Genomic DNA, 72,089 nt, shown 5'->3' on the forward strand with positions numbered 1-72,089 from the left:
GCTAACTCCAGAATGGCACAGCTCACTGCAACATGGTGGGGCCTTGCCCATGCCTACCAAGTGCTATTAAACACTTAAACAAGTGCTATTAAACACGACACCTGAAGTGCAGTGTCCAGCTCTGGGGCCTCCAACATAAGAAGAAGATAGTACTGCTTGAGTGGGGCCAGAGGAGGCCACAAATATGACTGGGGGGCTGGAGAACCTCCCCTGTGAGGACAGGCTGAGAGAGTTGGGGTTGTTCAGCCTGGAGAAGAGAAGGCTCTGGGGAGACCTTATAGCAGCCTTCCAGTACTCAAAGGGGGCTACAGGAAAGGTGGGGAGGGACTCTTTATCAGGGAGTGGAGGGATAGGACCAAGGTAATGGTTTTAGACTGAAAGACATCTGATTTAGATAAGGTATAGGGAAAAAAGTATTTGCTGTGAGGGTAGTGAGACACTGGAACAGTTTGCCCAGAGGGGCTGTGGTTGTCCCCTCCCTGGCAGTGTTCAAGGCCAGGTTGGATGGGGCTCTGAGCAACCTGGTCTAGTGGAAGGTGTCCCTGCCCATGGCAGGGGGGTTGGAACTAGATGCTCTTTAAGGTCCCTTCCAACCCAAAGTATTCTATGATTCTATAATAAAAGAAAAATGTAAAATTATATTATCATTACATAACATATCATGAATAGTGAATGTAGTTTATAATATGGAAACATATACCTCTGATATTAATCAGACCCTTGCTATTCATAAATTTATCTGAAACTAACTGGTTTGACATTTATCTCTTTACCATAGAATACTCAAGCATGAAGCCAGTTTAATTGGTTTTCTGCTCTAACTTCACACAAATTAAATTCATTCCTTCCTCCATTTTGCTGTTCACAATTTTCTTTCACGGTGTTTCTTAAAGATGGGTAAACCAAGTCAAATTCTCTCATATATTAGTCCTTCTTTTATCTGGAAATTTTGGATACTAAACAGCAGTTTGCAACTATCACTGTTCAGTGACTACATTCTAGTCACCAGATTCTTGTTTCCATTTAGAGGCTAATAAGGTTAAGAAATCATATTTCTCCTCTTTGCTTCTACTTATTCAGTGATTTTGCTGATTGCTGGACTGACTTTCAATAGTTTATATTTTATGAAGAAAAAAAATGTAGAAATTTTCACTTAGCTTATAGTAACACCCTACAAATTACACGGTATTTAAGAGAGAAAAAAACCCAGAACAAACCAACAGGTACTTCAAATTCCAGTTATATCATCTCTGTAGTCTTTTATATTCAACAGCATCTGAGACACTACCATAAATGAGACAGAGGCTTAAACATTGGGTCACTACTGTACGTGAGTACATGGAGAAGAGGGAGGAATACTGGATCACGCTGGTGGACTGAGAAGGGACAATAGCAATGAGTTTCAGACTCTGCATCTCTGATTAAAACAAATATAGCATGTCAAATGTTGCTTGTAGTCTCCTGCACTTTCATGTCTCTTATGTCGTTTTACACAACCATTGGGCCTGCCAGTGTAGTACAAATTGGAAGCACTGTGATGTTCTTTGTATCCCAACATAAAGTAAGTACAGCTTCATTTCTTTCTGTTCATTTGTATGTTTGGTTTATACTAAGTTAAATCCAGAATGTCAAAGTTTCTAAAAAATTTTCCTGTTGAAGCTTCTAAAAATCAAACTGCACTTTGGAAAGTAGCTGTCTGTGTTAACTGGACAGGTACCAAGGGCAACTATATATAGACAACTTGTGATTAAGTGAAATGAAGCCAACACAGTGCTTCGTCCTCTCCCTTTAATCTGGTAAATTTTATTCCTGTTGATTCACTGAAACAAAATGTCATGGAAGGACAAATATCTCTCAGTTGAGAACCTATAACATGAATGAAATTAGGAACATTCATGGGGAGGGAAGACCTTTAAACTTCTCCACAGAGTTAGTTTTACTTACTGGACACTGAAGGATCAACCAAAGACCTTTGCTGTAGGAAAATCCCCATTCACAAATGGAATCAATTCCAAGTTACATATCTACTGAGTGAAAGATAAATAGTCTTTCTTGGTTCCAATGTTAGATCTTTTTTTGCTGTCTTTGCCAATGAAGGGATGGGCTTGTTGTGTTTTGAGTTCTTTCTGATTCCTTAGTCTCCTCCTGAAAGAAAAGAAAATTCATGTTAAGTAGCATTAATTATATATTACAAAGTTTTATAGCTGCATTTATGAAGCCATGTGAGGGAAATTATACTGGAAGCAATTTTTTATAATAATTATCAGAGAAAATAAAAGAGAACCTAATAGAGCATAATTGTTTAAATGCTGCATTCAGTGTTTCAGAGATTGAAATTCATGGACCAATATCTGGGGAACAAAAGAAGGAAGTGTTGGCTTATCTATTAAAGTTTGATGTATCAAAGTAAAGTGACATTTCCATAGCTGACTAGTATGCAACATAAGAGAACAGACATGCTGGGTGTCTAATACATGGAACAGCTAGGTGTTTCCCATGGAAAAAGTCCAGAAATTCAAGTGATTAGAAATGGAACATCTGAAAGTTTAACATTAATCATTATAATTAGAAAATTATTTATATATTATTTTCTACTACAACTTTAATACTGCTTGTTGCTTTGCATTTTTTCATAGCAGCTCATGCTACATCTATATGTTTTGTCCACTCTCAAACTGCTCAAAATGCCTCAAAACAACTTGCATCAGAGTTCAATACCTTTCTGAAAATTTGGCCTTAAATCTGATTTTGGCCTTTACAGAAATATTGGACCAATACTCAAAACCAAATTCTGGAACTCTGTAAGATGCTGATGGACTACCTGAACCAATATTTGAACCTTAAGGTGACATGTCTCATATTTGAGACACATAAAGAGGAAAGAAAGCAAATAGTAACTTCACTGGAGCTGCTCTAAGGCAATAAACAAAAGCATGCACTATTAACAAAAGCATGTACTATTAACTGATTTCCTGCTTAAGTCATATCTTGCATATACCAAATCTTTGTAATCTTCTTCTAAGCATTTCTAAGCTTTTTTAATAAAGTGTATGTGTTTTTTCCTGCTATTCAAAAATTTTTGTGAGGATAATCAGCTGAGATAGATGGGAAAATGAATCATTAACATCAGACTCTAGCCTGATGTTTGGATGAGCTTAGCTTGATAAAAGATACAGGTAAGGTTAGAATGAGAGGTTGTTTTGGTTTTGGTTTTGGTTTTGGTTTGGTTTGGTTTTTTGATCAGCCTGAATCTAGGCACAGATCCGTCACTTAAAGATTTGTCCACCTAAACAGCTGTTTTCTTCCTTTCAGAACTCCTGAAGTTTAAACATTTCTAGAAGGGCTTTCAAACCCATTGTCTGCATTTTTTGAAACTGCTTCAGTTCTTTCCACAGACTGTCGCAATGCTTGTACCTGAGACTAACAAAAGCTCCTAAAGGAAAAGTATAAGATGAAGTAACTTGGCTTCTTCTGTTCTTCCTGGAACAGTGGTGTGCTGATGCAGGTAAGGTCAAAGACTGAAGCTGAATGAACCACTGTCCCTGTCCGGATAAAATCAGAGTTTATGAAACAGCCTGTTGATATAAGGAATGAATCGAAGGAGTCGGACTCCAACTAAACTTGGAAGTAATACATAAGACAGAAATTTTAATGAGTTTAATTATATTCTGTGAGATTTGGTACCATTGCCTATCATTCACTTAAGAGAGTTTATTGGAAAAGTTACCCTCTTTTACAGGAACAGGAAAATAATCAGTTTTTCCCCACATGTATGGCTATTTATCACTATTACAAGGGAAAGCACATGAAAGACTGGTATGAGTAGAAGAATTTTTACTTACTAATCCTTAAGAAAGTTCATGTCTAAAAAAGAGCACCAGAAAAGGAAGACAAGGCTAGAACGAAAAAATTAGGGAAAAAAAAATTAAGAGAAAAGGAAAAGTAGTACCAACAAATGAGTGTTTGGGCAAGACACTGATCAGAGAAGTGGCTTACAATTGTCTCCATGTTTAAAGCAGCTTTCTGCACTGAGGCTTGTGTCACCTCTTTATGAATGAACAACTCCTTATTATAAGTATCAGGATAGCAGGTTTGTGTAAAATAAACACATAAAAATTCCACAGTTTTGACTCCTCTGATGATTAAAGCCATAAAACTTCAGAATGTCAGTATTGATTTGTTTATTGAAATAGGAGTTTAAAAGGTATATATGCAGGCTTAAAAATTAATGGTGTTTTGTTTAAAGATCTGAATGTATTTCAGCAAAAAATAAAACAAAAGACTAAAAAATAAAAGAACAGTAGCTTTTCTTTACCTAGTATCTAAATAAATAGTGTTAATAAATAAAAATTGGATTTTTTTTCATATAGGTCCTGAAAAAAGCTTACTATATCTTAATGACCACAGAAAAAAACCAACTGATTTACAACATTTAGCTCATTCATAAATTCTTAAAACAAAATATTTTGAGTGATTTGGAGTTCAAAATTCAAGAGCACGGGTACATAGGGCTTTATTAAAAATAGTCCTGGGTGTCAGTAGGAAATTCAGATCCATGATTTTCTTTCTGATCTCTGAAGTTTATACCTGTGGACAGCCTGAGACCTCTTAAATTAAATATATTGATCAAATTCCAGTTGTGTAGGATTCAATGGTAAGCTGCATCAATAATGCCCTGATTACAGCCAGAGACTTTATCTGAAGTGGGATAAAACAACGAATTATGTGAGTTAGTAGAGTTACATGGTTACTCTTCACTGAGTTCATCCAGATAATTTTCAGTCTTCAAAACATCTGTTTAGCTCTTAGAAGTTTCTTTGTATTTTGCAATAGAAAATGTCAGAGACCCTAAGAATGGAGTAACTCCAACAAAATATTATAACAATGTGCTAAAAATTCAACCTGAGAAAGGAGTAGAATTAAAATTTTAATAGCAAATATAACAAATGCAATACCAAAAGGATGTATTACAGGAGGATATCTTCCTCTCTCCAATTAAAGGTTAGAAAATGGTAAAAGAGTATGAGAATGTCTCCTTTTTCATAGAATCATAGAATGGGTTGAGTTGGAAGATCGTTTAGTACAAACCCTCTGCTGTCTGTAGAGACTTCTTTTGCTAGATCACATTACTCAAAGCCCAATCCAACCTGTCCTTGAATACTTCCAATGATACACAACCTGTTCCAATGTCTCACCACCTTCACTGTAATGTTTCTTCCTATGTCCAATCTAAATCTACCTTTTTCAGTTTAAAACTTGCCCCTTGTCCTGTCTACAGACCTTGGTAAAGACTCTCTTCCTTATACGCCCCCTTTACATATTGAAAGACTGCAGTAAGGTCTCCCTGGATTCCTTCCCTTCTCCAGGCTGAACAACCCCAACTCTCTCAGTCTTTCTTCATAGGAGATGTGCTCAAAACCTCTGACCATTATTTTCATAGCCTTCCTCTGAACCTGTTTTAGCCTGTCTGCAGAGGCAGTGGAGACTTCAAGTGGAGTCTCATGTGACTGGAGTAGAGAAGGGGAGAATCACCTCCCTCAACCTGCTGGCCATCTTTCTTTTTATGCAGCCCAGAATACAATTGGCTTTCTGGGCTGCAAGCCCATGTCCACTTTTTCATCCACCAATATCCCTAAATCCTTCTCCACAGGGCTGCTCTCAATCCATTCATCTCCCAGTCTGTATTGATATTGGGCATTGGCCCAATCCAGGTGCAGGACCTTGCACTTGGCCTTGTTGAAATTCATGAGATTCAACTCTTCAAGCCTGTCAAGGTCCCTCTAAATGACATCCATTTTTTTCTAGTGAGTCAACTGTATCGTGACAGCTTGATGTCATTAATGTTTTTCTCATAGAAAAAAAATCAAAACAAACATACCAAAAATACCGCATTTGTTGCTATTTTGTCTGAACAAATGATCGGTTTGGAACACTGCAGCTTAGTTCAGCTCTTATGCTACCCATTCTTTCCTCCTGAGGGCCTTGCAAAGCTGCTGCTTCTGCCTTCAACATACCAAGGCAATGTTTAGACCTGAAGTCCCTCCTGTACAACTTAAGTAGTGTCGAAGCTCCTGTATGGACTTTCTAGAGTCCAAATACATTTGGCTTTTCAGCCCTCTCAAAATTCACGTATGTGAGTATGTGATTATGAGCAAATCAGATATTCTGCCAATCAAGCATTTCTACTAAGTTTTTTTTCAATGCCCTTTTGGGTCTTCAGCCCCTATTTTGACTGCATATCTTCTGAATTTTTGCCAGACCACACCTTTTTTATTTCCTTTTTTTCCCTCTTCCAGATACAGTTTGTTTTTAGGACATTGAGATGGGACCACCTGTAAAACCTCTGTCCCCATTATAAAGTCATGAGTCTGTTATTAATGTTCAGTCAATGTGGTATCTTTCCACAACATACTGAGCTGAGCGGAAAATCTACCTGAGAACTTATGCATCTTTTCTCTAGAACTGGAGTCAAATCTTTGCTGTATGTTCTGTGCATAGTCCAAGTGATGGCAATATTTTTCAGGCTTCTTAATTCACTCTATATAACAAATATCAGTGAAGAAATACCTGGAATGAAGGAATATCTGGAAGTACTTCTATACTGTAATTATTATGAACAAACATCTGTTTCAAGAATAAAAGGTTAAATCATGCTTAATATGCTGATGTAATATATAACTCAGGAACTAACAAGGAAACTGTCGTGATAAAAATGGTATATAAGTGTGGAGGACCACTGAGGATCTACTGTCTCCCAGAAGTCTCATCTGATACCTGACCAGTCCATGCAGCCTAGGTGTCCAAGTTTTCCAGAGCTTGCTAGCATGTTACATATCATCCAAATATCTGTTTGAGCAACAGGTATTCAGGAAGGCAAAATGAACAAGATTTTGCCTCCAGCTTTTTATTGAATTGGCTAGAGCAGGCAGTCTGAAGACAAAGTGAAATTTTCTGAGGAAATTTTCTGTTACCCCTTCCTTGTTTAAGAATAAAATCACAATCAAACCCTTTCAAATTTCTACACCAGGGAAGTACAAAGTTTTTCTGAGTGATAGTTATTATTGCTTCTTATAATGCAGGTGTGTTACCCAGACAAGTAACTCCATCAAGTTGTTTTCATTTATTCTGTGTGCAATAAGGCTAGAAATGTCATGGTTTCCCTGGTGAACAAATGGCAACTCCTGTGTGAGTCCCAGGAAAAGTAGGTACAGAAAGGAAAGGCTGTAAACTGAGTCACAGAAACAAGGAGTAAGAGTCACCTCCCCTACAGTAAGGCTCCAGACAAAAAAAAAAAAAAAAAAAATGAGGCAGGTTTCTACCTAAATCAAGGTATTAATGCAACCAAAAGCAGCTGAATCAGACCTCAGATGAATGAATCAATGATTTCAGTTTCAGTTCTACAAGGTACATAACAAAAAGAGCCCTTTATCTTTAAAAAGTTTAAAAATAATTGGTTTTACTTTTCTAGTAGTCTCTCTAATGCCAGAGAACTCCAACTGCCTTTTCTTCACATTTATAGTCAGGCTTCCTCACCTCCTATGCTAAAGCAATCTGCTTGAGAGTTGGCCATCACATATCGCAATTTCCTCCAAACAGGTCCAAACTTTCCATAGAAACCTAACAAAGAGTAATTTGCTGACAAAATGCAGAAAATAAATAGCTGTAGAAATATATAAAAAAACCTATTGGAGGCAGAGTACAAAGTATTTTCAAGATATGAAAAGTCTACCCATAATGCTATATATTATACCCAAGCCTCTTCTTTAAAAAGCTTACATTTTAGTATCACTTTGTGTATTTTTACACTCAAATTCAAATGGATGTGTTATAGAATGAAAAAAACCCAAAACATTACAGGAGAAGAGGAAAAGACTGAGGAATAGTTCTTAAGCATTTCTTTCTCTCTGCAGATTAGCTTTGTGCTGAAGTTGACAGTTTCAGTGAAGGAAGTGAAGTCTCTAATATGCTTCTTCTCCCAGCAGGCTTTTGACATTAACTTAAAAGGAATTTAGATAAATGTAAAACCAAAAAGGAAAAATTAAAATAGAATATCTGATTTACTTTTATATTATTCCAGATGGACAGCAGTTTAATTTTATTAATGTCAATAGAGCTAGAATGGGACAAAATTGCACTAATGAAGCATTGAATCTGGTCTGTCAAAATATACTATATAAGAATTATACAACAATGACATAACATTTTCTCTTCTAAAACAATGACTTGGACTTTTCATTATATGTTCACGGGTGTTTTGAAGCTTAGTTGTTAGAAGATAGTCTCTCTTCACTGTCAAATGTATTTGACATTCAGTTTCGTATACTGGTGAAGGTACAGAACTGTCTTATACTTTGATATCAAAAGCCAGTTTGATGTAGTTCTTAGTCTTCTCTGAAATTAGAGGTCTTTATATATAGGTAGCTGCTGTTGCAGAATTAGTTATTTTCATGAACACTTAAACTAATAACAATAATTCACAACAGATTTCCAGTATTTATTGAAGAAGTGTTTCCAGAAAACAAGACGATGTGTTTGTCAGTAGGAAAAACATCATTATTTTAAAAAGAGATTCTCCAAACAGCCTAACAGCCAATAAATCTGGCTTGTCTTATCAGTAGTTGTAGTGTCCAGGAAGAAAAGGAAGAACTGTAACAACAGGAATTCTGATTTTTAGATGTGGTGACCATTGTCCCACCCTTTGGACAACAATATTCTCAATAGTATGGAGGAATGAGCTCTCTTATATCTCAGCAGTCACGGTTTACACTTTTCTGTGCCAAATATTTTGTTAAGAAAAATTCAATGGCTTTTTCACATAGATAGGCAGGAGCTCTGGCATTATGGGCTTGGTACCACTGGCATTCTGGCAGAGGTCCCTACCCCACAGAACACGGTCAGGAGATAGGGATTACAGCTGAGCCCTAAACCAAACTGCTAGCTCATGTGGAAAAAAACATCAGCTGTAAAAAGGAGTTGAAGTCATCATAGATAACCAGCTGAGGAGAAGTCCTGCTGTAATGTTGCTACAGGAAAAAAAGTTTTACACAGTCTTTGACTGTTTAAAATGAGATATTGACAAGTGTAATCTTCCTACCCTTCCTTCATATATATGTGGGATCTCTGGCAGTTAGGGTCCTTCTCTGGTGTTTCCATGTCACTGAGAAATTCACTGAGAAATCTAACAAGCTCCAGGTCCACATAAGCTCCAGAAATTTCTGATAGCTTGAAAACTTGCAATTACAAGTTCCTTTTTCTGGAAATGAGCAAAATATTTAGTTTATAACTGATTTGGACATTAAGGGCTGCAGCTGTAGTTTGAGTAGTCTAGAAATAGTCAATAAAGAATTTCCAGCAGGCACAGGATATTTTCTGATAGTAGAAATGGTAGAAAATTTCTACCAGTAGAAATGTCTACAAGTCTCCTTTCTCAGTTTGGTGCAAAAGGAAGGTTGGGGAAACTTGTTAGTATCAAGTGGAATGATGACACAAATGAAAATTGCTCCTCAGTAGTAGGACTGGGAGTTCAGGATGAACTGAATGGGTGAGTACAGGTATGCCACCATCCCTAACTTTTGTTAATGAGTATCACCTAGTGGTAAGCATAGTTACAGAAACACTGTGACAAAAGCAGCTACAGTGGATCATCAATAATATTATTATGCAGGTAATAAACTAACCTTTATTTTTTAACCTTAATTTGGAAATAAATTATCAGGTTAAATGCTATACATCAAACTGAGATTTCTTTAATGTGAAGACAAAATTATAAAGCAATTTAAAAGATCAGTTAAATATCTGGAACGCACTTGCCATGAAGATTAAAACCAGAACTCACCACTAAAGTCAATGTATTTGCACCCAGCTGTAGTATCAATTTTTACCTACTGGAGAGAAACAGAACAATCCTATTTTTAGGCTGGACAGTCAAAATAATCAAGTAGTCAATATTATCTTTCTTTTCTTACCTTCACTTGGATCTTGTAAATACTTTCTTAAAAACATAACAAGTATTTAATCTTTCTGCCCATAGTGTATAACAGAAATTATCTTTCAAACACTCCATATTCTCTGCAGAATATTTTTCCTATGTTAAGCATTCACCCAGCTCTCAATGAAAAAATGCTGGTTTTCCCTCTCCCGAATCCTTTAAGATATAAAATACAGATTCACAGCATAGAACCAAGGAGATTTCCAGGTTGAGAAGCTTTGGCACATGCTGTTTGCTAACAAGTGTGTTGTACAACACTGTTAAACAACACTTTTATAGGCTGCTAAGCCCCAGGTCTAGAACGCTGTTGAGATACTGATTATATGGTTAAAAAGCAAAACTGTCATTTCATCCAGCAGCAGAGTAAAATATTATTTTTGTGTTATCAACAAGAACATATCACTGGTAAAACCAGATCAAATATGAAATTACATTTGCAAAACCTATTAAATTCTTTAAGCAGAGCTGTACAAATCTATTAGTGACGTGACTTGCTAAGCAATAAGGTGACAGATTCAGACTAAGAAAGAAGTAGCTTTGATAGATATTTCTTCCTGTTGATGCTGCTTTAATAACATTCCTGTAAATATCTATTGGATGCTTGTAAACGGTAGCAGTACCTCAAGTTATAATTATCAGACAGATGCACACTCTGTTAACAGACATTGTGGTGTAGACATGGCACCTTGCTACTAAAATAATAGAAATATATGTAACACTTCACATTAATGTCCTTATTCCTTCTATTGTAGCTCATTTGTAAAGCAAAGTACTTTTGGGGAAATCTTTTAATTAAACAGGGAATGGGGAACTGCCATTTCACAGAATTGTCTGTGGATTTTCAATAGCAGTGAATACTGTCAGTTGCCTTTTGTAACACAAAGAATTGTAGTGAACATAAATAAATTCCTACTCAACTACAGCAGTTACCCAACTCTTTTCATTCTTTTACTTCTTACTTCTAATAAATATAAATTATTCTTTACATCGTTGGTACCCACTCTCTTCCTTTCAGCAAAGCCTTGCTTCTGAATCAGGTTTTCAATAGAGCTGATTACAAATAATGAAATTAAGTAAGCAGTTACCTTTACTATGCAGCTTAGTATTTGACACCTACCCTCCTCTTCTGCCATTTTTCTCTCACTCCTCACCTCTCGCTCATGACATTCCACTTCTCGTCTCTGACTTCCCTCTTGCCCAAATCTGTTTACTAGATCATTTTCTTTATCATACTCAGAACGAAACTGGCATTTGCACATTTCGTTGTTTTGCTTTTCAAACATGATCTATGGTATTATGGAAATATGAGAACAAAACTAGCTGAACATATTTAGTGGATGTGCACAAGATAAGCACAAGGTGCACAATACTTGTCCTTTCTAGAAGTCTCTCTTCCCTTAATGTAATTGCTGTACTTCACTGCAGCACAGTTATCTTCAAGAAATCTTATAGCAAAATCAAGTCTTGTAGTTTCAACTACAATAGATTTAAATAAATGTCAATACAACATCTTTAGATCCATTCAATTCTAGTTGCACCATCTTATCCCATCCCACATACCTGAAGCCAAAATATATTCCCAGCCTCATTGTGGCAGCTCATAATCTGTAGCCCACAGGTATACTCCATCTTTATTAATTTACTACACTTGAAAATCAAATTAATTTTTCAGCATGTAGAGCATTTTACAATATATGACATTCTGCAAAGTCCCATGTGTTCCTCAGTGAGAGGCTTAGTCATGCCAAGGAACCTTTCTTAAAATTGAAAGATTTGGCCTTGAAAATATTCAAGGAAAAAAAAGGAAAAAAGGAAAAGAAAAAAGAAATAATTTTGGTCTAGTTATACAAAAACACTATTCTTACTCTCTCTAAATTAAGCAAACTTTTTTGTGTGTGTGTTTACTAGAAATAAACTGCACTTCCACACAAAACAAGTATAAATTCTCCAAATATTACTTTTCCCCAAAAAGTTAGACACAAAGTTCATTGAAAGTAAGCCACTATGCAGCCAAACAGATTTTTCTGATGTTCCTTCTTATCTAATTGTTTTCTATAACTATTCTATTTGTTATAATTTTATTTTAATTCTGCATCTTTCCCCAATAATTTAACAATTTTAAATATAACAAAAGTTTACTTTTCAGAGCCAGCTTTTGACATTCTTCTTCAAATTTTTCTCATCAGGAAAAATTCTCGTCACAGCAAGAGAGAGCTTGATGGTGACAGGGCTAAATATCCGAAAGGAAATATACTCATTTTAGTGATATTACTAAATCATATTTCGTAACTTATTATTCAAAGCACATTACAAGTATTATTTAGCCCTACCATCCCTCCTGTGATGTTATGATAATGCTTTTACACAGGAAAAATCAGACAATTAATTAACCCAAAGTCATATAAAACTCAGTGATGGAGCCGACATTGTAATTCCTGAGCACCCTCACTGTTTACCCTGTGCTTTCCTTCCATGATATCCTCTATTTTACAAATTACTGCATAATTGGAGGGGTACTAAATTTCCAGTCATTTACTTCTGAATGTGTCTAAGTCACATCTACTTTTTGCTTTATGAATACAGCAAGTTTCTAAATTCCCCCTGTAATTTTCCTAAAGAAGGAAGTGACAGAGAAAATTGCTGCTGTTAGGCAATTAATTAGGTACAACAAAGTTTGTTACGCTTTTAATTCTACTCCCTTAACTCTAGTTTCGTTCTCTCTCCACCTATATCCATCAGCACTTAAGGCAAAGACCTGTGTGATACTAATCAGGATACTCCACATAGTTGTGCACAGTTTAGGCATAAAAAGTCCAAAACAGAATATCCCCCTGACTCAGTAATTTACCTTAATTTTAGTTGAATTATTAACAGCACATAGTCAAAAAATTAATCCCAGGGGAACTAGCACTGCAGTGAAAGCCAGTAGGATCTACTGCAGTTTCCAAAAGAAGTAATTTTTCAGACCTCGGGAAAAAATATATTCAAATTCAGCAGCCTGAAATCACATGTATGTTGACAGGAAGTGATTTTATTAGCAAGTTAGTCACTAGAAATCCATGGTCAGAGCAATACTAATAATCTTCAAACCTGAAATTTTTTTGCTTTTAACACTACAGATACTCTAATAACATAGTTTATTTTCATATCAAGTTTTCACGCTAAATATGCTTAAAAGCCTCTCCCGAACAACATACACCAGCTAATAATCAATTTGGAAAAAGGTGATATTCAAATCCAGTTCCACTTTTTGCTATATACTCTTTTTAATGAACACGGAAATGTGTAGCACCTACCATGTGGAGTGAAATCACTCTCCTCTATCCTCCCCCAAAATCTATATTTTCTACATAGTTGTGAAGATTGACAAGTTCTTGGCATTTCTGGGTCAACCTCACTTCATATGGTCCTGATTTTTGCCTATTGCTGTCTTTATTGGTAGTCTCCTTGTCTTTCTGCATACTTTACTATGAAATGGTAATGTCACCTTCAATTTTGTCCTGCCTTGCTGTGGACCTGATCTGGTGACAACTTGTCTGTCATACAGGAGCCTGATAAGCAGCCCTGTGCTGCCTTTGCCTACCAAGCCTGCCTGATGCTACACTGATGCCTCCATGGTGAGTGCCTGGTGGGGAAACAGCTCTGGAGACCTGGTTTAGCCCCATCATGGGTTCATTGGGCTCTGCCAACAGCTGGAGCTGTGATGTACCTGAGCAGATTTGAAGTCAAATGATGTGCTTTCCCACATGTGTGATTTGAAGATTGAAATTCCATTGTTATGCTTATGCTGTGGCTATCATAATTACTTCTTAGGTGTGATAAGATCCCCCAAGAACGCCTGCAGAAAGCAGCTTCCTCTCCCAAGGTGTTTTGTTTTTTTTTCTAATTTTGACCTTTGTTTCAATACAAAGTCACACTCATTGGCTGAAGTTTATAAGGCACTTAAGCCCAGACAGATTTCCAATATATATTCTATGTATTTATTGCTTTATGTGTGTGTATATGTATATATATTCTATAAATGTTTTCAGAATTCTTTCTGCAATATTCCCTATGTATAACTTTCTTGTGAAGGGAAAGTTTATGGCAGTGTAGTTAAAACACTTTAGGTAAAACATTTAATTGCTCTACAGTCATCAGTGGCAACACAACTTTTAGGTAGAGTCACTCAAAAATATAAACAATTTTCTGTGGAGAATGTTAAACAATTCTTTTTGTTCAATTTTCACTGATATTTTTGTCAGTAGTATAAAAAAATGCTTTCACGTTGCACTGTTTTTTTCTTCTTCTTACCCACAAACCAAATAGATATTGAGAGATATACAGATATCTTTTTCTTAGAGAATCACATTGGAATAAATGAATATTCTCTGAAGAATTGTCTTCCTTTAATCATCTTCCTTTCAAAAACAATAACAACAAAACTATTTTGGTGATAACGTTTTTCCATCACTTGAGATTTTTCTCTTTTAAAAAGTGCTTGTTATACTTAAGGAGAAATTTTAGAACAAATGCAACTCTTTTAAAAATAAATTTTCTGATAATTAAAAAGATATGCTGATGATCATTAGCATCTTGAACTTAACATAACAAAGGGGGAAAAAAAAAAGCCTGGTCCCAAATTTCAGAGACTCTAGCAGTCAGAGTCAAGGGAAGGGGAAGGGGAAGGGGAAGGGGAAGGGGAAGGGGAAGGGGAAGGGGAAGGGGAAGGGGAAGGGGAAGGCAAGGCAAGGCAAGGCAAGGCAAGGCAAGGCAAGGCAAAGCATACATATAGTTACAAACACACAATAAACCACAATGAAACATATATACGTACATACACACAAGAACTTATAAAGGCATTTTCAGTCTTACAAATTCAATGTCCCAAAAAACATCAGACAACAAAAAATGCTACACCACTATGTTTCACATCAACTTTGCAAGAGATTGTTTAACAATAGAGTTTTCCAGTCATTACCAGGCTCTACACATCTAGATCAAAACTTCTCTCCCATCCAAAGCACAAACTTAAATCTTCTCACATTCAGGAAAATTGAATAATGCAAAATCTTTGATAGAATCTATTTTTACACAGGAAACTACTTTTAATAAACATTTTTCCCAAGAGACAGATGGTCTGCTTGACAGAATTTGTTTAGATCAGGTCTGATAGGATATAAAGTCCTTTTAAAAATGCAAAACAACATTTTACATGTCAATACATACAGGTCTAAGACTAAAACTGATAGTCATAATAGTAATAAAAACAAGACAAAAAAATTGCAAATATGGAGAGATAACTTGGCAGGCATCAGATTGTGAGGAGTAGTAGAAAGGTTAAAAAACAAACACCAGTAGAACAAAGAAAAACTTATAGTAGTTATATTATTCAGAACCATAGTAGGAATGCAGCAACTGAATATTTCTGATTTTATAGTTATTCACTACTAGGGCAAGACAAACAGATATATCATCATTAAAGACACATTCACTATATGATTATTCTCAGAAATCCCTGCTAAGTGTTAAGAAAAGCAGTGTCCATTCTAAAACAAAAGGTGACATTTTCACTTGACAAAATGTAAGCAGCTTACTACCATCATCATCAATGAAATACTTACATTGATTTAAATGGTCAAATAAGCATGCTCACTGATCATTAATACTGACAAAACTTAATAAACCAAAAGAAGTAAGAAAAAATTTATGTTTTTATATATTTTTACAAAGCATGTATCACATTTCAGTTTTCTTCAGCTTTTCTTATTTATTCCAGACGGATCAGGTTAAAGGACAGAACTAGTTTTAAAATAATTTTCCATAGTTTAGTAACTAGTGTTTAGGGATGTGAGGAGCATGGTGGCCTGTTCCAGTTGCTCTGGTGCAGTGCTGCCACTTGGCTGGGTTGTGGGACCTGACTGCCACTTTCCTGGGTGTAAGTTCAACCAGTCTCTAAGCTGCACACATGGCCCAGAGACACGGGCACAGGAGACACTGACATGGCTGGTCACACAAACTGACACAGACAAGTCTCTGTCTTCAGCAACACCCAGATTCAGGACTCACATAAACCACTGAGACAGCCATGTCCTGTCCTCCTCTTGTACTTTCTTGATGGGCCATCAACTAGTGTGAGTGGTGAAGTTTGTTTCTTGTCATTGTCTCCATGTTTGTTTTATCAGATCTGTGTCTCCACACATTTTGTTTCTGGTTTCTTACTTTTTCCCTTACTTTCCCAATTTCCAGGATTCCCTATCAGATAACACCATTGAAATAAACATCTTCAGACTCTCTCACACCATTACTGATGAGCATGACATACCAGGCTTGGTTCTTGTCACTGGCTCCTTCGTCTGTCAGCATTGTGTCTCTGTATGTTCCTGTTTCTGGCCTTCTCCTTTTCTTATTATCCCTTGTTGCATTGAAAAGGTCATTAACGATATACCCTTAAAGAAGCAGACAATCTTCTTCCACAAACCCTTACATATACTACTTACAAAGTGCAGGATGAGAAAACTGTTGCAGTAATACCCTGCCACTCCTAAACCAAACTGTGAAATTACTTCTGTAACTATCATCATTACCCTCTGCAAAAGATATCCTGACTCCATGCACTGACACCACCTCTACACATTCCGATTCATGTGAGCTTTCTGTCATAGGATTTACAGGCTCACAGTAGCTGAAAAGACAGCTAATATCATTTAGAAGCCTCCTCTGCATTAGCAGATATTGATGCACATGTAGGCCAGAATCAAGGTTATTATCTGAAAGTGCTGTAGAGGGTTCAGAATGGTCTCCAAACTACAAAACTCGTAGTTTTAAAAGGAGTAATTTTTTAATTTTTTTATTTTTTTTTTTTTTTCCTGTAGGGGGGCCAAGCACATAAAGGATTATCCTGCAACAAAATCCTTGCTTCTAAACACCCAGTAATCAAGTGATGGGAACACTCAAAACATCTCAGCATTTTGCTCAGGAACACGAGACAGAATGTTTCTACCAAGCTCCTCAGCAAGAATTTCAAAAGAAACAAAGATTTCTGTGAATCTCTCCATCTCAGTTCCCTTCTTGTCATATGTTTGGGGAACAGAGAGAAAGGAAAGGAATGCAATTTGGCATTTCACTTTTGTACAAGAAAGATGTTTGCACAGAATTTTGCATGAAAATTTCCCCACATCTTTTGAAAATTGCAAAAGTGAGGTACTTCTGCGTGCACTAGAAATTGCAGTCTGGTGTGCTTCTTTTCCTACACCAACACACAAAATATATTGTTGTTACTGTGTTGCTCTCCTATTGTTTGCAGCTATGGCTCTTACATTTTTATTTTTCACAAGTAACGAATCAGCTGCAGTTTTCAGCTGTCATACAGTTCTTCACATTACCTGTGTCTAGAGGCTGTATTCTGAAGTAGCTTCTCTGTTTTATTAAATACATCCTTCTGTATGTGTATAAAAACTTATGCAAATTCTTACAAAATACAGAATTAAAGGTTCATGAAACTGGAAAAGTTTGGAACTCAAAAGCTTATCAGGTAGAACAAGGTATTCAGTTTTTCAGAAGAAGCTAGAGGCTCTGTGCAAAAAAGGTGGTCAATAATAAAGTTCTAAATTAGCCTTTAATTGTCCACTTCCTTCTCTCCTTTTTGCCCCAATAGGCAAAGGAATATTGGCTAAAAGTTTATTCTCCATTTTCATCTCCCAAATTTTCTCTTTTCTTTCCATTAAGAATTGAAAGAATAAAAAAAAAAAAAACAAAAACAAAAAAAACCCCCAAAACACTAGAAACACCAAAAGTAATCACAGAACAAAAATGAAAATTGAACATTATGCAAAACATACAAAATTATAATTAACAGTAAAGAGAAACAAACTCCTGGATTTATTTTATGGTGTCATTTATGAATTCATCAGACATGTGAATACAATGGCTTTTAACTTTCTCTTTGAGGAATGAAACATATGAATTGGTAATGCTAGGTTAACAGTTGGATTCAATGATCTTAAGGGTCTTTTCCAACCTAAGTAATTGCATGATTCTATGATTCTATATACTAATGATCCCATAATGCACAATCCATCATATCTCATTGCTCAGTTAATTCAGATTATTACTTCTTTGAACCTTGGTAGATAGGATAAGGAGTTATCATCAACGGCACATCCAGTAAGAGCTGTCCATTGCAGTAGGATTTTGGAGGGCTAGTTCTCTTGGGCTGAAAATAAAATGCTCATAGACTTACTTTGTGTCTATTTACTCTTTTGCAATCCAAAAGCATTGAAATTCTTTGGTGATCTTGTTCAACCTTGTTGTTTTACATAGTTCTTTCACAGAATCACAGAATGTTTGAGGTTGGAAGGGCCCACTGGAGGTCATCTTGTCCAACCCTGCTGCTTAAACAGGTCTGCAAAAAGCTGGTTGCAGACATCTTTCGAATCCCTTCAAGGATAGACACTACAAAAACTCTCTGGGCAACCTGTGACAGTGATTGATTACCCTCACAGTAGGAAAGTGTTTTCTGATGTTAAGGAGGAACCTCCTGTGTTTCAGCTCTTGACAATTGCTTCTTGCCCTGTTGCTGGGCACCACTGGAAAGAGCCTGGATCTGTCTTCTTTTCACCCTCTCCAGATATTTCTATACATTGATAAGATTCCTCCAAGCCTGCTCTTCTCCAGGATGAACATTCTAAGCTCTCATAGACTTTCCTCATAGGAGAGATACTCTAGTCCCTTCATCATCTTCTTGGCCCTTTGTTAAACTCTCTCCAGTATGTCCACATCTCTCTTGTACTGCGGAACCTGGAGCTAGACACAGTATTCCAGGGGTGGCCTCACACTGCTGAGTAGAAGGGAAGAAACACTTTATTCCACCTGCTGGCAACAGCGCTCCTAATGCAGCCCTGGATACTGTTAGCTGTCTTTGAGACAAGGACACATTGCTGACTTATGTTCAACCTGATGTTCACCAGGATCCCCGGGTCCTTTTCTGCCAAGCTGCTTTCCATCTGGACAACCCTAGCACATACTGGTGCCAGTGGTTGTTCCTTCCCAGGTACAGGACTTTACAAGTGCCCTTGTTGAACTTCACAAGGTTCCCATCAGCCCATTTCTCCAGCCTGTCCAGGTCTCTCTGGCAGCACAATCCTCTGGTGTATGAGACACTTCCCAGTTTCATGTCATCTGCAAACTTGCTGCACCATCATCCAAATCATTAGTGAAGATATTAAACAACTTTGGACCCAGTACTGACCCCTAGAGTACTTACTTAATTGCTGGCCTCCAACTAGACGTTGTTCCTCTCATCACTAGCCTTTGAGCCTGGCTGTTCAATTAGTTTTCAGTCTACCACACTGTCTGCTCATCCAGCCCATACTTCAACAGCTTAAATCCTCTAAGATGACAGACTTCTTAACACCACAGAGTATCAGCAGCTCTTCTCCAAGTCTGTCTACTCTTGCCATACTCAAAGGAAAAAAGAAAATTACATAATCTGTAACCAAACTCTTAACATTAAAACTTCAACAGGTGGAAGTGGACTGAGTCAATATGGAAAATCACATAGGTGATTTTAGAGTACATTGCATATCAGATTTCTTTTCAGCCTGACTTGAAAGGAAATCCCATATACGAGATTCTACCTACACTAACTGGCAGCTAAATTTCCAGCCAGAACAATGACTGCAAGCAGTACGTTCCAGACACAACTTCATACACTGTCACTCCACTCCTTAGCTTGGCACAAGCAGGAATTTTGTTAAGCTGTCAAATATCTGCCTTATTCTGGAACTTCTTGACTATAAATAAAGCACAGGTGTACACAAAACAGAATGTGCCTCTGTTGTATTCTGGCACTAAATCCAAGGAGCATTATCCCACCTGTAGTAGATATAATAGATGGAATATCATTAGATTAGAATGACATAAATATGCACATCCTGGCCTGACTTCTGCATTGCAATGCAATGCATCCACAGATAGTCCCTGCTGGAGTATATCTTGCCAGACATTTATACACCTCCTTGGAGTTATGCAGTGGCACAATGAGATGCAACAGAGAAAAGGTACAGCAAGGGAGGTTCTGTTAATACATTAGGAATAAAAGCTTGACAAGGGCCTGGGCAGACAGATCTCAGCTGACATAGCTTTGAGTGAGGGATTGGACCATGGACATCCAGAAGTCTCTTCCAAGCTAAATTATTGTTTAATTCTGCCTGATGCCATCTCTATTCAGAGTTTATGGCACATTCAGTTTTTTGACATCATCTTGTTCATGCTCTACACTAGAAAATATTGTTAAACAACTTATCCTGCAATTTACTGACTGATATTTACAATGACAGGTTCTCTCCAATAGTTGCCATAGACAGTCACAACTTAGACTGTCTTTCTCCTGTAAATTTGGCTAAGGAGTAAACATATTCACAAATCATAAGGCTGTTTGATTTACACAAGCAAAACTGAAAAAAGAATAATTGTTCAGAGGCCATAGCCCTTACTAATGCCACTGTGAGTCTAACAATTTCTATTAAATAACCTATGGTCTTAGTGCTTATTCACTAGATGATTTTAGCCCAAAGATTTATTATTATTCCTCTCAAAACTAACTTCTCTGGTTTACATATAGTTAATCTTCACACAGTAACCTTAGATAAGCAAAGTCATCTTGTGTTCTACAGTTTAAATAATAAGTACAAAGGCATACTTATGAAACAGATTTCTAATATTATTGAAGGAATTAGGAACATGTTAAATGAGTCATTAAATCACACAAGGAGAAAGAGGGAGAGGTATAAATATTAAAGCAATAATTTATTATGCAGAATTGTCAAACAAGTATCCTCTCTAAGCAGATTTCTATCAATAATGCAGAGGAAATGCTGTATCTCCTGCAATAAGCCACCTGGCATTTACTTTCCCACATGGGTCCTTTTTTATAAGGCTGATTATTCTCTTGATTGTAGGGAATGCAAACTACAGGCAAAACCTATTGTAAATTAAAGCCAACATTATGTAACAAATTAACTAAGACAAGGGGATTCAAAAAACCAAGATGTTATACTTAATTCAATGTGGCACTACAAGGATTTTGATCCCTGGCATTTCCCATATCAAGGGTAGTTAAATGAGCTGTGCAAGACCTTTATCAGCTTTAGAAAAGAAACCAGGATCTGCTTCTATGTGGTGATTTGTCTTGTGCCTCTTAAGGGCATCATTCAGGAGAAGAAAGGGAGAGAGATGATTCATGACTGCCATTTGAAAACAAGGTACAACAGCTCCTCCTTCTTCTCAGGTACACGATCTGATAATAATTGAGAGGGATCAGGTGATGGCTATCAGCTCTAAGAGGAGAAGCACAAGATATATTGTCACGCTACAAAACACTTCTTCTTATCCTAAATTCCTACTTCTTATCACACCCATGCTCAAATATAAAATTAAAACTGAAATCTATTTCTGTGAAAGTCTAGGAAATATAGGAGGAATCCTGAAATCAATGAAGAACTGTTTCAACATGGGTTCTGCTAAGACACTTCTTTCTTCATTATTTCTATATTTGTTCCATCTGTCAAAAAATATTCAAATTAATATACAGCTTCATCTCTTTCACAACATCCCTCTGAATGCATGGAGTTGCATGTGAATTGCTTTCTAGGTTAATCACATCTTGGGTTTTCAGCTAGTAAAACATAGAGCATTAGTGAATAATAATAGAAAAAACTATTTGGTGTAATCCAAAAATACAAAAGAAAGGAAAAAATTCACATAGGGTAGTTGATCCAACATATGTTAGAAAAAAGTCATGCTAGATGAAATTACATCTGATTGGAAAGAAGGTTTGATTAATCCTCTGTGTTAAATACAGGCTTTTTGTTGAGATATGCAGTTTGGCAACAGTACAGAAGCCTGAAATCTTGCAAATGCACAGTGTTGAGGTACATCATAGAAACTGTAGTTTTCATCTGCAGTTTCCACCTTCCTCTGTAAGCTTGTGTCCCTTGTCACATCATAAGACTCATTTAGAACTTTGGTTTCCAGTTTAATTAAGGAATAGCAATTCTATAATGAAAGACACATCATTCTGAAGTATTCACTTCATAGAAGAGAATGACAACACAAATGTCCCTAAGAATTTTTGTTTTACTGTACAAGTACAGAACACAGAGACAGTGTATATTTTTTAAAGTGGTTTGGTTTTTGGTTTTTTTTTTTTTTCAGGTTTTAAAAGCTGTCAAAAAACCAGAAGCTTTTCATAGTAATTACTGAAAGAAAAGTTTCTACAGTAAATGTTTACACCTTATATACACTGGTTCTGTTCATTATAAACACACAAGTGAAATGTAACATGCCACAACTCTGACTGCTGAATTACATTTTGGGGGAGAACCTGCAAATATGGTTTCCCTTTTTATTAATAACTAATAACTGAAAGCAAACCAAAAAAACCCAATGAGAGCTATATATAATGTAGATGAATTTAACTCTAGGTCTCTTTTATTTTTCAGCATTTAACAATGACAGCGCTCCTACACAGTTGTGACTATAACCTTTCAAGAAATTTGTTTAATTACCTACTCTCTACATTAAGTAGAAGTTGTCATTATTTGCAGACTATGACTTCCTTTCAAGGTTATTTTTGGGATATGGAATTAAAGAAGTGTCCGGACACACAAACCGCCTTGGTATTTCACACTGACATGAATTAATGAACCTTCAACAACAGGAAATTTAATATGTTCAGAGTTGAATGTAAATGCTAAATGGTTGCTTAGTAGAATATTAACACATTTCTTCTCTCCATCCACCTCCCTTCTCCCCTTTTTTACTAAACAATATGGTAATTACCAGTCACTTGAAGAGTATGGGAAAAATTAGTTGCTGGTTAATGGACCTTTAATCACCTTAACATGCTCAAATTAGTGATAATATAGTTGTGTTTAGCAATGAGAGTACCCATATGTCCATATAGTACAAGTAGGATGTCCATAACAAGATAGATGTTATTTTATCCAGAAGTAATCTGAAGATATAATAAGAGGATAAGACACTGAAATAATTTTCCAATTAGGCATTTATGGGGATTTCCTCATCATACTCTGATTTTAAATTATTCAGCATTAGATTGTCCATCTTTCATATTCCTGAGTGAATGTTCATGAAAATTGTCCTATTTCAGCACTATTTCTCATGGGCAAAAAAAAAAAAAAAATAACAAAACAAAAACTTACTAGCTCAAATATTATTGTCTCCATCAAATACTCCAGTTAAGAGTATGAGCTTGAACCCCAGTGAGGATATCTTTTTGTACCATGTAAACTGATGAGCAAATATTTTAGACTAAACATTTTGAACACCAGATCATTGTCAAGTATATGAAAAATACTGTTCAGAATCTGTATTTCTAAGCCAACAATATTTAATCTTATTATGGGGGAATATGCAACAATTCTGATCTAGTGTCCTGTCAAATATCCCACTGATAATGAGCTCAAGTTTTTCACGGTGGTCCAGCATATGACTTTGGATTCTTCAGCTACTGGTTAGTTAAGAATTATTTAAATTGCTTGGTGCTATGTTAGAAGTCAATGATATGGGGCCAGTTCTATTTAATATCTTTATCAATGATCTAGATGAGGGGATCGAGTGCACCGTCACTAAGCTTGCGGAAGACACCAAGTTGGAAGGGAGTGTCGATCTGTTTGAGGGTAGAAAGGCTCTGCAGAGTGATCTGGACGGGCTGAATCGATGGGTCGAGGCCAAATGTATGAGATTCAGCAGGGTTAAGTGACGGGTCCTGCACTTAGCTCACAACAACCCCATGCAACGTCACAGGCTTGGAGCAGACTAGCTAGAAAGCTGCCTGGTGGAAAAAGACCTGGGGGTATTGGTTGACAGCCGGCTGAATATGAGACAGCAATGTACCCAGGTGGCCAACAAGGCCAACAGCATCCTGGTTTGTATCAGAAATAGTATGACCAGCAGAACTAGGGAAGTGATTGTCCCCCTTTGCTTGGCAGTGGTGAGGCTGCAGCTCGATTACTGTGTTCAGTTTTGGGTACCTCACTACAAGAAAGACATTGAGGTGCTGGAGTGTGTCCAAAGAAGAGCAATGAAGGTGGTGAAAGGTCTAGAGCACAAGTCCCATGAGGAGTGGCTGAGGTAACTGGGGTTGTTTCGCCTGAAGAAAAGGAGGTTCTGGGGAGACCTCTCTACAACTACCGAAAAGAAGGTTGTACCAAGGTGGGTGTTGGTCTCGTTTCCCAAGTAACAAGCAATAGGAGGAGAGGAAATGACCTCAAGTTGTGCCAGGGGAGGTTTAAATTGGATATTAGGAAAACTTTCTTCATCAAAAGGTTTGTCAAGCATCATAACAGGCAGCCTAGGGAAGTGGTTGCATCACCATCCCTGGAGGTATTTAAAAGATGCGTAGATGTGGTGTTTAGGGACATAGTTTAGTGGTGGTCTTTGCAGTGTTAGTTTAAGGGTTGGACTCTATGATCTTAAGGGTCTTTTCCAACGTAAATTATTCTATTCTATGATTCTATGATATGTAGGGAGGAAAAAAAGTAAAATGACAAAATATTTCTTTAAGTATCATAAATAACCAGCTGACAGCTTCCCAGATTTTAACTAAATTTGCTATTTAATCACAGGAATCAAAACTGTGTCTGTAAGAAAAACGCAGAAAGCTCCATTTATTCCTGCTTTTTGGGAGAAGACAGCTTTCCTGCTGTACTCTAACTTCAATCTCTGTTGAAAGTGGAATTCTAAGTGATGTTACCCTGCCATGCATGTATTACAGAATCAACTTATTCCTGCCAATAAAGAATTTTCTCAGGCGTTGCTGAAAGTCATGCTTACTTTTGCTAACTTTAGATTACTTTGCATCTTGCATTTGCACTGTATATTTAGTCATTTGACCTGATGGAGTTAGATGATTTTGGATAAATTCCTAAAGTAATATTGTATGCATAAAGAAGGAAAAGCTACTATCTCTATGGTATTTCAAAATCATGTCTATTAATACAAAGTTACCTAATATACAGATATCTAAATGTACCATAAACAACAACAAAAAAAACAGAATGAAAAAGAAAATGTAGCCAGTCAAATGCAGCCAGATAAAGAAACTGTAGCTAGACACAACATACAGGAAATGAGGCAGTCAGAACAGACTTCTGAAAGGGATTAAAGCAGATAAAAGCTAACACAGAAGCACAGATGGAAAAATGTCCATGAAAATCCATGGTAATTCTTTCAATGAGAACATACATAATCACTTTTCCAATCTGGAGTAAGTAGGAGAACTCAAGTGAAAAGTATTTCCACTCAAGGTTTTAAGTTACTCACACTATCTAGTAATGTTTTTTTTTCCTTTACATACATAAAAGGAAACTATGACATCCCAAATTGTTCTTTCCTCTAAACCTCTTTTCTTCATAACCACCTTATCCACATCTGTCACTTACCCTCTTTACTGTTTTTCCAGTCTGGTTCACAAGAGAAAGACTAAATACAGGTCACAGAACACACTGATTTCTGTCAGATTAATCCTTGTTAGAAAAATAGTAAAAGCACAGGAAAAAGAACAAATGCTTTTATTCAAATTTCAAGCTGTGCATCACTGGGTGTTTCCTGAGTGAGAGTTCAGTTTCTTTCTCCTGTCCACCTACTAACTTTCCCAAATGCAAATGCAACATGCTCACAAAGCTGAATCCAGACTAATTTGCAATGAACAGCAGAAATAAGTGGTAGCTACTGATTGCAAAATTAATCTATTTAAATCCTTTCTGCTCAAAACTATTCTTGGTCACTCAGTGCTGGCTGCTCGCATTTAAACGCCTTTCTGAGTAGCCACCAATTGATATATAGTATGCACATAAAGACATTCCTGAAGGTAACACACACAGACTTAACTTTGCTCTTGGAGTTTGTTTGAGTTTCACAGCTCAAACCAAATCCTTAAAAGGTTATTTATGCCTTAGGTTACAACTCCTTGAATTCATGAGCTTAAATCAGAATGGACCAGTGGAATTCTCTCAAAGAAATCTACAAAATAATAATTCCATAGTTCAAGACTTCGGAAATCACAATACTGATTTAAATTTAACAGTGCAGTTTCTAAGACCTTCAAATCGAGCTATAGCAGACTTTACCCATCACAGTTTTCAGTCAATTTACCTTGGAAGAGAATCATAAATCTGAGCCTTTTCATTCAACAATGCACATAGCTGACCTCGCTTTGATCTATAGTTGTACTACTTGTTATCCATTAAAGTTTTAAACATTTTTGTTCAAGTCATGTGTTTCATTACCCCCCCCCCCCCCCCCCCCCCATCTTACTAATTTAAGAACATGGTCACAGGATTCCTCCTAATATCGGCAGACATATCATTCATTAATATTCTTACCAATGATTTGATCTGACTTTTTAAAAAGGATTGTATCAGCATTTACAATTGGTTTGGGGGCTGTCATCAAAATTTATTATATAAGAAAAAACTTTATATACCTATTAAAACTTCATCCAGTAAGAGGAAAAACTGTGGCTGAAAGTTAATGTCTGTGTAGTGGATGATGTAAGAAGAAAGAATGAAAGGGATTCTCTATCCCTATTAGCAATTACTAAACCATTAAGAAAAACACAAACATCTCTCTGACCAACGAGTTTAAAGAATCATATTCTCTCACTGCTGTTTAATGAGAATTTCTTAAGAGTTTTAATGAATAGTTCTGCTTAAGATTTTATTTTGTATTATAGTTTCAAGATAATCTATAGCAATAAATGCTGATTGTACTAGTGTTCTTAGCATAACAGTTTCACAAGTATACTACAATAAAGATCCCACTAATACTGACAGCAGAAGTTCAGGAATGAGAAATTCCTGTGGAATTTAGAAACAGGCCCACATGCAGCCTTTCCACTTTGCATCATTGCAAATTTACCTGAATCTTAGGCAATTTTCTTTTCCACTCTTCCAGGTATATGATAAATAAGTATTGTCAGTAAATTAAATATACATTTTCATTGCTTTCCTTCAAGCAGTCCTATGGCAATTTACTATTTATACATTCAGTTGCCCAAAACAGAGGAACACTGGTAATATTTCTTGAATTTTTTCCAAATAGTTTGTCAACCGCTAATGTATTTCTGCTTTGTCTGTCAGTGTGATATTTCAGTGTGCTGCAGTTGACTTCCCGATTCTCTTCTGCGCCAATGATGTAGAAAACCATTTTCTGTGAGTCTGATGAATGTCAGGCGTGGTCAGATGGCCATACTATGAGCAAACGCACTAACATTTTCTTCTGAGATGGAAGTGGAGATTAAACTTCTCATAGCTGGTTCATCTACCAGATTGCAAGGCTGAACAAAGTACATGAGTTAGCTCTCAGGTAGTGAGCTCCATTCCTGAAGGCTGCCTGGAGCAGTTAAGAGCTGTATGTAGCTATGTGACAGTGCAATCCCTTCCATGCTGCACAGGATACACATTTACCTGCTGGTCTTGTGAACTCACAGCCTAGTTCTTGCTTTCTTCACAACTTTTCCTTCTATTTTCTTTTCCATATCTCTGTTTTGATGTTGTCATTACACTTTAAAAAATTATTTTTTTTACCCTTTATAAAAAAGCTGGGCAGTGACACCCCCACCACATTTGTGACAAACTTCCCACTTGAAGCCTCTTACAAGGCTGCGTGACAAGGAAAGCAGACAGTAATGATGCCCACTAAAGTCTGTTGTGCTGAGTTTACTGCCAGGTTTTCTGTGAGAAGCTGAGGTCAAAACCTTTGCAATAAATTAATGGATAATGATGCAAAACACTTCATGGGGCAACTACAAAGCCTGAAATCAACGTATCTGATGTTTAGATGACAACTGCAATGCTAACTCAATATTCGTCAATTTGAACATCAAAGTCACAAGTTTCTGGTGAAACTGCACCTGCAGGGATTTGAGCCCTGGACTACTGGAGTAAATAAAATGTCTAGATGGATGAGAAACTGTCATAGTTTGTTTGTATGCTTACAGGAAAGATGTCAGTAATTTGAAAAAGTTTTCTGCCACTTTCAGCACTTTGGGGGGTTAAATCTTTGTTCTAAACTCCAAAACAGTGTTGACTTGCAGGCCTCCAGCATCATCTCATGTGAAGAACAGATGTTGCATAACATTATATAGTTTTATAAGGTAAGGCTGGATTTAAGTTTTCACACCTCAGGATGCACACCAGGATGCTGGTGAGCTACCACTCACCCCTATCAAGGTGTCCTTGTGGTCACCAGAACAGTCTTTCTTACAGGACTTATACTGAATGTTATCTGTGAATGGTGTGGAAGAAGAATTAAATTTCTACTTCTGTTCTCTTTTAATCTCCTTAAGCACAAATAACCATGAATTAAACCTCTTAATCCATGACATGAAAATATTAACTGACATCCAAAGGCCATTCTAAACCACTTTAATCTGTGGGACATCTAACAGAATGTGATATTCTGAAAATAGACTTGAAGAAACAGAAACCCCATCTCAAAACTGGACTAGCCTTTTAAAAACAAAACAAAACAAAACAAAACCAATAATTGGCCTTTTTGCTTTTCCCCATACTTATGCTAATAGCACATTCTATCTGACCTTTTTCCCAAGAAGAAAAAGTTAACCTTTTTTTTTTTTTTTTTTTTTAAATTAAATTGAGATTATGGCTAGATAACCATTTTACCAGGGTTTCATTAAAACTGTTGAACATAAACATTAATGCATGTGCATTCTAGTGAAGAAACTTTACTACAAAAGAATACATGGAATTTTATATTTTAGTATTGCTAGTCCTGTGCTTGTGTATTTGTCAGCCTTTAACAAAAAAGCCTACTTATCTGACTAAGTGGCACGTACACCCGTGTTAGTCAATTAAACCTGAAAAAAGAGGAGCTGGTGTTTTGTACCTCCCTGTAGTTCCCTTTTTTGTTGTGCTTTTGAGAGCTAATACTCATCTCTCCTCTGAAGAAAGTCTGGGAGAGTTGGGTTGTCCAGCACAGAGAAGAGGAGGATCCAGGGAGATCTTATTGTGGAATTTCAGTATATAAAGAGATCTCATAAGAAAGATGAAGAAAGACTTTCTGCCTGGACCTGTAGCGGCAGGACAAGGAGCCACGGTTTTAAACTGAAAGAGGGTAGATTTAGATTCAATATAAGGAAGAAATTTTTTACAATAAGGGTGGTGAGACACTGGAATAGGTTGCTCAGAGAAGTTGTGGATCTCCCATCACTGAAAATTTTCAATATCAGGTTGGACGGGGCTTTGAGCATCCTGATGTAGTAAAAGATGTCCCTGCCCATGGCAGAGGGTTTGGGCTAGATGATTGTCCTGGTTTTGACCAGGATGGAGTTAACTTTCATTGGAGTATTTCATACCATGTGATGTCATGCCCAGGAATATAGGGGCACGGGCTCTCTTGGGCAGGTGCGGGCTTTTTGGGTCCGGCCCAGGTGTGTGTTGCTGTGGGGGTGGTCACTGTGCTCGGTAAGCCACTGCTGCATTTTACTGGTTTCTTTTTTTGGACTCACTATTGCTACTGTTGTTCTCTTGTTATATTTAGTAAATTCTTTCTTTTTATTCAGCCTATGAATTCTCTTCTTTTTGTCCCTCCTCTATTTCATCAGAGGAGGGAGGGGTAGGTGAATGGCCAGCCACATGTCGCCTGGCTGCCGGCTGAGTTCAAACCTCCACAGTTTTTGGCGCCCAATATGGGGCACTGAGGTTTTTGTTTGAGATAACAACAAAATGGGTAAAATGTGGATTGCTTGGCTCCTTAAGATCTTATCACCTCATTTGCAATATGTGTTTCCCATGCTGTTGCTCACCTTCCGTGAGAGTTGGGTTAAGATTCTGTTTCTGTTGTACTATGTGATGCTCATCTATGATAGCGTGCAGTCATTGGTCCTGGGGCTATTTACAGTTGTGTTTGAGAAATCTGGGGAGTTCAAATATCTTTGGAGTGTTGACATAAACATGGTTGCTGTGCTGTTAGGAGCTAGTGTGTTCCCGCATGTGGTTCAGGTTTTGTTCAGGATTAAGCAACTATTTAAGAGTAGCACTTGGAAACCTACCCTAAGGTTGGAGAACTATGAGTGGTTGGGGGTGTGGAGTAGAATGGGCAAGTACCTAGAACAGTGGGCACCTCCAGTGTATTGGAACTTCACTCTTGCACAGGTGCAGAATCCTGAAGAACTGGTGGAATATTTGGAAAAAGTATCTTATCACATGGGTAATTCCAGAGAGGCACAGCTCACTGCAACATGCTGGGGCATAGCCCATGCTTACTGGTTGTTATTAAACACTGTTCAGCACCCTCAAGTGGAAGAGAAGGGCTCTGCACCTGGTAACCAAGTCAGAAACTGCAGCCACTACAAGCCCGAGGACAGGCGCTGCAGCTGAACCAGAGAATCAACCCATGACAGTGTCAGTTGCTCCCAGACATAAGAAGAAATACACAAGAAAGTCTCCTCGCATCTCCCAGGGTGATGATGAACCAGGCCCATCACGAGAACAGGAGGAGGAGGCAAAGCCAGTGATAGTCACACAATCCTTATCCCTGAGGGAGTTGCGAGACATAAGAAACGATTACAGCTGCCATCCAGATGAGCAACTTGTTACCTGGCTGCTCCGGTGCTGGGATAGCGGGGCCAGTAGCATGGAACTAGAGGGCAGGGAGGCGAGGCAGCTGGGATCTCTGTCTAGGGAAGGGGCATTGACAAGGCCATTGGAAAAGAGACACAAAATCTTAGTCTCTGGAATTGACTTCTGTCAAGTGTGAGGGAGAGGTACCCCTTCAAGGATGACTTTACATGTTGACCAAGTAAGTGGACCACTGTGGAAAGAGGCATTCAATACTTGAGGGACCCAGCTGTGTGGGAGGTAGTTTACTATGACCCTGATAATGCATGGCTACCCACAGATCCAGATGAAGTCCGATGCACCCGGCTCATGTGGAGAACTTCTGTACGGAGCACACCCTCATCATATGCCAGTGCATTAGCACTAATGGAGAGGAAAGACAAAGAGGGACCAACAGTGAATGAACTGGCTCGCCGACTATGACAATATGAAGAAAGTGTCTCTTCCCCCATCATCGCAGCTGTGAACAAATTATCTCAAGTTGTCCAACAACTTAAAGAGAACATGTCCTACTCCCCACCTGCACGGACCAGCATCTCAGCTATTAGGAGCAATTATTTCTCTACTCAAGAGAACCGGTACACACCACAGGGGAAGCTGTGGCATTGCCTGTGTGACTATGGAGAAGGCATGAAGGAATGGGATGGAAAACTTAACTACCTCCTAGAAAAGTGGGTATGTGAGCTGGAAGGAAGAACAAGTACAGAACGTGGTCCTTTCAGGAGAAATGCTGCTCCAGTTTCCAGTAATCAAGTGCCCAAACGGAGCAGAAAGGTCAACTTTGCTCATGATCCTATGAGAAGAACTTCTGACTTGTATTCACAAGAAGTGAGTGATCAAGATGAGGCTGAAGCCCATGCACACCACACTAACTCATTTGTTGTTAGTGAGTATTATGACCAACATTAGAGGGGACCTGCCTCCAGCCAGGTGGAGGACAGGGACAACCGAGTTTACTGGACTGTGTGGATTCGATGGCCTACCACATCTGACTCCCAGCAGTATAAGGCTCTAGTGGACACTGGTACGCAATGCACCCTAATGCCATCAAAATTTAAGAGGCAGAACCCATTTGTATTTCAGGAGTGACAGGGGGATCTGAACAGCTGACTGTATTGGAGACTGAGGTGAGCCTAAGTGGAAAAGAGTGGGAAAAACCACCCCATCGTGACTGGCCCAGACGCTCCATGTATTCTTGGCATAGATATTCTCAGAAGAGGGTATTTTAAGGACATAAAAGGGTATCGGTGGGCTTTTGGTATAGCTGCCTTGGAAACAGAAGGAATTAAACATCTGTCTGTGTTACCTGGTCTATCAGAGGATTGCTGAGGGTTGAAGAACAACGGGTGCCAACTGCCACTACAACCATACACCGACAGCAATATCGCACCAACCGAGACTCTGTAATCCCTATCCATAAACTGATTCATCCACTAGAAATCCAAGGAGTCATCAGCAAGACACACTCCCCTTTTAACAGCCCCATATGGCCAGTGCGAAAGTCTAATGGAGAATCGAGATTGACAGTGGACTATCGTGGCCTGAATGAAGTCACACCACCAGTGAGTCCTTTTGTGCCAGACATGTTAGAACTTCAGTATGAACTAGAGTCGAAGGTGGCCAAGTGGTATGCCAAGATTGATATTACCAATGCATTTTTCTCTATCCCTCTGGCAGCAGAATGCAGGCCACAGTTTGCTTTTACCTGGAGGGGTGTCCAATACACCTGGAATCAACTGCCCCAGGTGTGGAAACACAGCCCCACCATTTGCCATGGACTGATACAGACTGCACTGGAACAAGGTGAAGCCCCAGAACATTTACAGTACATTGATGACATAATTATATGGGGTAATACAGCAGAAGAACTTTTTGAGAAAGGGGAGAAAATAATCCAAATCCTTCTGAGGGACGGTTTTGCCATAAAGCGTAGTAAAGTCAAGGGACCTGCACAAGAGATCCAGTTTTTAAGAGTAAAATGGCAAGATGGACGTCGTCAGATTCCAATGGAGGTGATTAATAAAATGACAGCTATGTCCACACCAACTAACAGAAAGGAAACTCAAGCTTTCTTGGGTGTTGTGGGTTTCTGGAGACTGCACATTCCAAATTACAGTCTGATTGTCAGCCCTCTGTATCAAGTGACTCGGAAAAAGAATGATTTTGTATGGGGCCCAGAGCAGCGACAGGCTTTTGTACAAATTAAGCAGGAAATAGTTCATGCAGTAGCCCTCAGGTCAGTTCGGCCAGGGCAAGATGTTAAAAATGTGCTCTACACTGCAGCCGGGAAGAATGGCCCTACCTGGAGTCTCTGACAGAGAGCACCAGGGGAGAATCGGGGTCAACTGTTGCGGATGAAAGTATTGACACGGTAATGATTTAGTAGGAAATCTAGATTTATTAATAACTAACAGCAATTTATCATTACAAAATCATTCAGAAATGTTGAAAGAAAGAAAAGCTACTTATTTACAGATTCTAAAATGACAAGATTCACACTAACTTACTTAATGGTACCTTAATTTATACATATATACATGTGTATACACAAAACATATGAGCATGCACACAGAAACAAAAGTATTTGGATCCAGTAGAATGAACACAAAATGTACAAACACTCACACAGAAACAAAAGTATTTGGATCCAGTAAAATGAAGCACGTACCCACACACCAATAAACAGAGAAAGAATGGGTGAAAGAGAAGCTAGCTCAAAGAAAATTTCCCTCTTCTTGAGTTTAGAGCAAATACTCACAGTGCCTTGGAATTCCTCAACAGGCGATAATTGAGACTCGAGAGGGTTGACTTCGCCCTGGCCTTCCGTCAGCTCTGAAAGCAGACAACACCTGAAGGGTTTTGGTACCTGAGAGGTGTCCCAGCTCAGGGGAGATGCTGGTCACAGGCCCACTGCAATCCAGGAGAGCTTAAAGGGTCTCCCTTGTGGTCGCAATTTATAGGGTCCAAGGTAATTGACTTTTGTCAGATACCTTTTGCTCACGCCCAGCTCGAGCAACGAAGTATTCTGGTGCCTTCCAGCAGTTGCACAACAACTTGATGAATGTGTAACTGTGTTATTGTTCCCATTTGACCACATCCCAGGCACAGGTGTGCCAGGTCATTAGGAGATGATGGGCTGTTACAACTGTTTCCGAACAATCGGGAGGGGCAGGAGACAAGCTCCTTAAGGGGGCGCCTTAATGTTAGCAGTCCTTATCTCCACAGATCGGTGTATAGCTCGGGGGATGTGGGTGGAATCACACCTAGCACCAAGCAGCCCAACAAGGAGGAGCGGGGAGGGGTGAGAATTGCACCACCACATCAACCCCTGGGGTTTTGGAGTCGGGGATACAGAGGATCAGAAGACTGCTATACTCCAACTGAAAAGGAGATATTGGCAGCATATGAAGGGATCGGAGCCACTTCAGAGGTGATCGGGACTGAAGAACAGCTCATCCTGGCTCCCCAACTGCCAGTGCTGGGCTGGATGTTCAAAGGGAGTGTCCCCTCTACACACCATGCAACTGATGCCACGTGGAGTAAATGGGTCGCATTAATCACACAACGGGCTCGAATAGGGAGCCGCAGACGTCCGGGAATGTTGGAAGTGATCACAAATTGGCCAGAAGGCAAAGGTTTTGGAATGGCGCCAGAGGAAGAGGTAGCACGTGCTGAAGAGGCCCCACCATATACTAAACTACTGGATAATGAGAAGCAAAGTGCCCTGTGTACCGACAGGTCCTGTCACATTGTGGGAAAACATTGAAGGTGGAAGGCAGCTGTATGGAGCCCCACACAATGGGTTGCTGAAGCTGCTGAATGAGGTGGATCGAGTCAGTTCACAGAGGTGAAAGCCACCCAGCTGGCCTTGAATATCGTTGAGAGAGAAAGGTGGCCAGTGTTCTACCTCTATACTGACTCATGGATGGTGGCAAATGCACTGTGGGGGTGATTACAGCCGTGGAAACGGAGCAACTGGCAGCACAGAGGCAAACCCGTCTGGGCTGCTGAATTATGGCAAGATATTGCTGGTCAGGTAGAGAATCTGGTTGTGAACGTACACCGTGTAGATGCTCATGTACCCAAGAACTGCACCACTGAAGAACATCAGAACAACCAACGGGCGGATCAGGCTGCCAAGATCAAGGTCTCTCAAGTAGATCTGGACTGGCAACATAAGGGTGAACAATTTATGGCTCGCTGGGCCCATGACTCCTCAGGCCACCAGGGAAGAGATGCAACATATAGATGGGCTCGTGACTGAGGGGTGGACTTAACCATGCACGTTATTGCACAGGTAATCCATGAATGTGAGACATGGGCTACGATCAAGCAAGCCAAATGGTTAAAGCCCATTTGGTATGGAGGACGATGGTCAAAATATAAATATGGGGAGGCCTGGCAGATTGATTATATCACGCTCCCACAAACTTGGCATGGCAAACACTATGTGCTTACAATGGTGGAAGCAGCCACTGGTTGGTTGGAAACTTATGCCGTGTCCCATGTCACTGCCTGGAACACCATTTTAGGTCTTGAGGAGAAAGTCTTATGGTGGCATGGCACGTCAGAAAGAATTGAGTCAGATAATGGGACACATTTCCGAAACAACCTCATAGACGCCTGGGCCAAAGAACATGGCATTGAGTGGATATACCACATTCGCTACCATACACCAGATCTGGAAAAATTGAGCGATACAATGGATTGCTGAAAACTACTCTGAGAGCAATGGGTGGTGGAACTTTCAAACACTGGGACATGCATTTAGCAAAAGCCACCTGGTTAGTCAATACCAGAGGACCTGCCAAGCAACCTGGCTCTGCTCACTCAAACCTCCTATACACTGTGGATGGGGATAAAGGCCCCGTAGTGTGCATTAGGAATATGTTGGGGAAGACCATCTGGGTTACTTCTGCTTTGACTGAAGGTAAACCCATGCATGGGATTACTTTTGCCCAACAACTTGGGTGTACTTGGTGGGTAATGCAGAAGGATGGAGAAGTCCGATGTGTGCCTCAGAGAGATCTGATTTTAGGTGAGAATAGCCAATGAACCGGACTGTCAAATAACGCTGTTATGTCAATTGGTGCCTTGCAACATTCCCGTACCACATCCAAAGCCTCCTGCTCCATGACTGAGCCAACTCCGCCTCGTTCCTCCAGCCTTAAAGATTGTCATGACAGATGGAACCCGAAGTTATGGACTAAATGAACTCAGCAGACATTGTGGAAGGATGGCCCATAGACTAACGGAATGATATCTGTGAGACCTGGGAAAAAAAAAAAGGGGGGGGGGGGGGGGGGCAGTGATTCCTTAAGATGTATTTGGAAACCTGAGAATAATGTCAATGGTATTGAATAAGGGGTGGAGACTGTCCTGGTTTCGACCAGGATGGAGTTAACTTTCATTGGAGTATTTCATACCATGTGATGTCATGCCCAGGGATATAGGGGCGCGGGCTCTCTCAGGTGGGTGCGAGATTTTTGGGTCCGGCCCAGGTGTGTGTTGCTGTGGGGGTGGTCACTGTGTTCGGTAAGCCACTGCTGCATTTTACCGGTTTCTTTTTTTGGACTCACTACTGTTACTGTTGTTCTCTTGTTATATTTAGTAAATTCTTTCATTTTATTCAACCTACGAGTTCTCTTCTTTTTGTCCCTCCCCTATTTCACCAGGGGGTGGGGGGGGAAGGGAGGTGAATGGCTGGCCACGTGGCATCTGGCTGCCGTCCAAGTTCAAATCTCCACAATGATCTTTGAAGGTCCCTTCCAACCCAAACCATTCTATGATTCTATTCTATGATTCTATGTGTATATATGTAAACATTTTGCTTTGAGGGAAAATGTTTTTTTGTTGTGATCTTATTTTGAGCAAAAGAACTTTGGAAAGCGTACGTTTTTCCCAAGGTAGACTATGGGAAATTTCTTTTGTAACTTTTCTGATGTGATATTAACGTGATAGTCATTCTGTTACCTAAATGGTTCAGTTGTTTGACCAAAACCATTTTTAACTGATTCAATATATGGACGGGAAAATCAGAGAAATTGTTATCAATGCTGAATTTTTAAACTGTAATCCCCAGTCACACTGTAGCAGAATTGAGGATAACCTTCTAATTTGAGAAGACATATGGCTAGCATGCAACATCCTCAAGCAGGCATATAAAAATGATTTAGCATACAGCAAATCATCTTAGTTAAAAGTTAAGTGGCTGGAAACTTAAAGGAATTCTTTACCAAAAGTGCAATAAACTTTACTTGTTTTTCTCCAGAAGTAAGGGATCATCAGTTTTCAGAAGGCAAATGCATAACAAAAAATCATCTCGCTCTATACACACATGTGCACATAGAAGCATACACACACACATGCATACACAAAGAGATCACTGCATGTACCTCAAAACTGAAGTTCTTTTATTCCTTAAGGCTGTACTTCTCAAGAAAATGTGAAATTATGAGGCTAACTATGTAATCTCATTATTTCTTATTATCCTTAATGTATTAAAAGAGAAATAATTATCCATCTGTACTTCTTTTCCTCTTAGTCCTTCATAACAAATTAGCCAAAGTTACAGATAATGGAAAGTGTGTTGTTGTTTTTGTCTGAAAAATGAGGAGCAGAAGTACCAGTTCATACCCAGACTGGCAGATCTATGTGTAGAATATGTCCCAAACTCTACAATTTAAAGAGTCAAAACCAGCATAACACATAAAAACAAAATAACTTTTCAAGTATGATGCAAAGACCAGTAACATAACTGATATTGAAATCCAGGGTCTGATATACTCAGCATGTGGGTACACACTTCTCATAGCTTCTCCATCTTCATCTTTCAGGTGTCAAGATGAAATGTCAATGTCCTTGAACTGTCCGCAGTGTGACTTGCTACAGTCATAGATGTTTGTTCATTTCAGTCAAACTATAAATACTGAGTACAAATGGATTGGGGAAAAAAAGAATGTTGAGACAGTATCTCTACTACATCTCTTTACCTCTTCAAATTCCATCTAAGCTATATTTCCACCAGGACAAAGCCGAGAAAATAAAATCATAAACTACTCCTCTCAAGAAAGGAAATCAGTAAAGAAATAAGAAATCTAAAGAACAAAGCCATATAATACATTGCTTTCATCTATTAGGGTCCTGCATGCACTCACAGCACTACATAGTCCATGGGACCCACATGCTCTCTGCTTGCGTACAGTGAGCCCCCAACTCTGTGCCTTGATGTTCCTGAAGAGTCATCTGGGTGGGCCCTAGCCTTACTCATTACTTTCCCTTGTCTGATGACCATGGGACTATTGATGGGACCTGTATCTGTCCTAATGCCAGCTATGTTTGGAGTCTGTGGGGCTCCACCATATTATTTTCTCCCCATCTTGCTGAGGAGAAGTGAGAGAGTGGTTTGGTGGGCACCTGACAGCCAGACAAGGTGAACCCACTACAGCTTTTGTATAAGTAGATCAAAGTAAGAATGTCTTCCTAAGGAGAAAGGGGAGGGCTTTTTCCGATAAACCTGTTCTGCTGCTATTGCACATGACTGTTTTCCCCTAGTGGGTGTAACAAATGAAAGATTAAATATCATGTGTGAAAACCAAAGGAGCTCATGCATTTTGGTGACCTAAACTCACTTCAGATTTGTGCAATTTTGATCTTGCACTATCAGCCAAATATGAATATTTCTTCTTCATTAACATGGCTGGTGAATACAGTTCTCTGGTTCATCAAGCTTTTATTTTAGTAATTAGCTGTTTTCTGAAGTAGTGTTTGTTTGCTTTTAATCCTCCCCCCCTCAAGGTATCAAAATTCTCAGCATGCCTGATTTTTTTGACTGCATGTCTATAAATACCCTTTTTCAAGTATACATGCTGGAAATCATTAATAATTAAAAAAAAAAAAATCCAAGAAAGCAAACAGAAAAACATGCGGTGATTGCTTTCATTCTGCCAGTGCTGATATAATAAATAATTCTTGCTCACATTATAAATGAAACAAACAAAACCTGAGAATTTCTGTGGGTTTGGAAATGTGTTTTTTCCAAAATGCAGAACAATTTTTTTTTTCATAGAAACAAGCAAAGCCAAGAGGTGGTTAATATCTCTGAAAAGTGTTTAAGTGTTAACATACAGGATCAAAATAAATGCAATTTAGTCTGCACCTCATCCCTACTGATAACAGTTACTGAATGAGGAGGGAAGTATATCATACCTTTCCCAGCAACAACGAGGTTTGGGACTTTCTGACCTGAAGGCTGTATCTGGACTGTTATCTATAACAGCACTCAGGAGATCTATTCTCCAAGAATTTGTCTAATTACTTTCTGAATTTGTTTACATTTCTTACCCCTGCAGCACCTGCAGAAAAGTCTTTTATTGCCTCTGTAGACGCTGGAGTTGGAAGAAGAGGAAAAATTCTGTGGATCTGGTCAGTGTTTGCTGTATTGTAATGGTTTGGGCTTCTTCCTTCTTTCACTGCGAGAAATAGTGATTAAATCTACCTTCTTTGTTCTTTCCACATAGTTTTTTTGGTCAACCTTTGTTTTTATCTCTTAACTGACTTTCTAAGCTGAAGAATCCCAATTCACTGAGAATTTTTTCATACAGAAGCAGTTCCATCTTTGTGATCATCATTGTTCTCATAACATGAAGCATGAACATACATTGGGATGTCAGGAACTGACTTACCCAGTTACCAGTTACCCTGAAAATTTTTAACTGAATACTTTTACTTGTGTAAAGGAATATACCTGCTTCATCAGTTTAACTGCAAATTAAGGACTAAAGATCAGTATTTGTGTTTTTTTATTCTGGACATTCAAATTACTTTTCTCCTTTTATGTGAAATAAAACCTATTTTAATATTTTGGTACAGTTTTGTTCAAAATTCTTGTTCAGAGGAATTAAAAGAAAAAAGGAGGGAGAAAAGAAGTTGGGGTTTTTGTTATAAGTCTGACTGAAACACCTCAAGTGAGTTACCAAATGAACCTGTAAGTGTACAAGGGTACATGTAATTATCAAGTAAATGTTAAAACTGCAGACCCTACCACTGTTTGCACTATGACCCTAGGTGCAGGTGTCCTGTCATCTGCAGTCATTATTCCAACTAACACCCTGCTCTGTCGATTATCTTCCTCTCCTGTTATAAAAGAGATTCTGAGTACTAGTTATCTCCTGCTTTCCAAACTCTTTCTCATTAAGACAAGATAAAATATAGACCAGAGTAACCAAGAAGGTACTTATATGATTAAGAAAATGTGACAATTTCATTGTATTTGCACTTTTCTGTCTGATTATGTAAGCAACATCTGTTTCCACTAGTCATATACTTCACCAACCCCTGCAAAAGAGGAATAAAATTGATATACAACTTTTTCATAGTAGGAGAGTTTAAACCAGAGTGTCAGTTTCATGCCTCATGGGTGTGTGGCTGCTTGCCCCTGCACCACGCTCATCCTCCCAGTGCAGCATGGGCTGGTTCCAACCATGACTTTCCTGAAGTGTGGCCCCCAGTAGCCTGCTTCCTTGCTAAATTTGGCAGCTGTCCAAAGTTAGCTGTGAAGGATGACTGGGCGATTCTGTTTCTTTAGGAAAGTGCATTACAAAAGATGGCATGAGCTTCTTTCCCCTTCCCTGGAAGAAATAACAAACAGGAGAGGAGCTTCCATGTGCTCCCTCCTGCACAATCTTTTTTTCAGACTGGCAGAAAAAATACACTCTTCCCATGTAGGAGCTCTGATTTCTTTAATGCTGTTTTGTTTCCTTTAAAGCAAAAGCACCATCCACAGCCTGATAGTTTCAGAGTACCAGCTCTAAAACCCATGGCAGTCTCAGTGTTGAAGAGGTTGAAGGCTTTTGAAGAAAACTGGAGGCAATCTGGACTTATTTGAAGAAGATATTGCTAAATCCTCTACTGTCGTGTGCCCTTAGACAAAATGCTGAATTAGTGTAGAGTTGTTAAGGGACAGAATCAGAAGGGACAAGCACAAATGTCAAGACTGATTTAAAAGCACACACTGTCATAGTATGAGACAGAATTTTAAGGAAAGGAAGACATGAAGTAAAAAATGTGCAAAAAAAGTCAGGAGAGAAAGCAAGGGAGGTGGTCAGAAGGTATTGCGGGTTTGCATAGGAGTGATTGACAGATGGGAAGTCTGCCTTGCCTACTAGACCAGTAATAAGTGGTACATAAGCAAAGAGCAAAGGAAAGGAGGTTTTGCACTTCATGTAAGGTGCCTTTTAAATCTGTGTTGTTAATTTATTCCACTACTCCACAGCCATTCATTCTTATCAACAGCATTTCCATTGTTAGCTGGAACTGTGATTTTTACCCCTTTTGTTTGTAACAGTTTACCTGTCCCTGCAGGTATTTTTGTGCCCACAGAATTTAGCTCACCTGAAATCACTGAAAAGCCACCCATGGTAGCTCAGGCTGCTGTCTACAGCAAGGAGGAATTATACAGCCCTGTTCTAATCCTAGTTAGATTACTAAGAGTTTTGTTGGTTTATGGAGTAATATATGTAAATATTGAGTAATAAAGAGTACATGCTTGCTCACAAATGATCCCTGAGTTTACTGTAAATGACAAAATAGTTCTCAGTCACAATATTAATGTGAATTTTCATTTAGTTCTTACCCTTAATCCCCATAGTGTTCTGATGATATAGCATTAGAGAATCAGAAATAAATGCTTTATTATGGATCCTAATTAAAAGTGAAATTTTTAGAAAACAAATTAAAATTGTATGTCTCACAGGTTAATTTTCAAAGAGTGTTGTTGACTTTGTGTATGTATCCTGTATTTTTTCAACTATGTATTGACAAATATTTGATGAAAATTACAGGTAAAATAAAAAAATGTATAAGAGTCAAAAGTTCAACAAGGGTTGAAGAAGTAGGGTCAAAAGAGTAATTTCTCACTAATAAACAATTGTAATAAAGCAGAGAAATACACGTTTATTAAACAGATGTTTTTATGGTGCAAGAGAGTGTAAGTTGAGAAGTGACATCAAGATAGCAGACTGTGTCTTTAGTTTTTGTGTTTTCTACTGGAGCAGTGATATCCTAATTTGTTCTTATTGTATATGCCAAAGTATGTTCAATTATATTTATAGAGGCTCCACTAGAACCTCATTTATTGGTGAATAAAAATCGCAGAACAATCTAAATCCCTTTGTGAAATTGTAAAATTTATTTTATAGTTACAGGAGGAAGGTGTATCCTAGAATCTGCTGTGTCTCTTGTGAGTTAGATCTCTAGTTCCCCAAACAAGTCTGCAGCTCTTTTTATTCACTTAATGTCCTGTCCACTGAAATGTACCTCTCTAAATATTAATGAAAGGAAAAAAGTTGTGGTTTACTCATAAAATGTAAAAATGCATATAGTCTTATGTATTCAAATGTACCCAGATTTAAATATTTTGACAACTGGTATTTCTAATCACTCGATTTTTTGTAACTGGTCATTTTTTGTCATCACCACATGATGTTAATGTTTGAGTATTATGAATATCAAAAAAACCCTCTTTATTTGGAGGGGACACTTTCCTAGAAAACGTTGCTGAAGAAAAAAGTCACTTAAAAAAAAGGATTAATTTAGAAACTGTTGAATAAAAGACATGTGGGAAGTAAGGGGAAAGTACAAGCAACCAGAATTAGGGTACTAAATCCTGATCATAAGTACTTGATTATTCTATCCTACCGACCAGATAACTATTTTAAAACCAGTTACAATAACAGGATAATATTTTTTATTTAGAATAAAGAAAACCAGGATCTCTTTTAACACTTCATAAAGAAAATTCACACCAAGATGCATTTTCATGTATTTCTGTTGGATTGTATATGGAAAACAGGGGATGGCAACATTATACATTCTAGATACTGCACATCATCTTGCAAAATACATTGTCATTGTGAAGGGTGTTTTAAAATGTATTTTATATTCTTATTTATCTTCAAGAAACACATAAGTGTTTTGCCTAGTGTCGTGGTTTGAACTCAGTCAGCAGCCACACACCACGCAGCTGCTTGCTCACCCTCCCCTCACCCAGGGAATGGGAGAAGGAATTGGAGGGATAAAGAGAGACTCGTAGGTTGAGATAAAAAACAGTTTAGTAATTGTAATAAAACAAAACAATAACAATAATAGAAAGTACAAATGGGTAACAGACAATGTGATTGCTCACCACCCACCGACTGATACCTGGCCCATTCCTGGCTAGCAATTCTGAGAGAACCAAGATTCTACAGTCACAATCTCAGAAATGAGAGAGAATCCACCACCTTCCTAGCTGCCCCTCCTTTATATGCTGAGCACGATGTCACATGACATAGAATACTCCATTAGCTATTCCGGGTCCGGTGTTCCATCTGTGCCCTCTCCCAGCTCAAGAAAAATTAACTTTTTCCCAGATGAAATCTGGGTCTGGTGCTCTGGATGTGCCCCCTCCCAGCTCAAGAAAAGTTAACTCTATCCCAGCTGAAACCAGGACAGCTAAGAATGGGCTTATTGGATGCTAGTATGTGGAGTAATGTATAGTCTCTGATAACTCCCTGTGTTCTGTCACACAGAGTAATCCTTTGCTGCTAAAGGGAGCTTAACAGAATGAAGAAAGACACATAACTGCAATGACCATAACTTAGCATTCCTTCTTTTCCACCAGCAAGAGGTCGCTATTCTTCATGTTCAACACCTGATTTATTTTTCATGAGATTCTGTCTGATTTTCTTTTTTATGTCATGATTTCCCATGGATGACAACCAACAATACTCATGATGCATTATTTTGTGATCTGTAATATATGGGACAGTATATGCTGGCTGGCAAATTAAGAAACAGCATAGCCTGGACCCATTCAATTATACTTTTGAGAGCTCACTGGGAGGTAAGGCACATGTGGGAGAATGATCATTTGTACTCTGCTTTGGTGTACTGATGGAAGTAAATATAGCTGTTCGGCTTAGAAAGGGAAATGAGCACACTCCATGACTTTTCAAAGAAATTATTTGAATGAGGCTCTGTGTTGAAAGCAGAGTGAAAGAGCAACTGAACTATTCAGTTCTGTCAGGTCCTTGGATATTTTGCTATTCAGCCCCAGAAGACTTACTCTGCTATTATTAAGAAGAATTCAGAAATACCTCTGATAGCAGTTGCTGAATTTCTTGCTATGTAGGAAAGAGTAGGAGTGACCTCATTTAAATAAAATGTTGGATGTTCTTGAAATTTTAAAGTACTTCAGTTGAAATCTTCCTCTTCATTTCTATGCTATAAAGCTTTATTGAGCCTTTATAAATCTATTATTATTTCCATTGTTCTTTAAATTTCTGAATCACTGTTTTATATTAATTCAATTCAAGTTCTTGTTCTAATGATAACAATGAGCTAGGAACCTCAGAAACAGAAATTACTTCCTCATACAAGCTTGCAAAATAAAAAAAGAAAACTTAAGCAAACTTAATTTAGGGCTATGACATATGTACTAAATACGTGTCAGAACTGAGACGTCATCGGAACTTCAAGGCCTCTTCAATGTCATACTGGTAACATTCAAACAAATGGTTGAATATAACAAGAAGGAATTGTAATCTGATTCAGAACTCATGAAAACAATGGAGAACTTCTGGAGAAATTTCAAAAGTAACAGAGAATTATAAACAGAGTTCACAGTCTTGGTAAAAATGAGGCTTCTTCTGACTGTAGTGCATTAGAATAGAGTTCTGATGCTAGAACGACAGACAGTGTCTAGTGATCTTTCAGTCATTTTGCAATAACCCTGGTAATGATCAGGAATACTCTCAGACTTCTGATTGTTCTAACGAAAAGCACAGTAGTTAGAGAGATATGTTGGGGTTTTTTTATAATTTGTCCACAGTCTCCTGGAATTAGCAACATAGAACAGCACGATTGGAATTATTACTGACTTACCATGAACTACAGAATCCTTACATCTACCAGCGAAGTATCACCTGTAATCCCAAGGAATCCAAATAAGTATATGAACTGTTCAGATAAATTTTCCTATATTTCAGAATCATGTATAGTTTTGCAAATAAGGCCAATATAGTTTTTTTCAATACGGCCAAATGTCGGGTTCTGTACTTTGGCCACAACAACCCCCAGCAGCGCTACAGGCTTGGGGAGGAGTGGCTGGAGAGCTGCCAGTCAGAGAGGGACCTGGGGGTGTTGATTGACAGCCGGCTGAACAGGAGCCAGCAGTGTGCCCAGGTGGCCAAGAAGGCCAATGGCATCCTGGCTTGCATCAGAAATAGCGTGGCCAGCAGGGACAGGGAAGTGATCTTACCCCTGTACTCGTCACTGGTGAGGCCGCACCTCGATTCCTGTGTTCAGTTTTGGGCCCCTCACTACAAAAAGGACATTGAATTACTCGAGAGTGTCCAGAGAAGGGCAACGAAGCTGGTGAAGGGTCTGGAGCACATGTCGTATGAGGGGCGGCTGAGGGAACTGGGGTTGTTTAGTCTGGAGAAGATGAGGCTGAGGGGAGACATCGCCCTCTACAACTACCTGAAAGGAGGTTGCAGAGAACTGGGGATGAGTCTCTTTAACCAAGTAAGAAGTGATAGGACAAGAGATAATGGCCTCAAGTTGCACCAGGGAAGGTTTAGACTGGATATTAGGAAGCATTTCTTTACAGAAGGGGTTGTTAGGCGTTGGAATGGGCTGCCCAGGGAGGTGGTGGAGTCCCCATCCCTGGAGGTGTTTTAAGAGTCACGTTGACATGGCACTTAGGGATATGGTGTAGTTGAGAATGGTCAGTGTTAGGTTAATGGTTGGACTAGATGATCTTCAAGGTCTTTTCCAACCTAGATGATTCTGTGATTCTATGATTCTGAATACTTGTCAGTATTAAAGAATATGTTGCATAAGTAAGACAGGTTAGAAATTTATGCCTAGTTTGTTGAACAAATCACTTTACTATAAATCCTCAACAGAAGCTGAATGTCTTATTCTGTAATTTACTTTCAATGATAGTTTGATGTTAAGGACTCAGAAAAACCCCCAAATCCTAAATTGTTCTGCTTAGTTTCTCATTGACCTTTTTTTGCCTTGTGCAGCCTTTTTTATTTTCCTATTGACTTTTTAAGGCTTTCATAAAAAAAAAAAAAAAAAAAAAATTACTCGGGTTATCTCCTTCAAATAGAATTTTTAAAATTGCTATCAAAAGTATTGATTGATTTGTTTTCAAATTGCTGTATTTTTTAAGTCCTTCTGTAGACTGCATAGCTTTATGCTCTGCCTAGACAAGGGGAAGCATGGAGACAGACCTCCCGTAATGATAGATATTTTCCACTGTGTATTAATTTCTCTCTCTGTAAGGTAATGGGGGTTTTTTTCAGTTTGAATGACCTTGTCCAACAGCTTATCTGTCAAAGGCTCTGCATTGCCAAATCTAGGATTTGTTTCAGAGAAACTGAGATATAATCAAATTTTATTCTGTACCAAACTGAACAGCATCAACTGTCATTAAGGTACCATAAAACTCAATGCATTATCTTTCATTCACAGAAACTTGAGCAGTGTGATAGTGAAGGTGTCTGGTTTGCTTCCAGGCAGGTACAGGTATAATTTCATTTTCAAATCATAATGTCAGCTACAATTTGTCCTTTCAAAATCTTTCTGATTTTCTAATAAAAATATAGTAGTTGCATAATAAAATTTCATCATTTTTTTGGATGCATGTCATCCACAGCCAGGTGTGTCTATAAATGACTGGGGAAAATAAAAGTTTCCATGATAGATTAAGTTAGAATTTAATCTACTGCAGCATCCCTTCTTAAACTGAAGAGAAAGGTGAAAGAACTCCACAGAACAGGAGAGACAGTCTGTCCTGTGTATCAGTCCTGTTTCTAGGAATAAATGTATTTTAGGATGCCTTTACCATCTGTGTAGATATTTATGTTTCATGCAACAATATCTAAGCAGAGGCTGTGGATGTTCCAAATTATGTTAATTCCCATTGAACTTCTTGGACACCGACCACTTAATTTTCAAAGGAATTTCTATCATTGTCTACATAGGGTTTGTAAGTCATGTCTCAGTTTCACAGTGAAAATGCTTCTTTTTTTTTTTTTTTTTTTTTTTTTTTCCCCCCACATTATGCTGTTTAGTACTTGTAAATACTTTATCAAGCTTTGGTGACACTAGTCATTTTTTTCTACTTCTTATCCCTATCTAAATAAGTAGCATCTTAAGATGAAACTTTTGACAGAAGAAGATGAAAACCTAACACTCACAATGACAAATATTTTACTTTTCACCCGTAAATGTCTTATATGATTTCACAAGATTCACTAACAAACTGTTGAAAGGAACTGTATATGCACTATATGTGCTCTTCATGGCAGGCATGTGTTGTTGCTCCATTTGCTTATCCACTTATAATTGCTTAGTTCAAGAATAGTCATATTAGAGTTTTGCATGGGTTAATAGTCAACCCTACCAAAGTCTTTCAAGTTTTAGATTTAGAGCTATATAACATCAGTAACTTAAACAGTCTGAACCACACAATGCTATAGTTAGGGAGCTGCTGAATGGTGCAGCCCAAAAGAAGTGAGGCTGCCACAGATTCAGCCCCTAGGTCCAGATAGCAGTGAGGCTGAGATGTGTTCCCAGCAGGCACACCTATACAATACACATATGCATGTACACATGTATGCATCTACATGCATACACAAATAAACATATTCACACTGCGTCTCACAGTGTGTCTCCTACCCCAGGAGAACTGGAGCAGGAGTTTGTTCCCTTGACTGAGGTGCCCCCACCTGCTGTGGTGACTCTGTAGGTGTTGAGATGAGCCTTTAGCACATAATCCAACAGATATTAATCCATTAAGTAAATCAATTCCTATTAATAAAACCTGCTAGGATAAAGAATTTTTTTTTATTGAAGAATTTGTGTACTCTGATAAATTTTAAACTTAAGATGTTTATAGTAAAGCATGCAAATAAACATTTTGTCAGAGAACAGATTTCTGCATCTATTCTTGGTCCCCTGTTACTGTATATGTCTGGCCAGATCAGCTAATTTTTGAGCCCTTCCAAACACCTGAAATAAGAAATCTTAGCTGAAAGGAGAAATGTTATACATGTTTATTTGGGCCTATGAACATCCTTACTCTCTGTCTTTCTGTCAAGTTTGGATGAAAGCCAAAACCATTTCATTCTGAAAAATAGGAATGATTGTATTTTGTTGTCATTTTTTTTTCCATAAACTAGAGCCAGTTTTTCCAAATTATTTGCTTCCCATCCAGTAAGCTGTTTCACCATCATTCCTTTAGAACAGGTGGCAGCTGTCATAGGAAGTCAAACCTTGGGAAAAAGTAGGTATCTTGTGGATATTCCAGAGAGGCTTTCAGTATGATTTCCTAATTCAATAGGAAAGGCATACATTGAGATGAACTGAGAGGAGACAGATCTCCTTGACAAACAGTCAAGTTGATGATGTATTTATATCCAGTTTTTACAGATTCTTGGTTTTATTCTTAATTCTAACTGATGAGATTCATCCAAAATTTTCAACTCGTACAGCGACTGAACAGAGCAACTAAGAGCAAGTATAAATGCTTATATGCTCTGTATGTCTTATATACTCTGTACTAACTTAGAGCAAGCATAAGTGCTCTAAGTATGTTCTATCTTCTCTTCTATTTAAGGAAATTTTCGTTGAAGCCAGTCCTGCAGGCCAAATATTTTTAGTCACTAGTAAAGGAGTTAAAATCTGTTTACCTTTTTCAAATATGTTAATAATTTGTACACTACACAAAATGAAAAAAAAACTTTTCCACCAGAAGTACTTTACATTAATGAACATGTGAAGTTATTAACCTTATTTCTCATATTGACAGATATCGTATTATTTTCGAAGTTATAGAAGATGTACATTGTGCTTGCTTTAAATGAGGTCCCTGTTCACAGGCACTCAGGGCATGTATTCATACTTCAGGCATGTACTAATACTTTCAAACAGGCTCCTCACTCTTGATGGTATGCCAGAGAGCTCTGCTGGTTGTTGTTCACCACAAGAATGCCCTATTGCATACAGAGTCTTGTTGCCAGCTCTTTACCCATGACATGCTGTGCCTGTGATGGCCTTTTATCATCTTAGATGTCATTTTAGTTGCTAACTTGTCCTTCTATTCCCCATATTCTCCTTCCATCTTCCATCTGGAAGAGGGATTAAAAAGCCTTTGAACTAACCAGAGAGCCCCACTCTTGTCCAGCCATTGGTTAACATGTGGTTCTGCAGCAAAATTACATAATATTCTTTCCTCTTCCTCCTTCTTCCTTTTTTTTTTTTTTTTTTTTTTGGTTTATTTGCCCATAACTGGCTTTACACTGCTGTTTTATGAATCATCCTTTTGAAGATATGTTGATGAAATCTTCTGCAACTTATTAAATTAACCTTGCTAAAGTAACCTTGCTAGATTAACTACTTTCCTTCAAAACGTCATCTAACAGGGAACAGGGAGATTAGGTTGTGTAATAATGTTCTTCCTCTCTGATCCTTCTGTAGTAGCTGTTCCAAGACAGAGTTTACTGTTGAAGAAATAGTGGTTTTGTTTGCTAGCTCACATTCTTGCCTTTAAATCAACCCTAAATCAGTACTCTTTCACTGAACTGTGAAGTACTATGCTCTGGTTTGTGCTGCAATTCCAGTTAAATATAAAATCTGAATATTCATATTATAGTAAAAATATTTTCAATTCTTTGTGATCAACTTAGGCTCCTAATTCTAGGCAAATTCCAAATATTTTATTGCCTGTTTTATTTAATTGACTTTCTCTGGGTGGCAATTTTGATTACATCTACCAGCTCACTGCACAATTGAGTGATTGTTGTTTGTCCTATATCTGGTGTTGTAGGTGGGTTCTACTTCACTAAACAAATGGTGTAGAAAAAAAAGTATCAGTGCTAAGTTATTTAAATTTTATTTAACAAAGTAGTATTCTGTGAACTCAGCAAAGCTTTCAGAACTGAAGTGCAAGAACCTAATTTTATCTTGAGAGACATTATTGAGGAGCAGGAAGGGGCTCTGCTAGAATAGTACTAATATAATAAGAATAGCTGTACAAATGTTACAGTCTTTAAACGTGTTTAAAATTACTAAAAATTCACGAGTCAGGACTGAAAAAAGAACCTTCCCTTCTTTTTTTCACAGCGTTCTCAGAACAGATAAGCCTTTTAATAATTTATTCTGGAGATGATAGTTTGCAAGCGAATACAAAGGCATCTGCTGCCAATGTTGTCACACTGTCTGTGTTCAGATCAGCTTGCTGAGATAGGACACGTGCTTCCCCTCTCCAGAGATGCTGAAATAGAACACATTCTTTCTCTAAACTGTCACAGCTAAATAGCCATGTGTGATTTCATTTACAGTGATGACTTCTTAATGCATTGTTCTGTACATAGTAGATTAAATTTTCCTCTTTGTCAATGTCAGTAGGAATTTCATACACGCACCAGAGGAAAAATGTCTAGAGATATCTTTTCCACCTGAACACACCTTTTCCAAAATCATCTATGTTAAAAATGTGATATTGCACACTGGATTACACTTTTTTCTCCTTACATGCTTTTCCATTTGACCCTCTGATAAGTAATATCGGACACAGAGGTCTAGGTTAATAAATATGTTCCACCATGTCTTTGAGTTTATAGTTGGTGTTAAATAATATAAATATGAACTATAATTCTACTGAAATCGCAAAATGTGTTCCACTAAATTGGTATTCTAGTACATACTATAACTATATATATACACAAGTACATTCACGTATGTGATACCTAGAGAGATAAACACATCACATAATCTTTTTAGAAAAAGTATATTCATTAGTTGCACACAAATTTTGCAAGCATTGGCCAATCCTTAGGTATCTTTCAGACTAAACCAGGACAGATGAAATATAATTTATAAGTACTGAAACATATGTTTTTCCTCCAAGCCAGTTGATTCTCCAACTGTGGGTCCACATGAGTATTTTTCTGGAATTCAATCAGATTAAACCTCTCTGCACATTGAATGAAACATTAATTAGTGTTACAGGTGAAAAACTGAGTTACCGAGAATGAATCTTTGTTGCAATGTTTGCTACAGAACAGGCTAGGTGTGTTATGGCTAAATTCAGAGCCATAGTGTGACATTTTGGTATTTGTGTTGCTTCCAGGATCTCTTTCTCTCTTAAACAGGTTCCACTTGCTCACACAGAAGTTGCAGCTAGCATGAATATGGCACATTTGAATTCAGCTCCCTGTGAAAAGGGAGTTTGTCCTTCCTGTATGTTCCACTCTCACCTTGCACTAGCTGCAACCCCATAAAAATGTATTTATGAAATGAAGATTGTGATAGACAGTAAACTGTTTGTTCATCAAATTCCATAGAAGATACTGGGAGCTCGTGACATGTTATTCCATAAACTATGTAGGCCTAAGCTTAATCTTAACTATTACACTGTGTAACGACTAACAGACTGTAAGTGCTTATCTAAGCTGAAATGCTGAAGCAAGGACTCCTACTAGGCAAAAGACTGAAAAGAGGGAGAAAGGGGAGAAGGACAAAGGGGAGAACAAGAAGAAAGAAAAAAAAAAAAAAGAGGGGTAGTGCTTATATTCTGTAAGATATAAACAAAAGCTTTGTGAGCCACTCTCAGGAAAGCAGGAAATACGAGGAACTGGTGATGTGAGGAAGACCCGGATGGAGCGACCCCCTAGCTGCAAAGTGCGCAGACGCAGGATACACCTCTCAGAGAGACCCGATAACGGAAGGCGGAGGATATAAAAAAGACGGACCCTCGGGGAGTGAGTGCGTGCCGTTGGTGGAGCAGGGACTCCCCGGCCGCCCAGCGCTGTTTTGCTTATTGCCGCTTGCTAAATAAACAATTTAAATTTTATTAGTCCTAACTTGCATCATTTTGGCAAGATAGTCTATAACAAAGATGAAGACAGATGGTACATTTTAAGAATAAAATAATTTATATTTTAACTTCATGCTTTTCTTCTGTCAATTGTTTTTTCATTTTCTCCCCTAAAGGTAGATCGAGTTATGCACAATAATCTATGTATTTCACAGATTGTAGTTACAGCTGGCTCTTTAGTTTCTTATTTGTCCTTGTATTTCATATAGCTGCCATATTGTGCTATTCAGTGTTTTATGGGGATCTGGTACATGCTTGTATGTTTAAAAAGCTTCCCATATTAGATGTAAAACACCGACTAAGCTTTCTGTCCTCTGATCTTCTCCCAGAAGTACCTACACACAGAAACTTCTCTTCTGCTTGAGGTCTTTGATCCTCTTAGCTCCAAATATATAGAAGGTCCAGAAAACTCAGCATGCTCCATTTATCTTTTGAGTAGCACTGGTGTACTGCATTTATTTGTAGACACAGCAAAGATTAGCATTTGGCAGAAAATGACACTCCAACTGACTGAGATAAACACAAAAGGTGAGGTCTATATTGAAATAGGTCCATTCAAAAAATCTGTTACAGATGTGTGATAGCAAGCTGCTGGTATAGCAGAAGGATTGTCCATGGAAAAACATTTTCATCAGTAATTAAATAGGATGTGATATACTTCTCAAAAACTATTTAATAGTGGGGAAAATAAAAACAAAAGCTGAGAAGAAACCATCCTTTTTGATGTGTTGTGGATGTAAACTTGTCCTTGTTGAGTCATGAGAGCTCTATTTCTTAATACTCAGTGTACTGTGTATTTGTGTCATTACAGTATTTTTAAGGTTTATTTTTTAATGGATGCAATCAAATGGGCACTTCTCTAGTACTTCAAATGTATTTGATCAAACAGAATTTTAATAAAATATTAACAATAATTAATATATAATATAGGGTTTTTTAAAATTTTTTCAACCCACTTTTATAGGTATTCAAAATTCAAATTTATGTGGCTTCTATCAATAACACAACAAAATGAAAATCACTGCCCTTGCTTTTATTGTATTTTGAGTCCACCTTTCCAAATTTGGTTTTATAAGTCTTTTTTGTATAATGTTGTAATAAAGCTTACTCCATTTTAAATTGTAACCTTAGACAAGGATCAAAGAGATTAATAATTACACTTCCTATAAATAAAGACTTGTACTGTGGAATGGAGGAAGAGAAAAAATACAGATTGTGCCACCCAAAATTCAAAGAGAAGATACACTTAATGTTTCTGATAGTTCAAAGTGTAGACATGGAGGAAATAGTAAAAAAAGAAATCATCTCATTCTTTACTACTCTTGACTGACTGATTCAGTTTCCCTGTAGGCACTCTCAGGGATAATTGAGGATATTAGCAAGTTTGGGAGTGGTGGTAGAAAGCAAATTTTGATGCTTGATTGCTGAGATGCACATCAGGATGTGTTTAACAAACCCATTAGAAACGTAGCCAGAGATGTGTGTGAATAGCTGACACTGGTGTTTCATTAGCCACTGTGTTTGTGTTTGAAGGCAGGTGCTCTCCCCAATGTGTCCCACAGCACAGTTATCAGGTTTGCCTGAGTGTGCTGGGGCTCCCTACCCCAGGGGCACCTTGAGTCTTCCTCCCAGAACTAACCGGTGTGCCTGAGGGCAGGTAAGCATCCTGGCTGGACTCTGTCTCAGGGAAAGGTTCATTTCTGCCACATCTCAGGACCACTACTGGGCTTCCCAGGTTAATATGTTCCCTGCACTTCACTAAGTTTATAAACAGCAAATTAAGAAAGAAAAAAAAAAAGGTCACTCTCCCCTACCGCCCATAAAGATGTATGAGTTACTCTTTTCTCATTCTGTCATTCTGATTGTGTCGAAGCAATTTAAATATATTTAAAAAAAAATCAGTAGCTTAAACACCAAGCAGCCAGGAAATATTGCAAGCTTTCACACATCTTGAGATCCTAGAAAATAGAAAAGTGGGTAGGCAATTTGATCACTGAAGAATTAGAGGAAAAAGAAGTGTTGTCAACCAATATTTTTTGGAAGGCATTTCTTGTCAAAGGAGATTCCATTAAAATTTCCTGTTATTTCATATGTAAATATGGACATGGTTTATAATGGGAAATATGTAATGTGGATTTTTTACAAAGCTTTGAATTTAGTGATGGATGATGTCCTGTTTTTAGAAATAAGCATCAATTTAAGCAGATGTGAGGTGGATTAAGAGCTGGCTGACAAATCTCAAAATAGCCGATATGGAACTGTTGGTGTCTAAGAGGAACAACTAAAATGACTGATACTTTCAGTTTGGAGAGAATAAGGTTAACAGGGCTGAGATTTAATCAAAATTTACAGGATCATGAGATTAAGGTAAACATAGAACTGTTTATTCCCCAAACCTCACAGTACTAGAACTAAGGGGAAGTTAGAGCATATCTGTACAAAATAAAACAGAAAATGTTTTTTTTATACAATGAAAAAGAACTACTTGAAACTGTAACCAGAAGAGGCTGTTGAGGAAAAAGGTATGATGTTCACAAAAGAATTAAGCAAATTCTTGCCCTGTGAATTCACAAACAAGGGGAATTGGCAGGGATACGTCCCTTTAACTTTTCTATTCTTGTGAGTATGAGTGGAATGACCCACTGATTCACTCTCCCTGGATAGCATCTCCCACCCCTGAGAGACCAATGCTGTGTTACAGGTCCCACTGACGTAACACAGAAGAAGATTTGGAATTTTCTATTGGAGATTTCATAGGTATCAGTTCTCATTCTTCTGGTTATTGGATTTAATCTAGTTTTGCTGAATTTGTTTTTTTTCTTTTAATAGATTGACTTATTTTTACAATTTGCTTTTAATTATTAGTCTTTCTTTTCTCGCTGGCAGAAAATATAGTAACTGGGTAAATTTAAATTGCTACTTAATCTTGTATTAAAATGACATGAATACTGATTTTAAAATAGCTGGTTTGTTTTAAATATAGTAAAGTTGTGGTAGTGAATGTGGTAAAGAAAAAAAGTGGTGCCTGACCTCCATCATTTGTTGTACTTCACTGATGATTCGGGTGTTAGGTAAGTGCACAGTTGATTGAATTTTGGACAAAAAGATGTTGAAGATTGATTTAATAATGAGCCAGATGCATCACAATATTGTAGAGCATTGTGAAAGACAAAAGTTGAAGATATGTTATTCACATAAAAGAATCAGAGATGCAGATAAATGCAGGAAAGAAATACAAGATCTTTGTTCCCCAAATTATGTAGCAATTCAGTTATGTCTTGAAGCTATAGCATGAGTGTAGGTGTGAAAGTCTTACCTTCAGTTGCTCTGATTTGTTTTATGGTGATGATGCAAAACACTCCCCAGAAAACATTTTAATTTTGTCTGACTGTGCCTGGCCTGTATCTATATCTATATTTTGTACCCATGGTAAAACTGAGCAGTCTGTTTCAACTTGTGGAAAACTGGAAAAAAATGGTTGGAATTATCCTGAAACTAGTATTAACTACAAGAACTTTTAATGAGATGATTCAAGTGAAAGCTGAAGTTCTTTACTTTTCTAGTTTTTTAAATGGGTTGAATGTCATACGGAAGATATTCTCCTTTGAAAAAAAAAAAAAAAAAAAAAGGAATTATCTTTTTTTCCCTAACACTTTTATTTATTTCTCTTTAAAAAATGAAAGCACTCTGCTTTCTGTCTTCCTTGTTCTTTCTATGTGGAAAAGTATTTGTTTAAAAAAGTCCTGATTTTGATAATGGAGCTGTAGGATAGATGTCAGCAAACAGAAAAATGCCAGGGATCAAAGTCTCCTTTCATGAAATTTCACTGAATCTTTTGAAGGTACAGTAATGAAGAACTGAACCATGTATCTTTGTGGACACAGTGTTTTAAGAGTATCCAACTAAGAATTTTATTGATAAGCAGCACTGATAACTGGTTTGTATTTTACTCTTTCTCTTTTCAAGAGTTCAACAGTTATCATATTTTGAATAAGTAAACATAAAAGAACTCTGAAATTACTAATAAAATAATAAATGTCCATTATACCCAATAACTAGTATTTTACTCTTCTCATTCGTTCTGCTCTGCAGAGATTTAATACAGACTCATGTCATGCAAATTTCAAGGGGTAAATACTTCTACATTATAATGCATTCTACTCCAGAATTATTAATGTAATGTTAATATTAAAGTGATGGTTCATGCACAGATGTGACATGTAAGTCATTGAGGAGGTTTTTGTAGGTACATATTTATATATAGACTATATTTAGAATTACAGTAAAATTAATTATGACAGTAGTTTACTAGATGGGTCATAAACCAGAAGTAGTCTTATTTAAGAAAGCTTATGTGTGAAATTTTGAAGTTTGCTCAGAATCAGGTAGGAAGGGAAATTAGGTGCATCTCAGGTATCTGCTATTTTTTGGAAAAATGCTGACTTGTCTCCGTCAAAGGGACTTTCTTCCCATAACTTAACATTTTGAAATACCAAACCCATAGCTAACTTCCTATAGCTTGGTGAATGATACGTTCCAGCCTGAGTGGCCTAAACTTCTCTGAGTCAGAATCTCTACAGACCTTTTTGTGTATCTATTCAAACTTAGTGCCTTTATGAAGACATAGCCCTAAATTTATCAGTGTCATCTAGACATATCTTGCTCCTAACAGTAAAGCAAAGCAACCTAGTCAAGCTTTTAGATACAGATTGCAACAAAAAGTTTACAAGTAAACAATTTCAAAATGTGACCCCTAAATTGAACTCATCAGCAGTCTATCTTCTTATTGTTTGCACTCCTTTCTCTAGAATTCCCAAGACACATCCAAGTTTGTGGCTAGAATTTTAGAATTTGCAGCAAGATTTCTTCTTATTTTACCCTCAGTTCTTTCATTTTCTTAAAACTGGTTAGGAGGAGCTCCCCTGAAATTGTCAGGCTGAATGGTATTTTCTTGGTCATTAGATATAGTTCAAAAGAGAAGTAAGAAATGCATGGCTCTAGTCTTAAAAGATGTTTTGTGAGTTTTGAAGCTCCATCCTTAAACACTATAGTTCCTACCCATTGTTTGGTTACTGACTAAATGTCTCAGCTCAATCTGGGTTATTCAGAATCCATGAACTCAACAGGACTTACTATTTTGCCAATGTCAGTTACTATACAGGAAAATGTGTTGGTTGTATTTTGTAAAGCTCGTGAACTCTGGAATAGCACCTTTCTGTAGAGACCACATGCAATGCTTTTGGACATAAACACATCAGTGAACTCAACATTCTGAAACAATATCCCCAACACCATGAATAGTCTGATTTTTTGAGTTCTATCACATCAGTTCCTTCTTCAATATGTCAAAATATCCTGTCTTCTTTCCTGAGGACAAAAGCTCTTTTGGTGACATTACCCCTAAAAATTCAAAAGAATTCCAAAGGACTGATGTTCCAATGCAACACGTCACAGAAGACAAAACAGCTTGAAATAGCAAAATTCCTTTTACCCTACCTGTGATGATCAAGCTCGCAAAGCAACTCATGCCCCATTCAGAATCACTATGCAGTTCCTGCATAGAGGGTAGTTGGTGATTATGATTTTGATATAACCATTGTGTATATGTATTTCATTTTCTTCACGTGGTATGTGAGGAGTATTCATAATCATCTGTGTGCAGTCCTCTGCATGCAACCATTTGGCCAAGGAAGGAGTAACATCTACTGGCACCAGATTTAAGTAGGTCCATATCTTCCCGTTTCTTGACTGAGAAAGTAACAGTATGGGTCATCTGAAAAAGGAAGGCTTATTGCAGAAAGCATGCAAATGGGAAAAGTACTGGGAAAGAGCTGCATCATATTTGTTGCAAAAGAGACTTTTTTTGCTGACAAGAATGAAGAATTTTCTTTGCCATGCTGAGTTGCTTCCAGAAGAGATACAATTTTACAAATAAACATACCAATGTCATATCTTTCTTCTTTTAATTCTGCATAAGACAGTTCCCATGACTATAAAATTGATAAAAATGAATTTATTAAGGGGCACAGTACTATGTGAAAAGGGAAAAAGAGTACAACTCAGAAAGATAAGGAGGTTGTGGAATTTCTTCAGGTCGTGCCTCTCAGAAGATTTAAAGTTTAGGAAACTGTGGAGATAAAAGGGAATGAAGCCTAGAAATGGCCTGTGGCTTACGCCTACCCTCTAGTTGCAGAAGTCTTTGAATCCTCCAGACTCTTTTTTTCCCCCATAGTTCCCTACCTTGCAAAACCCATATATCTTTAATATTGCAATATTCAGTACTAGTGGGAAACATTCTTAACTTCTTTCAACTGTAAAACATCAAAGGAGAAGGAGAAGTAACACATGGAAAGGTAGATTAATGTCGAAAGGAGCACTTCTACTAAATTACATAGATTTAGTATGAGTCCTCTTGTTAGAACAGAAAAACTGGAGGAGAAGATGAGGTTATCCTGGGGAAAACATTACTTAATATATCTTAAGACAAATAATTAAATTAATGAAAATAATCTGAAATATACATTTATGCAGCAGAAATTAATCATCGTTGAGTGACACAAAGTGAAGGTGAACAGCAACTTAGCCATCAGTTTGCAGTGAGTTGAAGCTTCTCCAAATACGTAAATGTTGGCTGTGCAAAGCACAAAAAGCATAATATAAATCTGGAAACAGGTGAAATACTATATTACTTGATTCCCAGGTTTACAGTTCATTTCTCGGTTCCTCATTGTCAGAAAACTATTGACTAGAGGAACTTAGGAGATGAACAAAGATGTGGTGGGGGACCTGGAAACCATCAGGAATTCAAGGTGCATACTTTGGCAAGAAGATTAAAAAGTAACAAAGTCTATATAAAGTTGAAGCATGTAAATATTTGGCAAGTAAAGGAATTTTTATCTTCCTGAGCCACTTGTTAAATAGTGTAATGAAGAGAAATGTTTAGCTAAAAAAGGAAGGATCAACAAAACAAAGATAGAAATCTCAAACATTTGAGTCATTTTATACTGTGTAACTGTTCAGCTGCTAATAAATAGATACAAAAGAAAGCAAATGCATGGAAGTGAAGATTAGTAAGGATTGAAGTTGTATCTTTTCTATGTAAGTCTACTCTTTGTAAATGACAGTCATATTAAAAAAAAAAAAAAAAAGCATCTGTGTGAGTACTCTAGTTAAAATGACATTAAGACCTACAATCAAAAGAATGTGAAAGTCTTTTTACTCTTTAGTAGTTTTGTTTTGTGCCCATACCTCAAATTTTCCTTTAGATTTTTTTAAAGAAAAATATTCACTAGTTTTGATAGTATAGAATACTGTGTCAAAGACTTTAATAGAGGATGCTTGCCTATGCAAGCAATTACATTTTATACAGTGTGTGAGCAGATGCTAGGCTGTGATATTTTTACTCCTAATTAATCCAAATCCACACAAAGTTTTTGAGTTAGTGAAAGCCATATTATTTTAGGAAAGATTTCTCTTAGCTATGAAAAATATGATGTTATCAGGCAACGTTCCTTGTGTGGAAAGAAATACCCTTAATATTTATCACACATTGAATAGCAGAATGGAAGGGTTAATGAGGAAAAAATGTGATTTTTTTGGCTGAAAGCTGACATATTGAAAATAAATCCAGCATGCCCTCGTGGGAATTTTATGAATGCCTAAATGCATGGGGCTGAAAAGTGTTCAACTTCTTTAGTTCAGATTGTGTTACCTGGTCAGAATATTTCTCTCTCCTCTCTTCCTCAATAAATTTTGGGCAAGAATATTTCTCTTGTTAATGTTCACATGTAAAATACTTTAATCTTTTCACTACGATATCTTACTTCTTGACTGTCCTTGCTCAAATTCTGATTTTGTGTTACTCCATAATGCTTTTATTCATCCATCTCCCCACACCGTGAAGTATTCATTAGACTGGTACATTCTTGTGAAGACTATGGAAAGACCAATAATTTTATAGAACTTTCTGGAATTTTGAAGTTTTCAGTTAGTGAAAAAGAAACTGGCCTTTTTGTTGGAAATGCGGGTTTTTAACATATCCACATGGAGCTATCACACGCTTTTTGCAGTGCTTTATTGCATTCAGCCTATATTGCAGGTGTGGGTGGCCAGGACAGGTTGTCAGTAAACCCATATCAATAATACTGTATTTAAATACAAAATTAATTAGGCAACTATCTATGGATTTAATGTATTTAATGCAATTAACATTTTAATTCATGAAAAGATTAAATTTCTTTTGTGTGATGTTCAACTTCCTTGAGTTTTTGTAATAAATGACAAGAAAAATAAATGCAAAGGAACACAGTACTGTTCTAGAAAATAATATAGAGATAGGATCAAGTAGAATTTACATTGCAGTCTTCAGAGACTATCACAGTAAGTGTGTTTTTCTTCCAAAAGCCCACTCTTAAACTTATTCAGGTTAATGACAAAACCCAAATCAGGATAATGAATTTTGATTTCTTGTGCATAACAAAGCACAGATTCCTTGCAGCATAATTTAACTTTGGTGGTAAATAAAAGGATATTTTAGTTTTAGTGCTTCTCTAACTGGTGACCTTTCTTTAGGACACTCAAACAGCACTAGTGAACCTGATGCTTTGTGCATGAAAGCCTGAATAAGCAGCTACCCTGTCTCAAAAAATAGAGAATGCACTGTTTGCCATCTCAATTATAAGACCTTGTAGCAGTAATTACACAGCATTTTACATAGAAAAACAACTATAGAGAATTTTCTATCCAGATTTAAAACTTCTGGTTTTCATTTCTTAGTGAAATCATTCCCTCCTGACTTGGATTCAGGACCTTTAGCATTTCTCACCGTCTCTAATGAAGAGGTTGGGGGAGGAGGGTAGGGGAACAACCCAACTCTGATACCTCAGAGTTTATTAGATCCAAAGCTAGCAGAGGAAAGAGAGACAGGCAGTCTCAACAAGATAGGTATAAAAGGTGTTTCCTTGGTAGAGCTGTATATAATAGGATATCCTGAGATATAGAAAATGAACCAAGGGGAACAGTGGATGAAAATATCAAAGAAATATTGGTAAAATTGCTAATAAATGCTTTGATGCTTTTCAGCTTTACTCTTGAAATACCTCAGCTTTTGCTTTGGTCACACAGTCTTCCTTGTACTATTTTACCATCTCCATTGGGGTACTTATGTTTAACTGTCTTCAGCTCTACTTCTTGTCTCATAGGAATATACTGGTTTTATATAAGCAACATGTCATCCTGGATGGTCAGCCAGGGAGAGACTTAAGTTTATTGTTGTGTTAGTTTTGTTCTTTTTTCTGTCTTTTGCCTCCTGGGAGCAGTGTGTGACCATGGGGTCAGTTAAGTACCACTCTACCCCTTTAGACTGGAAGTATTTAGCCTCATCTATACTAATTTGTTTCTCCCATACACCAAAAAGTACCACCTTTGTTCAGAAAGTTCATATACCACCATCAAATGATAGAAAAAAAAGATACAATCTTTTTAAAATAAATAAATATTTTAAATGATAAAACCATATATTTTAAAGACTATTAAGAAACTAATCCAAATAATCCTTATTTAAATTTTTCTCCATTCATTTTAATGCATACTTTCACCTATTATTCATAAGCGCTTTTTGAGCATTTACTGGCATCGCACAAAGTTCTGAAAAAGTGTCTTGATGAGCTGAATGTTTCAAAAGTGGCTTGAAAAAATTATGGTCAGTGTCATAGCTGAGAAATGTGGGGCAGGTAAATCTGGTTCTAGCCTATGCTTTGCCATAAAAGCAGAATGTTATAGTGTCAATCTGAACAAGATTTTGTGCCTTTGTGATTCACATCTCACCAAAGTGAATAGCTATTTATTTCGGTGATGATTGTCTTAAAGGTTTATTGCTTACACTCCACAAATATAAAATCATTTTAGTTTTGCCATAAACTTTTCTTCAGTTTGAAAATTGAAGTCCATCCTGTTGGTTGGCAGGATCAACATATCTCAACACAGTAGGTTGTTTAGAAGCAAGGTCACTGTGTTTTTAGCCATATTCTGATGGCTGAAACATCTTAACAGCAAACAGTGTGAGAGGTTCAGCTCTGCAATAAACTGCAGAGGCTCTTGCTTTTGAGAAATGAAAGAAGGAATATTTACTATTAACAACAGGAGAAAAAGCTTTGATCAAGCCCACAGTATAAGGGCACAGCATTACGTTTGCCTATGACATAGTCTAGTTGATGCTTGAATCGACCTTGAAATTGCTTTTTATAAATGGAAATAGGAATGGAAAGCTTAAATTTGTTTGATATTAACAAAATCTATGTTATGCTTCTTTGCTATAATGTAATTTCTTATGTCCTTACAGCAACTTTGAAGGCCCTCATTAATAAAAAAATCTCATAATAAAGTATTGTTTGTTTAGCTTTGTTTATCTACTACAGGGATATTATGAAAACCCTGTCAAAAAATGTTATGCATATTTACCTTGCAAATAGAAGTGTTAATTCACTGTGAAGCAGAACCAGACAGTGCAGTAGGTGAAACATAGAAACTGTAGAATGCCTTTTTTCTTTTTTTTTTTTTTTTTAAGTCTAAATTTTCATCAGTGACCTGCAGATTGCTTAGAAGGAAGAAAATCCTTCTGTCTTATTATTTTCTTCAAAAATTGTTTTGAAAGCTGTCACTCTCTAGTGTGTGTCCATAACAGTAATGCTATATAAGCTCAATTCTCTAAGGAAGCAATATTGTACCATACTTCTTCCAGAAATGTTTATATATTTATTTATCAACCAGTTTCACTCTAGGAGCCTCAAATGAACACTCCAGCTGCAAAATTTAAGAATATGAACATCTACACTTTTGTGTACATAGATGTACAAATAAAAAGCAGTTTGTAAATGTATGTGCATACACATCCACATGCATAAAAGTATACATGTGCATCACATATACATATAAACACATATTTAATGCCTAATATTATTTCATGCTTTAACAAGTAAAATCCTAACCAAAACTTCAAAATTATTTGTAAAATATGCATAAATTAGGCTTAATCTTTAATTTACATAGATGGACATGGATTGAAATTAATAATGTTCAGGATAGTTATCTCAGAAACTGACAAAAAATATTCATTTGAAAAGAATAAAACTTTCCTGATATAGTAAGTATCTGTGAAGAGCTGTATTAGAAAAAGAATTCTGACCACTGATACAGTGCAATTGTGCATTTTGATTCTTCTAGATGCAGTTTTCACTCAGTTATAAACCACCATTTGTAATGAATTAGATGTCTGAGAGCTATTTGAGACATATTTTGTTGTCTTTGTGTGTGCATACTGTAATTTACTATGGATTTGAAAAATGAGTATAAGTGTGCCCTTCAATTATTGTCTCTCAAGAGTATTGCTACTTTCCAAAGCCTCATGGCATCAATAGTGTGGCTGCTGTCATTTTGATAGCCAAAAGATCCATACAGGTGGGAACAAAAATCCAGGTTGTTGCAACCACAGACTCAAGGAAGAGTCGGTATGTGAACTATTATAGAAGGTTGACCCCTACAAATCAATGGGCCCTGACATTATCCACACAGGGTGTTAAGAGGGATGGCCAACTTTGCAAGGCTACTTTCCATAATCTTTGAGAAGCCATGAAGATCGGGGCATGTGCCAGAAGACTGGAAGAGGACTAATGTCACTCCCATCTACAAGAAATGTTTAAAGGAGGATCCAGGAAATTACAGGCCTGTCAGTCCTACTTCAATCCCTGGTTATGGAATGAATCCTTCTGGGGGCTATAACAAGTCAGATGAAGCACGTGATTGGGAAAAGCCAGCACAAATTCACCAAGGGCAAATCGTGCTTGAGAAACCTGATGGCCTTCTACAACAAAGTAACCTGCTCGGTTGATGAGGAGCGAGCTGTGGACATTGTCTACCTGGATTTCTCCAAAGCTTTTGATACGGTTCCCCACAACCTCCTAGACAAACTTATGCATTATGGTCTAGACAAGTGGTCTGTGTGGTGGGTGGGGAACTGATTGACAGGCTGCACCTGGAGGGTGGTAGTAAATAGCTCTTTTTCAGACTGGCAACCTGTCACATATGGGGTCCCTCAGGGATCAATATTGGGCCTAACCCTGTTTAATATCTTCATAAGTGATCTGGACAATGGGACCAAGTGTATCCTAATGAAGTTTGCTGATGATACCAAACTGAGTGGTGAAGTAGATGCTTTGGAAGGGAGAGCCACCGTGCAGGAAGACCTGGATAGGCTGGAAGAGTGGGCTAACAAAAACCTTATGAAATTCAACAAGACCAAGTGTAACTGTAAAACTACAGCACAGGCTGGGATCTACCTGGCTGGAGAGCAGCTCTGTGGAAAGGGACCTGGGGGTCCTGGTGGACATGAAACTCAATAGGAGTGAACAGTGTGCTGCAGCAGCAAAGAAAGCCAACAGGATGCTGGGCTGCATCACAAGGGCATCACCAGCAGAGCAAATATGTCATTATCCCGCTCTCCTGAGTACTTGTCAGGCCACATCGGGAATATTGTGTTCAGTTTTTGTCCCTGCTATACAAAAAGGTGTGGACAGGATGGATTCAACCTGATATTTTATGATTCTATGGTTCTATGATAACTGAAGAGTGATGAACACCACAGTGTATTACAGAGAAGTTAATCTTTGAGATTTTTTTTATGTTGTGATTTTACTTTCAGTGTCTTGTGTCATAATAACTTAAAATTTTAACTGTTACATCTAAATTATCTGAAATTCCTGCTACTGGAGTTGAGGGTGTCTGACTATTATTGGTAAGCCTAATTATTGGTAGACTGTAGACTTTTAAGACTACCTGTTTTGAATGGTAATCTTTTTCTCTGTGTACTTTTCCATGACAGAGCAAGGAAAAAAAAAAAAAAAAAAAAGGAAAAGAAAAAGAAATCTCTTTTGTATCTGACCTATTACTTTTATTACATCAGAATTCTTTCAGTCTGATTTGAATTTAGTATCCATGTCCCAAAGGAGAAGAAGTAAATATTTGCTTTTTACCTGTTTCTTCAGGAATACAGTACTTTTTCAGGTTATTCAGAATGAATTGTTGACACAAGTTTGATCTAAACCTCACTCATTCCTCAGAAGTAAAAATGTTACAATTCTTATGTGTTTTATCATACAGATTTTATCACTTTTATATGAAAATGGGTCATTCTCCACTAACCCACTGCCAAAGCATGACATTTTTGCTATCACTGTTACCTCTGCAGTGCACTTAAATTTCATTTATGAGAACATTTTATAGCATGTTTGTCCTTAGAAGGCTCCAAGCAATGAGATAAAGAATACTAATGTGAATTTCTTAAAAAAAACAAAACCAAAAAACCCCAAATACTTGCATGTCAGTTGTGTACAGATGGAACTTCAGTTACAAAAATCAGAATTTAACAAGAAGAGGAGGGAGGAAAGAGAACTCTTTGTTCTGAGATGTTCTTAAAACTACTGAAAGAAATAGAACAGATGAGGAAAAAAGTGTCTCCCTTAAGCATTTCTGTGCTTTAAATACAAGATAAAGAAGCAAAATGTGTGGAAAACAAGAAAATAACACCAAGCAGATTTTTGATTAACTTCTTGAGTATTGGCCTTCACCCAGACATGCTCAGCTCCGTGCTGGCCTTTTTCCAAATGAGGCTGTCAGAAATTAAGGCTATCCACTGAGTATTCTACACATCTGCATTTCCTCAACTCACTAATGGTTTTAGATGGCTTGAGTTTTGATTTTTGAACTAGGGACCACTCTGAACGTGCATTAACAGTTGAAAAAAAAAATTCTCTGTTTCATCTTGGTTTCATTGATCCCTTTAGTATCAAGGTTATTTAGATATGTCCCACTTCGTGTAGAAGGAAGCTAGCTAATCAAAATCTCTGTCATTTATTAAATTCTGTGTTATTTTGTGGTTGTACTAAATGTTCGCTTTCATTTACTTTAGGGTGTGTATCTTCAGGGGAATCTATCTGGAAGTTGATAAGCAGGTCTTCTTCAGTTTGATCCTTCAATCTTCAAATGCTATGCAACAATTGAGTTATGAAGCCTAAATGGTTTTACCTATCTCCTTTGGAAGTCAAGGCATTTCAGAAATTTTACAGTGAAGAATAACTGGAATTTTCAGTCGAAATCTGGAAGTAAATGGCTGTGCTCAACTGAGAGGTTTTCCTTCTCTTTTGTTTTTTATGGTGTGACTTAGTATTCATAAAGGATGCAATTTAGAGCTTCTGAGTCCATTATAAACAGTTTTTCTGTCTTTGAAAATGAATTAGATGTCTTGCTCTCTTAGTATCTAAATTTTAGAATATACAAAACTAACTGTTTTGAACAAATGAGTGTCATATAAAAAAAATATGCAACATAGCTGTGAAGCTTTCAAGATGCTATCTATCAAGTAATAAACAACAACAATCTGTTACAAAACTGAGGTCTTGTTTAGTTAGAGATCCTATGTTCCACAAAAGTTGTTATGTTTCTTTATGTGTACTTTTAACAAGTATATATAGAGTGTCTCCACCAAACTGCCCTTTTTCCCCAAAGAAACTTTGAAAATCATGATCAGTGTTTGCCATATTATGCATATTCTTTCATTAGGAATTTCACATTGATTTAAGAAGGATATATGTTTTGTTTCAAAAGCATATAATTCTAGCATCTGAGGCATGAAGAGTCTACATTAGCTCATAGAAATTTGGGGCCTGTGGTAAGGCCCAGGGGTTTTTTGAATGTTACCAAATAGGTTGCAGTGATGCAGATATTATGGAGATTTAGTCTGCAAACATTCACTCCTGTAACGTGTCCTCACCCCTGCTGCCAGGTTAAAGCAGTGACCTGAAACATGGACTTTCATGAATATGATCATATGCAGATTATGGTCAGATTTCTAAGGTGACATTTTACTTTTTTTTCATGTTGACATTCTTCATAAGCAGTAGATGCTCCAATATATCTAAAAGACACTTTGCAAGCTACCAAGAACAGTTCACTCTTTGGTTACTGAGTACCTAGTCTGGTTGAATTTCAATTTGTGATACTAATGCAGAAATACGTTTTTACAATGAGGATACTTTTCTCATTTTTTTCTGTGAGACTTGTGTCCTTCTGGACATTTTCAGTTGTATTCTTTAACTTTTTGTGTTGTTCAACAGTAAATGAAGTCTCAGAAAAAAAAAAATTCCTGAGAAATCCATATGTGTCAAGATCAGTGTTCACCTCCCTGGTTCTGACAATTTTGACATAGCTTTCATCAGCAAAAGATTTCTGGTATTTTAAGGGAATTCTAGTCAACATATAGGAAAATGTGAAATATCTCTGAGCATACTCTCTTAACAGCAGAATACTTACCTCAGATATGGAAATCCTATACTGAAGTCCCTCCATCCAATATACCTCACATGGAAAATGAATACTCCAAAGCACAAGATTACAGTTTGGGGGTAAATTTCTCTGTCTGGCTTCAAACAGAAAGACAACTGTTTATTTATTGGATCAAAGAGCAAAAATAGGGACTATCTTGGGGGCTAGCAGACAAACATCACCTAATGTCTGGGTGTCCAAGGTTTGGTTCTTGCTCTAATGAATGTTTTAATTATCTGTACAAGGTAGAATAACTCCACCAAGAGAGACTAAGAGAAACTATATCTAATCAAGGTCCCAGCATGTAGCAAATGTTAATTTGCTATGGCACAGATGCATTTAAATGGTTACTAGTAGCAACATCAAGCAGAATTCTTAATTTGTAGCATTGTTAAGGTCAGGATTCATAATTATTTATGGTATATCAAGCATGTAATTATTTCAATGTATATTCAAATCTGATTACAAACTATATTTCAAGGATCCAAGATTTTTTTTACAAAATACAATTATGCTAATAAATAAAATAATCAGTATGATGATCATGCTAACAGAAAAAGAATGAACTCATTTTGATTTTCTCATATTGAACCTTTCTGTTTGTAATGAAAATTCACCTACCTCATCATGTGGGGAAACTTCTGTTACAGTAATCCCTCACTGTTATTCTTCATTCTACACTCCGTATATCTTCTCAGATATAAGATAGTTGCAGGTGGATTTCTGTTGACTCTTAGAAATAGAAGTCATAGAAGTCATCCTGCACATCTGCTTTTGCAAAATGAAGGGTTCATGTCATACCTTTATTAGCTCTGGGTGAATAACACAAAAAGAAATACTGTGCACATTGATTAAATTATTCCTACAGGAATTTCATTTTGCTTTTAGACCAAAACCATGTTTCAAAAAACAAGCAGATATGAATTCACTGTTGGTCAAGTGTTTACTAATGTGCTTAAAAGTCTCTGTGGCTCTCTGGTCTCTGCTGTTTGGTGGTGAATGGTGGCCTCACATTTTATGTCCTATGGACATTATAGTTTCATCTGGGACAGAAGTAAGGACCTTTGACCTCTATTACATGTAGAAGATCATGTTATTATTGAGAAATAACTTAGCCAGGCTTGAAACAAGCTCCTCGGTTCTTCCTTTAAGTTATTTCCAAAAAAAATTTGCCTTTTATACTGGTGACCCCATTTCTTTTTGCCTTTTGACCTACTCTTTTTGTAATACTCCTACAGAATTTAATAGGATTATAGATGAATAAAATAATATCTATTTTTCTCTCTCTTTTTTTTTTTTTTTTTTTTTTTTTAGCAGATTGTGAAACTGTTTCTCTCTTAAAAAGCTAAATATTAAGGTTGTTTTCCTCATGGTCATTGCAATACAGAGTTGATTTTTTCACCATGATCCTGAGTTCAGTTTCCAATAGCTCATGTGTATTCAGATGGAAGATCACAGAGATTACTCTGATCATAACTTTATTAGACGATCATTTTAATGGAAGTGAATTACCTGAACACAGAAACCCATGACAAATGTGGTGACTAAGTCAATAATTAAATGGCCTGAATTCATCTATGATCTTCCCAAACTACCTGAAACAGTTTCATAATACCACAGGATTTTACTGTGAAGTCATTAAATCAATACAAATAGCACACTCATATCTGGTTCCTAGAACAGCTCATCAAGCCATTGAGAGCCAGAATGGTTATCTTGAGTCATGGAATGACCAGAAATACAAGACATATTTACACAAAACTGTTACTGGCAAGATGATTCTGAAATTCCTTCTGCAGTAGCCCTAGTGTTATCAGGCAGATTTAACAATTTGCGTAACAGATTGCTTTGTAATGTGTTACAATCTTTTGAAAAGAAATCAAGCTGTATTTGGGCAGCTTTAATGTGTAAATGCATGTGTGTGAGAAGTTTTCTTGAAATTTAGGAAATTACTTAAAAGGAATAGATGTTAATCGGAATTACAGAGAGAGAACACAGAGTTGAATATGTCCTCATTTTATGAAGGTGTTGCAATGTCAGTATTTCCAAAGGAGGAAGAAAAGACAGAAAATACTGTAAAGAGGAGATATCATTTGCTTTGTGGATTATGACTGAGATAACATTGGAAAACACAAAGTAGAAAAGCAAGTATGTAAACGGTGGTGCAAAGACACCAGTAATTCTTCTAGGGACTACAATTTTTGTTGGTTTTTTTTTTTATCAATTCTTTATACCTGCAAAATCTCACTTCTGTGCAGCAGACCTAAGTTAAGTCATTGCTTCATTTACACATCATTTCTTGCATTCTTCAGTTCTGTACTTTAGCATGGGTGGGAGTGTTGATCTGTTTGAGGGTAGAAATGCTCCACAGAGGGATCTGGACAGGCTGGATTGAGGGGTCGAAGCCAATTGCATGAGGTTCAACAAGGCTAAGTGCTGGGTCTTGCACTTGGGTCACAACAACCCCATGCAAGGAGTGGTTGGAAAGCTACCTGGCAGAAAAGGACACGGAAGTGTTGTTCAACAGCTGGCTGAATATGAGACAGCAGTGTGCCCAGGTGGCCAAGAAGGCCAAGAGCATCCTGGCTTGTATCAGAAATAGCGTGGCCAGCAGGACTAGGGAAGCAATCGTCCCCCTGTACTCAACACTGGTGAGGCCGCACCTCAAATACTGTGTTCAGTTTTGGGCCCTCGCTACAAGAAGGACATTGAGGTGCTGGAGCATGTCCAAAGAAGGGCAACGAAGCTGGTGAAGGGTCTAGAGCACAAGTCTCATGAAGAGCACTGAAGGAACTGGGGTTGTTTAGTCTGGAGAAGAGGAGGCTCCGGGGAGACCTTATTGCTCTCTACAACTACCGGAAAGGAGCTTGTACCCAGGTGGGTGTTGGTCTCTTTTCCCAGGTAACAAGGAATAGGAGGAGAGGAAATGACCTCAAGTTGTCCCAGGAGAGGTTTAGATTGGATATTAGGAAAAAACTTCTTCACCAAAAGGTTTGTCAAGCATTGTAACAGGCAGCCCAGGGAAGTAAGTGGTTGCATCACCATCCCTGGAGGTATTTAAAAGATGTGCAGATGTGCTGTTTAGAGACATGGTTTACTGGTGGACTTGGTGGTGTTAGGTTAACGGTTGGACTTGATTATCTTGAAGATTGTTTAAAACCTAAACCATCCTATGGTTCTACAGTCTTCACTTTTTAATAGACCTATCTGAGAAGTAAGAATCGGTCTGTCTCACGAGCTCTCTGTTCTTCAGTTTTTTATTCTCATAATGAAAGTAATTATATGGTACTATTTTTGAAGAAAAATACTGTGTATGAGGTAGGTCTCACAGAAAAGTCTATATGATCAATCCGGCAGTAGAAGTAGGTGAATCTTTGTGACTATGTATATGCAGACAGAAAAGTGCATCTGAATCCAGCACTTAATTTTGCTATTTCTGCATTCATAAACTGAGCATTCATGAGCATTGGCCCACTGTGGAACAGAAAACTCCACACTGATGCAAATGCTATTATTTAATGCCAAGTCAATACATATTTCCTACAGCTTTACTAGATTTGAAGTATTATAAATATCTGTTCATAGTGTCATTGAGGGAATTGGAATTATAGATTTTAGAGTTTAATTGATTCCTTTTATGAGCTAAAGGAAATCTTTACAGGAATGTTTAAGAAGACACTTCATGGTCCTGTGTATGCATTTATCATTACCAGTTTATATTTTTTTCTGTGTTATTTATCATGACATGGGAAATATTATGCACCATGTGTAGGTATCTTGGAAGATTAAAGAAATGTATTTAAATTGTGATGGTGGGCTGCAGCATTTTAATGATAATGGTTACTGTAGCAGTAAAATCTAGCTAAAATTGACTTGTTTTGTCTGGAATTTTTACGTGTGGGTTTTTTTGTTTGTTTTTGTTTTGTTTTGTTTTTTTTTGTTTGTTTGTTTTTTGTTTTTTTTAGATTTTGTCAAGAAGGAACAGTATCTGTGGAGTGGGCAATGTACACTTCATACAACTATCCCTGCTTCATAGGGCTTCATCACATCATTTTCCTTCCCTGCATGGCATCATTTATCCTGTTAGAGGATGGAAATAATGCCATGTGAATTACAGGGAGTGATAATAACTGGTAATGAAAATGTTATAGAAACAGAGCTAAGAAGCAAGACAAAGGATAAAAATCCTTTAGATGAGAAACCCAATAGAGCAAATGAAGTAATTGATGCACAGTTGTAAATTAAGATGTGGCTTTCAAAAATGCCTAAGGGAATCTAATACTAATTTTAACTGAGAGTTAGAAGTCCAGTTTCTAATAACTTACATTGTATCTCTTTAACAGTCCCACCCTCAAACCTGCTAAAGTGCAGTCATCTAATTAATTGTTTTCTATACATACTTCTGTAAGCACCAGTGGAAGGCTGTAAAAATAGCACTTCAGACATTTATACTAAAAATTCAAATGAGTAGAGGCAATTCCTTCTTTCTCCCTTGTTCTTCTTAATAATAATATGGCTCATTTTGCATTTAGTTGACATCTCCATGTATGCAACCTTTTTTCTCTAATGAGTTGCAACATACATATATATGTCTCTTACAACAGTTTTCTTGTTCTCAGAGAAAACTTTACAGATGTCTAATGTTGCTACAAACCAGTGAAATGTATAGGCAAATCTCAGGTACTACACTGACAACAGCTTTTTATTTAGATAGAAATATTGTGCCACTAAACTGATAGAAAGTTGCATGCAAAATATACGTGCCAAAAGAAGGAATCACCATAAACTTGCATTCCTTCAGACAGATGTACCAGGAATTTGACCATGTGGGTTTTATAACTTTTTTATAACTTCAGATAATGTCCAGGAAGAGAGATATCTGGTGCTTAATAACTTCAAAAAACAGTCCCCTCTCTGAAAGTTTCTGGGCACTATACAGCATCTAACAAGACAGAAGGTCAATATGGTCTAACTAGGGTTACAAAAAAATTGGTTCTTTGTTGTAAAAAAAGAAATGGATATCAGTTTGCTGTTAATTTCTGTATTTAGGTGCAAATCTGAAGAAAGCTTATTTAAAGTAACTTACACTATGTCATTATAAACATGGGCTACACAAAAGCAAAACTTGTCCTTCAAGACCATGAAGGGAAGT

The sequence above is a fragment of the Strix uralensis genome, chromosome Z (genome assembly GCF_047716275.1).
Source record: "Strix uralensis isolate ZFMK-TIS-50842 chromosome Z, bStrUra1, whole genome shotgun sequence".
NCBI classification, from domain to species: Eukaryota; Metazoa; Chordata; class Aves; order Strigiformes; family Strigidae; genus Strix; species Strix uralensis.